Source organism: Cynocephalus volans, chromosome 2 (assembly GCF_027409185.1).
Source record: "Cynocephalus volans isolate mCynVol1 chromosome 2, mCynVol1.pri, whole genome shotgun sequence".
NCBI classification, from domain to species: Eukaryota; Metazoa; Chordata; class Mammalia; order Dermoptera; family Cynocephalidae; genus Cynocephalus; species Cynocephalus volans.
Genome location: NC_084461.1, coordinates 118,268,782 through 118,340,870, shown reverse-complemented (window position 1 = coordinate 118,340,870; position 72,089 = coordinate 118,268,782). Strand labels below are relative to the sequence as shown.

The following is a 72,089-nucleotide window of genomic DNA, read 5'->3' as shown; positions in this document are numbered from 1 at the left end:
CTTGAGAAGTGCAGAATGCCTCCAATAGGAGACTTTGGCTTGAGGATTCCCAATTAGCTTCCCGAACTCCTTAGAACCACAATGCAGTCCACTTAATCTTCCTTTCTTTCCTCCCTATTTCTCAAGGTTCAGAACTGCTTTGCAATCATATGACTCTTTTGGCTCTCTTCTCATTTTTCCTTACAACATTTGATTTAGTAAATCGCTTACCTGTCAAATCCCCTTTTCAGCATCTTCTTTTAGTAGTACTCAAATTAACAAGGCATTCATAGGGTGAAATTTACAACACCAGTCAAAGATTATCTTCCAGGGAGCTATAAGCTAAATAAATTTTAGAGATCCCTCAGGGCTAGAAGAAACTCAGGTTTCTGTCAGCCATTGTGGAGAGATCTTGTTGAATAGTCAGGGCATTCAGTAGAGATCCCCAAAGGATCATACCTTAGTAGTAGAGCTGCTAATACAGTAGTAGCCATTTTAGATCTGCTCTTACAAAGCTTAAAAACAAGCCTCTAATAGATCATGCCTATCTGCAGATAGCTCATGCCTCTCAAAACAAATTTCAACTTCTTTAAAGGAAGATTAAAAAAAAAAATTCTAAATCCTACTCAATCATGTAATGGTCATAATACCTGCCATCCAATAAAAAAAATTTCTAAACTTTAAAATAAACCAGAAAAATGTGATCCATAATGAAAATTAAAAATCATTCAATAGAAAGAGATGAAGACATTATGATGGAATTATCAGGCAAGAACTTTAGAACAGCTTTAGAACAAGGATTTAAAGGACAACATGAACACGATGAAGAAAGAAATGGAATATAAAAAAAGATCCAAATGAAATTTCTAGAGCTAAAAAATACAATATCTGAAATGAAATGAAAATTCACTGGATTGAGTTCATAGCAGATTAAACAGTGCAGAAGAAAATATCAATGTCCTTAACATGTAGCTATAGAAACTGGTATCCAAATTGAAGTTTAGAGAAAGATTGAAATAAAATGAAACAAACCTGAGACAAAAGCAAAGTGAATGTGGTACAATATTAGTCAGTCTAGCACACATGTAATTATATTCCCAGACATAGAGGAGAGAGAGGAAGGGGAAGTAAAAGTATTTGAAAAAATAATGGCTGAAATATTTAAATGTGGTGAAAACTATAAACCTACAGTCCCTGGAAGGTCGATGAACCCCAAGCAGGATAAACAAGGAAAATCACACTAAGTCACAAATTGCTAAAAACCAAAGTGTTAAAATGTAAACTTCATTATTAATTTAGGTATGGTGAAGTCTACACATCAGGAGATAACTGCCAAAAAAGATAGTTTATTATACTCATACAACCACAAGAGAAGTAGGCACTCCATGCCACAGGGGGCCATGCAGGGAAGCACCAGAATTAGGAGTAGAGGGAGGTAGAGGGAGTGGGGAAAAAAAACATGGGTAAGAGCCTTTGTTATGGTTTCCTTGGGAAGGAACAGGTGAAGCAGGGTAAGCAGTTGTAGGATTGACCAGTTTTAATAATTTCAGTGCTCTCTGGGGTAGAGGAGCTGTCCTTAGTTGTCTCATACCTGGCCCTAGAATGATTAGAGCAGGGGAATAGTGTGGCTTGTAGTGTGAGAGCCTGATAAAAGAGGTGGTTGGGGGTATGGGCTCTGGATTGGTTGGTCTGCATATGAGCCCTTTACTATCTCTAGGAATAAGTTAGCCCTGGGATGGGCAATCCCTCTAGGGTCAGCAGGCCCCCAAACATGTCAAAGCATCAAAAACACAGAAAATAAAAAGGTATAATTAATACACAAGGATAAGGAGAAAGTTTAAAAACATGGAAAGGCAACTGTCAGAATGGGAGCAAATATTTGCAAATCATGTATCTGATAAGGTACTAGTATCCAGAATATATAAAGAACTCTTACAACTCAATAATAAAAAGACAACCCAATTTTGAAAATGGGCAAAAGACCTGATATGAACTGAATTGTATTCCATCCCACCAAATTCATATTTTAAACCCCTTACCTCTGTTGTGGCTGTATTTGGAGATAGGGCTTTTCCAAAGTAATTATGGTTAAATGAAATCATAAGAGTAGGGTCCTAATCTCATAGGGTTAATGTCCTTATAAGAAGAGATACCTCAAAGGGAGGGGGCTTCCGGTCAAGATGGCGGAATAGACAGTCCCCAGCGTCACTCTTTCCCACAAATCAACCAATTTATAACTATTAAAAGCAACAACAGCCAAGCTGGGGCCACTAGAGCTCAGGAAAAGAGGAGGAGAGACCTATAGAGTGCATGAAGGTGGGAGAAGCCATGATGAAAGAAAGAACCACTCTGACCATCTGGAGTCCTGGCTGCTTTAAGTCTGGAGCTGGTGAGCACATGGAGCAGGAGCTGGCAAAAGCTGCTGCTGTGCCCTTTGGATGGAGTTGTTTGGTGGTTGCAGGGGAGAAGAGGGCCTAGTGGCCCCCAAGCCAGGAAGACTACTAATAGGGTTCCTGTGGACCCACATAGGAGTGGAGCCACAACAACTGAAAAAAAGGAGCCAGTGAGTAACCTCAAGGGACCAGCATGTGGCCCGTCCCATGGGAAGTGTTTGCAGCACAGGCCATAGGGGAGACAGGCCCACTGGGAGAACACTGGGGCACAGCAAAGACAGCTGATCTGCCCCCCAATCAGTGCAGGACCACTCAGTGGAGACTGGTCAGGAATATAGAACTGCAGGGAGGTGCAGTTTGCTGAAAAGACTCAGTCCCAGACCAGAGTTTCCATACAACCCAGGTGTACTGGATCTCATGAGTCCCAGAAGCACCTAGAAAGTCAGCCATTAAAACCTGAGCTGCACAAAAGCCTTCCCCAAGGGAATCAGCAGCAAAGCAGAAATTTAGCTCCACCATAAAACTCAAGTGCTGGTCCCCACAGGAAGTTCCCCCATTTTAGAAGTAAGCAAAAGACAACATATTAGTTCCAGTTCAGAGTTTAAGTGGTAGGAACAGCAAATAATCCAACACACCCCTAAGATGGCTAGAGTTAAAAAGTCAGATACTAAGTGTTGATGAGGATGTGGAGAAATTGGAGCCCTCATACACTGCTGGTGGGAATGTAAAATGGTACAGATGTTTTGGAAAACGTGCAGCAGTTCCTCAAATGATTAAACACATAGTTGTACTGTGTGGAGAGGAACTCAGTGACCCAGCAATTTCACTCCTACATATATATACCCAAGAGAAATGACAACATATATTCACAAAGAAACTTGAATACAAATGTTTATAGCAGCATTATTCATGATAACCAAAAAGTGGAAACAACCTAAATGCCCATCAGCTGATGAATGGATAAACAAAATGTGAAATATTCATAAAATATAATATTATTTGTCCTTAAAAAGGAATAAAGTACCGATACATGCTACAACATGGATGAACTTTAAAAACATTACACTAAGTGAAAAAAGCCAGTAACAAAGACCACATGTATGAATCCATTCATATGAAATGTCTAGGTCAGGGAAATCTATAAAGACAGAAAATAGACTGGCAATTGCTTAGGGCTGAGAATTGGTGGAGCGTGTGTGTGTGTGTGTGTGTGTGTGTGTGTGTGTGTGTGTGTGTGTGTGTGTGTGTGTGTGTGTGCTGGGGGGGCTGATAGTCAAATGTACAGGGTTTCTTTTATAAGTGCTGAAAATATTCTAAAACTGACTGTGGTGATAGTAGCATATATGTGTGAATATACCCTAAAACATTGAATTTTACACTTTAAATGAGTGAGTTGTATGGTGTGTGAATTATATCTCAATTAAGCTGTTTTAAAAATGACAAGAGTTTACAGGTTTATATTGAGGAAAAAGCAGGGGGAAAAGGCTCATTCCATAAAGAGGAACAAAGACAAATTTAGCAGCCTTTTTGTCAGAAACAATTCAAACCAGAAAACAATGAAACTACATCTTTAAAGTTTTGAAAGTCTAAAAGTAGAGCTACCATATGACCCAGCAATCCCACTGCTGGGTATTTAGCCAAAGGAAAGGAAACTAGCATAATAAAGAGAAATCTGCACCTCCATGTTTACAGCAACACTATTTACAATAGACGAGATATGGAATCAACCTATGTGCCCATTGATAGATGAATGGATAAAGAAAATATGGTATATGTACACACAATGGAATGCTACTCAGCCCTAAAAAAGAATAAAATCCTATCATTTGCAGCAACATGGATGAGCCTGGAAGACATTGTGTCACCTCTCCCCCAGGGTGACGGAGATGCAAAGGATTACTCAAAGCCCATTTCTTCTGAGCAGTGAGAGGCCCCAAAGGGGTTAGTTTTCCAAGAGCCCTCAAGAGAGAAGCATTCCTTGGAAAAATAACACCGAACTGGGGTCTTCTCTCGGTATTTATTCTCCAGACCAGAAAGTTACAGAAAAGGAACATAGGTGGTTACAAAAGAACAGTAAGATAATTGTCATGGCAACAATCATTAGATTTAGCTGCACCAAGGACATCTGCCCTTGGAGCCAGCAACTTTGCTGTGCTACAATTCTTTATCTACAACAGAGACTTTAGCTTGGGGAGAGTTTCCTGTCTTTTGCAAGCTTAACATTTCTTTTCTTTTTTTTTAAAAATATTTTATTTTGTCGATATACAATGTGGTTGATTATTGTGGCCAATTACCGAAACCTCCCTCCCTCCTCCCTCTCCCCCTCCCTCCAAACAATGTCCTTTCTGTTCACTTGTTGTATCAATTTCAAGGAATTGCAATTGTTATGTCCTCTCCCGCCCACTCACCCCCGGTTTTTTTTTTTTTTTTTTTTGGTGAGTGTGTTTGTGTGTGTGTGTGTTTATTTATTTATTTTTAGCTCCCACAAATAAGTGAGAACATGTGATATTTCTCTTTCTGTGCCTGACTTGTTTCACTTAATATAATTCTCTCTAGGTCCATCCATGTCATTGCAAATGGCAATATTTCATTGTTTTTTATAACTGAGTAGTATTCCATTGTGTAGATATACCACATTTTCCGTATCCACTCATCTGATGATGGACATTTGGGCTGGTTCCAACTCTTGGCTATTGTAAAGAGTGCTGTGATGAACATTGGGGAACAGGTATACCTTCGACTTGATGATTTCTATTCCTCTGGGTATATTCCCAGCAGTGGGATAGATGGGTCATATGGTAGATCTATCTGCAATTGTTTGAGGAACCTCCATACCATTTTCCATAGAGGCTGCACCATTTTGCAGTCCCACCAACAATGTATGAGAGTTCCCTTTCCTCTACAACCTCACCAGCATTTATCGTTCAGTCTTTTGGATTTTAGACATCCTAACTGAGGTGAGATGGTATCTCAGTGTGGTTTTGATTTGCATTTCCCGGATGCTGAATGATGTTGGGCATTTTTTCATATGTTTGTTGGCCATTCGTACATCTTCCTTAGAGAAATACCTATTTAGCTCTTTTGCCCATTTTTTAATTGGGTTGCTTGTTTTTTTCTTGTAAAGTTGTTTGAATTCCTTGTGTATTCTGGATATTAATCCTTTGTCAGATGTATATTTTGCAAATATTTTCTCCCACTCTGTTGGTTGTCTTTTAACTCTGTTAATTGTTTCTTTTGCTGTGCAGAAGCTTTTTAGTTTGATATAATACCATTTGTTTATTTTTCCTTTGGTTGCCCAGCTTTGGGGATCATATTCATGAAGTCTGTGTCCAGTCCTACTTCCTGAAGTGTTTCTCCTATGTTTTCTTTAAGAAGTTTTATTGTTTCAGGGTGTATATTTAATTCTTTAATACATGTTGAGTAGAGTTTAGTGTATGGTGAAAGGTATGGACCTAGTTTCATTCTCCTGCATATTGATATCCAGTTCTCCCAGCACCATTTGCTGAAGAGGCAGCAAATTGTCCCCTGGCATATAGGCTTGGTACCTTTGTCAAAGATCAGATGGCTGTAGGTGTGTGGGTTGATTTCTGGATTCTCTGTTCTATTCCATTGATCAGTGTGTCTGTTTTTATGCCAGTACCATACTGTTTTGGTTATTATAGCTTTGTGGTATAGTTTAAAGTCAGGTAGTGTTATGCCTCCAGCTTTATTTTTTTGCTCAGCATTGCTTTGGCTATGCATGGTCTTTTGTTATTCCATATAAATGTCTGGATAGTTCTTTCCATTTCTGAGAAAAATGTCATTGGAATTTTGATGGGGATTGCATTGAATTTGTATATCACTTTGGGTAGTATGGACATTTTCACTATGTTGATTCTTCCAATCCAAGAGCATGGGATATCTTCCCATCTTCTTGTATCCTCTCTAATTTCTCTCAGCAGTTTGTAGTTCTCATTATAGAGATTTTTGACATCCTTGGTTAACTCAGTTCCTAAGTATTTTATTTTTTTGGTGGCTATTGTAAATGGGCGGGCTTTTTTTTTTTTTTTTGTCTTTTTCGTGACCGGTACTCAGCCAGTGAGTGCACCGGCCATTCCTATATAGGATCCAAACCCGTGGTGGGAGTGTGGCCGCGCTCCCAGCGCCGCACTCTCCCGAGTGCGCCACGGGCTCTGCCCTGGGCAGGCTTTCTTGATTTCTCTTTCTGCATGTTCGCTATTGGAGAAAAGAAATGCTACTGATTTTTGTGTGTTGATTTTGTATCCTGCTACTGTACTGAAATCATTTATCACCTCCAAGAGTTTTTTTGTAGAGGCTTTAGGCTGTTCGATATATAGGATCATGTCATCTGCAAACAGGGACAGTTTGACTTCTTCTTTTCCAATCTGGATGCCCTTTATTTCCTTCTCTTCTCTGATTGCTCTGGCTAGTACTTCCAACACTATGTTGGATAGGAGTGGTGAGAGTGTGCATCCTTGTCTAGTTCCTGTTCTTAAAGGAATAGCTTTCAGCTTTTCCCCATTCATGATGATATTGGCAGTGGGTTTATCATATATATCTTTAATTATGTTGAGATAATTTCCATCTATACCTAACTTATAGAGGGTCTTTGTCATGAATGAATGTTGAATTTTATCAAATGCTTTTTCAGCATCTATAGAGATGACCATATGGTCCTCGTGTTTGATTTTATTAATATGATGTATCACATTTATTGATTTGCATATGTTGAACCAACCTTGCATCCCTGGGATGAATCCCACTTGATCATGGTGAATAATTTTATGTATGTGTTGCTGTATTCTGTTTGCTAGTATTTTAGTGAGGATTTTTGCATCTATATTCGTCAAGGATATTGGCCTGTAGTTTTCTTTTTTGGTTATACCTTTACCTGGTTTTGGTATCAGGATGATGTTTGCTTCATAGAATGAGTTTGGGAGATTTGCGTCCGTTTCAATCTTTTGGAATAGTTTGTAAAGAATCGGTGGCAAATCCTCTTTGAATGTTTGGTAAAATTCTGCTGTGAATCCATCTGGTCCTGGGCTTTTCTTTGTTGGGAGCCTTCTGATAACAGCTTCAATCTCCTTTATTGTTATTGGTCTGTTCAGATTTTCTACGTCTTCATGGTTCAGTTTTGGGATCTTGTGTGTGTCCTGAAATTTATCCATTTCCTCCAGATTTTCAAATTTGTTGGCGTATAGTTGTTTATAGAAGTCTCGAATGATTCCTTGTATTTCAGATGAATCAGTTGTAATATCACCTTTTTCATTTCTAATTTTCATTATTTGAATCTTCTCTCTTCTTTTTTTTGTTAGCCATGCTAATGGTTTGTCAATATTATTTATCTTTTCAAAAAACCAACTTTTTGATTCGTTGATCTTTTGTATTGTTTTTTGGGTTTCAATTTCATTAAGTTCTGCTCTGATATTAATGATTTCTTTCTGTCCACTAACTTTAGTTTTGGATTTTTCTTGTTTTTCTAGTTCTTTATGGTGAAGTGTTAGGTTGTTCACTTGCCATCTTTCCATTCTTTTGAAGTGAGCATTTAATGTGATAAATTTCCCCCTTAGTACTGCTTTTGCAGTATCCCACAGGTTTTGGTATGATGTATCATTGTTTTCATTAGTTTCAACAAATTTTTTGGTTTCCTGCTTGATTTCTTCTTGGACCCATATGTCATTAAGTAGAATGCTGTTTAATTTCCATGTGTTTGTATAGTTTCCAGAATTTCGTTTGTTATTGATTTCTAATTTTAATCCATTATGGTCTGAGAAAATACATGGGATAATTCCAATTTTTTTGAATTTGTTGAGACTTGATTTGTGACCTGATATGTGATCTATCCTGGAGAATGATCCATGTGTTGATGAGAAAAATGAATATTCTGAGGTTGTTGGATAGAATGTTCTGTAGATATCTCCCAAGTCCAATTGGTCTAGAGTATTGTTTAGATCTTGTGTTTCTCTGCTGATTCTTTGCCTAGATGATCTGTCCAATATTGACAGTGGGGTGTTCAGGTCCCCTGCTATTATGGTATTAGTGTCTATTTCCTTCTTTAGGTCTAATAAAGTTTGTTTTATAAATCTGGCTGCTCCAACATTAGGTGTGTATATATTTATGATTGTTATGTCTTCTTCATGGATCAATCCTTTTATCATTACATAGTGTCCCTCATTGTCTGTTTTTATGGTTTTTATTTATTTATTTATTTATTTATAATTTTTTAATTTTTTAAAAGATGACCGGTAAGGGGATCTTAACCCTTGACTTGGTGTTGTCAGCACCATGCTCACCCAGTGAGCTAAACAGCCATCCCTATATGGGATTGGAACCTGTGGCCTTGGTGTTATCAGCACCACACTCTCCCGAGTGAGCCACGGGCCGGCCCCTCTTTTTATGGTTTTTAGTTTAAAGTCTATTTTATCAGATATAAGAATAGCTACTCCAGCTCGTTTTTCTTTTCTGTTTGCATGGTAAATCTTTTCCATCCTTTCACTCTTAGTCTATGTGAGTCTTTATGGGTGAGGTGGGTCTCTTGAAGGCAGCATAGAGTTGGGTCCTCCTTTTTAATCCAGTCAGCCAGTCTGTGTCTTTTGATTGGGGAATTTAAGCCTTTTACATTAAGAGTTGTTATTGAAAAAGTGTTGATTTATTCCTAGCATTTTATTGATTATTGTTTGGTTGTCTTAGGTGTCTTTTGTTCCTTGCTTTCTGATTTACTGTTTGTTTTCAGTATTCATTGGTTCCTTCGGTTATAGATAGGCTTTTTGTTTGTTTTCTCTTCATGAATGCCATTTTTATTATACTAGTGGGTTTTGATTTTTCTTGGGTTTTTATGGCAGTGGTCGTTATTTTTCAGGAACCAAACCCAGTACTCCCTTGAGAATTTCTTGTAAGTGTGGTTGTGTGGTGGTGAACTCCCACAGTTTTTGTTTGTCTGAGAAATATACTATTTGCCCTTCAGTTCAGAAGGATAGCCTTGCAGGGTAGAGTATTCTTGGCTGGCAATCTCTGTCTTTTAGTATTTTGAATATATCATCCCATTCCTTTCTGGCTTTTAGAGTTTGTGATGAAAAGTCTGATGTTAGTCTGATTCAGGCTCCCTTATAGGTGATTTGATGCTTCTCTCTTGCAGCTTTTACGATTCTCTCTTTGTCTTTGAGTTTTACCAATTTGACTATAACATGTCTTGGAGAAGACCTTTTTGGGTTGAATACCTTTGGGGATCTTTGAGCTTCCTGAATCTGAAGATCTGTGACTTTTCCTATACCTGGGAAGTTTTCTGCCACTATTTTGTTGAATATGTTTTCAATGCAATCTCCTTTTTCCTCCCCTTCTGCAATACCCATGACTCGGATATTTGAGCACTTAAGGTTGTCTGATATCTCTCTCAGATTTTCTTCAATGCCTTTGATTATTTTTTTCTTGTCTGACTGTGTTATTTCAAACAGCCCATCTTCATGTTCAGAGGTTCTCTCTTCAACTTTGCAAGCCAGCTAGTTAAACTCTCCATTGTGTTTTTTATTTTGCTGAATGAATTCTTTAGTTCTGCAAGCTGTGCTACATTTTTTTTCAGGGCACTGATTTCATTGTACATTTCTTCTTTCAGGTCCTGTATACTTTTCCTTGTTTCATCATGTTGTCTAGCTGAGTTTTCTTGTATCTCATTTAGTTCCCTTAGAATTATCACTCGAAATTCCTCATCAGACATTTCAAGGGCTTCTTGTTCTATAGGATCTAGAGCTTGGTGGTGCACTATCTTGATTTTTCCTATTTCTGGTATCTTTACTTTGATGTTTATTCATTGTGGCAGGGGGTTTCACAGTCCAGAGGTTTGACACTATTGTCTGACTAAGATGTTGCTGGGGCTGCCAATTTGGTATGGCTACCTCAGTGTCTGCTCAGGTGGCCTCTAGTGCCTTGTGTGTGTGGTTGCCTTGGGTCTTGGGCCTCTCCAGGGAGCCACCTCTCTGGTCAGCGTGGACTCGGCTGGACAGCTGGGTCATGGGGTGGTACCACAGGGTGTATGATCTCTGCTGAGCTTCCACCTCCCCAGCTGGATGTCTTCCTGTTCTGTGCACACTGGGCCAGGCTGCTGGGATGCGCGGAGGCACCGCGGAGTGTGTGGTCTCTGTGGAGCTTCCGCCTCCCCTGCTGGACGTCTCCCTGCTCCATGCGCCCAGGGCCGGGATGGGAATGGAGCTGGGTGGTGGCAGTGAAGCCTACTTGCTGGATCATGTGGCACCTGCTCCACAGGGTGTGTGGTCTCTGTGGAGCTTCCACCTCCCCCGCTGGACGTCACCCCACTCTGTGTGCACTGGGCTGGGCTGCTGGATTGCGTGGCGGTGGTATGGTCCCTGCAGAGCTCCTGCCTCCCCTGCTGGACGTCTCCCTGTTCCGTGCACACTGGGCCGGGCTGGGAATGGAGCAGGGTGGTGGCGGTGAAGCCTACCTGCTGGATCGTGCAGTGGCAGCCCCTCAGGGTTTGTGGTTTCTACAGAGCCTCCGCTTCCCCTTCTGGACATCACCCCGCTCTGTGTGCACTGGGCTGGGCTGGGAATGGAGTTGGGTGGCAGCAGTGAAGTCTATCTGCTGGATCACACGGTGGTGAAGCCTATCTGCTGGATTGCGCAACGGCAGCCTTGCAGGGCATGTGGTCTCCGCGGAGCTTTCACCTCCCTCACTGGACGTCTCCCCGTTCTGTATGCACTTAATGTTATGTTTTTATAGTTGTAAATCAGTTGATTTGTGGGAGAGAGTGACGCTGGGGACCATGTATTCCGCCATAGTTTCTGAAGCTAGGAAGTCCAAAGTCCATCTGGTGGTGGCAAAAGCGACCCAGGGGTCATCAATTTATCATCAACCACTGTGGTTTCTCCAGAGTTGGAATCAAGGAAATAGCCTGTGTTATTTTTCCAATTTCTCAGGTAGAGATTTCTTAGATTTCTGAGGCTCTGCTTCTGAATGTGTGTTTGACTGGATACTTCAGGGGAAAGCCTGACAGCAAGCACTGTAAGTCAGCCTCTGCCACCTCCTTCCTCTTTCCCCTCCCTTGGGGAAAAGGAGTTCCATTCTTCAGCCCCCAAGGTGCGTGCCCAGGCTGGGCCAATGAGGGAGAAGGGAGGTCCTTCGAGCCTGTGGCATCCCAAGGAGCCCCAAAGTCATGAGGTTGCCTGTGTTTACTATGACCTAACCACTGGTTTAACTCAGGCTAGCCACACTGCTCAAGACAATACAGCTGTTGCAGAAACACTCTCCGGAGTTCTTTCTCAGGCAGTTGATTGGCTTATTCTCATGCCAATCAAGCTTTTCTGCCCAACCAGCCACTCAGTTCCCAGATGCCGTATGAACCGCTCTCGCCCTCCGTGGTGAGGTCCCAAGCTTAACATTTCTATGTGTGATTTTAGAAAGTTAGGCTATACCTGACACTACAGGGCCTTGGAAGCTAGGTCCTGTGAAATACATTTGCTTTATAAATGTTAGTATCCTCCACAATTATGTTAAGTTAAATGTCTGGCACAGAAAGATAAATACTGCATGTTCTCACTCATATGTGGGAGCTAAAAAAAAAAAAACTTCAGCTTACAGAAGTAGAGAATAGAGTTGTGGTTACCAGAAGCTGGGAAGGGGAGGGAAGGAGAAGAGGTTAGTTAACAAGTACAAAATCACAGACAGATAGGACAAATAAGTTCTAGTGGTTTACAGTAGTGCTAGGCATCTATAATTAACAATAATTTATTGTCTGCTCTTAATTGGCTAGAAGAGAGGAGCCCCTATGCTCTCAACACAGAGAGATCTCATCATATATGTACGCATAAATATGCACTATCAATATGTGTCAATAAATAAATTTAAAAGAAAAATAACTGTCAGCCCAGAATTCTGTATCTAGGGAAAATCTCTTTTAAAAATAAAAATGAAATGAATACATTTTCCAATAAAATAAAAAGTGGAAAAAATTTATTATCAGCATATCTGTACTACAAAAAATGGTGAAGGAAATTCTTCAGGCAGAAGGATACTAGGTGGAAACTTGGGTCTACACAAAGGAATGAAGAGCACCAGAATTTGTAAATATGTGGGTTAATATAAAATAAATTTTTCTCATTTTAAAAATGTTATTAAGAAGTAAAAGATAACAATGTATTATGGGTATATAACACATCTAGAAGTAAATGACATAACAACAATGACACAAAGAAACAGGGAAAATGGACATATATTATTGTGAGGTCTTTATATTATACATGAAGTTGTTAATACCATCTGAAGGTAGGCTGTGATAAATTTAAAGATGCATATTGGAAACCCCAGAACAACCACTTAAAAATCAAATAAAGCAAAGATGTATAGCTAATAAGCCAATAGTAGAGATAAAATGTTTAATACTCTATTCATATAGAAGCAGAACATGAAGAAAAAAAGGAAGAACTGATGATATATCCCAAACACATAATTACATTTAATGTAAATGGTTCAAATATCCCAATTACAAGGACAAAGATTGTCCAACTGGAAAAAAAGCGATACACAGCTATATGCTACAAGGAACACACTTTAAATATGAAGATACATGTTAAAAGTAATAGGATGGAAAAAATGATGCTAACTAATCATAAGAGATCTGGAGTGGCTGTATTATTAGATGAAGTAGATTTTTGGACAAGGAATACCATGGATAAAGAAAACTTCATAATGATAAAAGTGTCAATTCATCCAGAAAATATAACAATTTTAAATGCATATGCACTTAATTACCGAGTTTTAAAATACATAAAGCAGGCTGGCTGGCTATCTCAGTTGGTTAGAGCATGGTGCTGATAATTCAAAGTGCAGAGGTTCAATCTCTGTACTGGCCAGCCCGTACAAAAAATAAGTAAATAATAAATAAATAAATAAATAAAATTCACAAAGCAACTACTGATAGACAAGTTAAAAAATATTTGATTTTAACACTCTTCTCTCAATAAATGATAGAACAAATAAACAGAAAATCAATAAAGACATAGATAATCTGAAGAACACTATCAACTAATTTGAATTAACTGACATTTATAGAACAATGTACCCAACAATGGCAGAATACACATTTTTCAAGTGCAAATGTAATATTCACTAAGATAGATCGTATGCTAAGCCTTAAAACAAGTCTCGATAAATTTACAAGGATTGAATCATATAGAATATGTTCTCTGGCCACAATGGAATCAAATTAGAATTAAATAACAGTAAGGTATTTAGAAAGTCCCCAAATATTTAGAAATTAAAAAACCATTTAAAAATAATCTATGTATTAAAGAAAAAAAATCACAAGGGAAATCAGAAAATATTTTGAACTGAATGATAATGAAAGCATAACAAATCAAAATTTGTAGAATGCAGCCAAAGCAGTGATTACAGGGAAACTTATAGCTTTGAATGCTTATATTAGAAAAGAAGAAAGGTCTAAATTTAGTGATCTAAGCTTTACCTCTAAGGAGCTAGGAAAGAACAAATGAAACCCATAGTAAGTACAAAGAAAGAAATGATAAAGGGCAGAATTCAATGAAATAGAAAACACGAACTAGAGAAAAATCAATGAAACCAAAAGTGGGATCATTAAAAAGAATGAAAAAAATTGATAAACCTTCTAGACTGGGGAAGAAATAGAGAAATACAATTGACCAATATCAGGAATAAAAGGGAGACATAACTACATAACCTACAGACATTGAAGGGAGAATATGAACAACTTTATGAAAATATGACAACTTAGATGACATGGACAAATTCTTTGAAAGACACAAATTACCACAACTTATATCAGAAGAACTGGAAAGCCAGAATAACCCTATATCTATTAAAGGAATTGAATTCTTAATTTAAAACCTTGCCACAAAGAAAACTTCAGTCCAACTTGTCTTCACTAGTGAATTATATTGAAAAAACTCTCAGAAAATAGAGGAGTGAATACTTCCCAACTTATTTCACAAGGTTAACTTTAAGCTTCACCAAAACCGGACAAAGATATTCCTGGAAAACTACAGACCAATATACCTCATGATCATAGACACAAAAACCCTTAAGAAAATATTACCAAGTAGTACACAGCAATAAACAATTGAGACAATCAATAGAGCCAAAATCTGGTGTTTTTTTAAAGGATTAATAAAATAAGTTAAACTCGTTATAAGAGTGATTGAGTTCTATGGACATTAAAAACTGTATTTTATTATTATTATTATTATTTTTGTGGCTGCCTGGTATGGGGATCAGAACCTGTGACCTTGGTATTACAAGGAGATATTAAAAGTTAAAGGGATATCATAAATAACCTTATGCTAATATATTTGACTAAACAAAATGGACAAAACAAAATTCCTCAAAATACATAACAAAAACTGACCCAAGAAGATTTAGAAAATATGGTGGATGCTATGTCTATTATAGAAATTTATTATTAAATACTTTTTCATGCTTTTTACATATTGGCAAAGTGATTTGCTAGTATTTTGTTTAGAACTTTTACATTTATGTCATGAGTGAGACTATGATTTTCCTTTCTTGTAATGTCCCTGTCAGATTTCAGATCTAGGTTACACTGACCTACTAAAACTGGTTGTTGGGTAGTGTGCTATGTATTATGATTCACAAATATTCACTCCCCTTTCCTTTAAAAAGATTATATATCTTTTGCCTATTACCATGTGGTTTGCAATTATGCCTGTGAAAGAAGTATGTATACCTGCCCACTGAGTTGAGATTTGGCTATGTGACTTGCTTTGCCAATGGTAGGTAAATGAAAATGATACACTCCGTGTCTGAGCAGAAAGCATTAAGAGCCATATACCTTTCTGCCAGTTCTCTTGCTCTTTATCCTGACATTACAACATGAGAACAGCAAGTCCCAAATAAGGGTTGCTCCTTCAGCTTGGATCCTCAACAAAGAAGATACATGGATGAGAGCCATAGCATACTTGTAGCCTAGAGAAGAGCTGCAGCTAATTCACAGCTGACATGTAAGATGATGAAGAAATCTCTGTTGTTTTGAGTCACTGAAATTTGTGAGTCATTTGTTTCCACAGCATAATATAACAAAAACTGACTGATATAGAAAGTGTTCCCTTGTTATTTATTCTCTGAAAGATTTTGTGTGAATTGGTTTATTTCTCTGATAAAATCCACCAGTGAAACCATTTGGAGTTTTCTTTGTGGGAGTTCCTTCTCTTCTCTTCCTTTCCCTCTCCTCCCAGCTTTTCCCTCTCCTCCCTCTCTTTTCTTTTCTTTTTTTCTTTTTTTGTGGCTGGCGCGTACTGGGGATCCAAACCCTTAACATTTGTGTTACAACACTGTGATCTAACCAACTGAGAGCTAACTGGTCAGCCCTTCCTTCCTTTCTTTTCTTTCCTCCCTTTCTTTTCTTTTGTTTCTTTTAGTTTTTATGGTTTGGTTTTATAATGAAGCATTGATACATGTGAACAAATTAGTATCTGGACTGTGAGGTATCTGTTTCTTTTTCCTTCACTTCTTTGGTCATTGAACAAATATGTCTGTAGATTTGTTAAAAATATATTATGCAGTCTTTCTAAAGCTTGTGCTAATACCACACAAACTTCTGTCAGATTAAAAAAACTAGATTCCAAACATAATGTATGACACTTTGGTGGCAATAGTACAACAGCACCACTGTTACCACAGTCCTGCTTATTTGTGCATGATTTTTGGAGCACTGGGGGGATTGTGAGTTATATCAGGAAAAGGAAGGAACAGAAAATAGTGTGGTCACATGGATGGGAGAAGATCAGCTGAAATTCTAGAGGGCAAACTTGAGTGTGTGATTGTTGCAAAGCAAAGCTGAAAGATGAGATTTACATTAGCCTTGAGCTGAGGATGCAGCCATTTGGTATGGGCTAGTGGTCTTGTGCTATGATATCATGCTAGATTTTCTGAAATGAAAATCTAGAAAACTTCTCCATGAGGTCACAATTTCCCTGGAACTTCTGTTCTTTCAGATTGGCAAGATGCATCAAGGTATTTTGCATGTAGATGGCTTGTTTCTTATTCTGGACCATTGCCTGACTTCATTAGAATCCAAGGGTTGGTATGATGTTGACAGCAACAGCAGTGTTTGGGAAAGTTGATGGACTTATTTTATTTGAAAGTTAGAGCTAGTTAAGATTTTTTTGCTTCCTTGTGTCAATTTTGTTGTTATGTTTTTCTAGGAATTTTTCCATTTTACCTAAATGTTCAAACTTTTCAGCATGAAGTTGTTTATAATGTCCTTTTACTACTTTTTATAAGTCTGTAGGATTTCTAGTAAAGTTCCCTTTTTCATTCTTGATATTAGTAATTTGTGTTTTTTCTAATTTTTTTCTTAATACGTTTTGCCAACAATTTATCAATTTCAATTTTTTCAGTAAAACTGATTTTCTCCATGTATGTTTGTTTTCTATGGCTTTAATGTCTGTTCCTATCTTTATTATTTTTGCTTCTACTCTCTTTGGATTTAATTGTTTATTTTCTAGCTTAAATCATTGATTATAAGCCATTGATCTTTTCTGAGAAGCATTTTAAAGCTATAAATTTACCTCTAAGCACAGCTTAGGGGTATCACACATGTTTTTTATGTGTAGTATTTTTATTATTATTCAGTGAAAAATATTTTCTCATTTACAGTGAGATGTCTATTTTGATACATGAGTTATTTAGAAATGTAATTCTCAGTTTCCAAGCACAGAGGAATTTTTGAAATTGATATTTAGCTTAATTAGTGTGTGGTCAGAGAATACACTCTGCATTATTTCAGTCCTTTGAAATTTGTTGACTTGTTTTATGTACCACCATATAGTAAATTTTTTAACTTGAAAATAACATGTAGCCTGTAGTTGTTGGGTGCAGGGTTCTATAGATGTCAATTAAATAGAGTGTTAATTGTGTTTAAATCTTTATACCATTTCTGATTCTTTGGCATGTGCCTATTCTAACAGCTATTGAGGGACGTAAAAATCTCCAAGTACAATTGTGGATTTGTCTATTTCTCCTTTTAATTCTATCAATTTTTTCTTTTTCTTTTTCTTTTTCTTTTTCTTTTCTTTTCTTTTCTTTCTTTTTTTTTTTTTTTTTTGGGTGGCTGGCAGTATGGGAATCTGAACATTTGATCTTTGTTTTACAAAGCTGCACTCTAACCAACTGAGCTAACTGGCCAGCCTCTTGATTTTAGTTTAGTTTTGTTAATTTTTTTCTTTATAGAAATTGAAGGCTATATTATTAGGTGCATAAAATTTAGATTTGTTACATTTTCCTGGTGAATTGTACGTTTTTCCGTTATGAAATATCTCTCATCTTTAGTAATGCTTCTTGCCACAAAGTCTACTTCATGTGTTATTAATACAGCTACACTAGTTTTCTCTTGTTTAGAGTTTTATGGTACATATTTTTATTTTCTTTTTTTATATTTCTATACATTTATATTTCATATAAATGGTTCTTTATAAGCAGTATATGGTTGGGTTTAAAATTTTCAATCCAGTCTGACCATCTGTGTCTTTTCCTTGGACATATTTGGAGCCATTTATATTTAATATAGTTGCTGATACATTTGTTTTAAAATTCACCATCTTACTATTTATATTTGCTCCATGTATTCTGTTTTCCTTTCTTTCTCCTTTATTGCTTTCTTTTGGATTTACTGAGCATTTTTATTATTCAGTATTCTCTTTTTATTACTTGGTTAATCATATATTCTTTTACTATTCTCTGCAGATTTTTATTACATGCATCTTTGACTTGCCAGAGTTTAATAAAATTAGTACTTTTACTTCTTTATAGACAATGAAAATACCTTAGAATACTTTAACTCCATTTACTTCTCCTCCTACTTATGTGCTAATGATGTCATGTTTTTTAATTTTATGTATGTGTTAACCCTACTATACATTATTATTGTTTTATTTTTATTTTATTTATTTTAAAGAAAATGTAATTTTATTAATATTATTTTCTACATTCTAGGATATTGTTGTGGAGCAGTTGGGAGAGAGGGGTAGAGGGGAAAGGGGAAGGAAATGGAACGGAAGAAGGAGGAAGGAGGAGGGGCAGGATTGAGGCCTGTGGGACTCCTCTCATTCCCACAGGGGAGACTGGGGAGCTTCCAGGAGTGGCTTGGTCATTGCGGGGCTGGGTGCAGATGTCATGGGGGTGTGGCGAAAGCCCTCAGCCCCCACCATCCCAGCAAGGGAACCTGGGGCCCTTCTTGCTGTGGTTTGGTGGTCGTCACTGGGCTGGTTGCACGTGTCAGGGGGGTATGGACGAGGCCTGAGGCCCCCCAGAGCCCCAGCTCAGGAGAGCCCAGGTCACTTCCTGCAGCAGCTCGGTGGTCGCCATTGGGCTGGAATTATTGTTTTATTTTTTTTATTTTTATTTTTTATTTATTTATTTTTTTTAAAGATGACCGGTAAGGGGATCTTAACCCTTGACTTGGTGTTGTGAGCACCACGCTCAGCCAGTGAGCAAACCGGCCATCCGTATATGGGATCCGAACCCGGGGCCTTGGTGTTCTCAGCACCACACTCTCCCGAGTGAGCCACGGGCCGGCCCATTTTAGACAGTTAATATTTACCTTTTGTTGTTATTTCCTCCTCCCAGAATCTCCAAGATTACATCTGGGATAATTTTTCTCCACCTGAATAATACTTTTTAGTATTTCCTTTAGTACAGACTGTATGATGACAAATCTATTCATTTATGGTTTTATGAGAATGTCTTTATTTCATCTTCATTTTAAGGGATTTTAAAATTGGTCTTAAGTGTTCATTTCAATGAATCTTGACAATTGTATTCACCCATGTAACACCACCTAAAATAGGATATAGAACTTTTTCATTACCCTAGTACCAGTTTCCAGTCAATTTTCTATTTTCCCCCAATGTAACCACTTTCTGATTTCTAACACCTTAGATTAGTTTTGCCTGTTCTTGGACTTCATGTACTTTGAAGCATACAATAGAATATAATATGCATATCTTTGTGTAATGTTTTTGAGATTCATCCATAGTTTGTAGTTATCAGTTATCTGTTACTCCTAATGGCTATGCCATGTTCCATTGTATGAATATAAAACAATTTCTTTATTCATTCTGCAATTGATGCACATTTGAGTTTAGTTATTGTGATTAAGGCTGCTATAAGTATTCTTGTACTCATCTTTTTGTGGACATATGCCTTCATTATTTTGGGGAAAATACTTAGAAATGAAATTGCTACATCTAGGGAAAACGTGCATTTAAATTTTTAAGAAATTATCAGTTTTCTAAAATGAGAGAATTTTTTATATGCCTACCAGCAATAATTGAGAGTTCCAGTTGCTCCACAGCCTTATAAACATTTGATGTTATCAGTCTTTTTCATTTTATCCATTCTACTGGGTATATAATGGTATCTCATTGAACCTTTAATTTGCATTTTCCTGATGAATAATGATGTTGAGCACCTTTTCACAAGCTTATTGGCCATTATTATGTCTTTTTCATTAAGTGTTTGTTCAAATACTTTGCCTTTTTATTTTTTAATTTTTTTGGTAGCTGGCCAGTATAGGGATCCAAACCCTTGACCTTGGTGTTATAACACTGCACTCTAACCAACTGAGCTAACTGGCCAGCCCACTTTGCACATTTTAAATTGGATGTTTGGTTTTTTATTGCTGATATTTAGAGGATCTTGATGTATTCAAGACACAAGTCTTTTATCACACATAATGCATTGTAAATGTATCAGCCAATCTGTGGTATGTCTGTCTATTCATTTTCTTAACAATATCTTCTTTTTAAGGTATGGTTTACATAAAATGAAATAGAAATAAAATGTTTAGCTTCATGAGTTGTGACAATTAAATATACCCATATAACCACCACCCAAAGCAAGATATAGAACAATTATATCACCCCTTATCCTTCTTTCAGTCAATGCTCCTATCAGAAGCAATCACTAGTGATTTCTATCACCATAGTTTAGTTTTATTCACATTTGAACTTTATGTAAATGGAAATATATAGTATATATGTAAATGGACTCTTATAGCATATATTCTTTTGTACCTGGCTTCTTTCACTCAACAACATTTTTGAGATTCATTAATGTTGTCCATATATTTTCAATTCATTACTTTTTTTAAGAGCCTTATTGAGCATTACCTAACATACTATAAAATCTATCTATTTAAAGTAGTTCAGCCTGAAACTGATAAAACAAATCAAAACAAGAAAAACAGGGAAGGAACAAATAAATAAGGTAACAAATGAACAGAAGGCCGTAAGTACAGATGCAATGGAGATTTTAAAAGCAGTAAGAGAACATTGCCAGCAACTTTAAGCCAGTAAATTTGAAAATTTAGACTAAATGAGAAAATTCTTATAAAATATTAAAACTGACTCAAAAATAGATAGAAAACCTGAATAATACTATAACAAATAAAGAAATAGAATCAATTGTTAAAACAAGGCCCAGAGAGTTTAACAGACATGTTTTTTCAAACACTTAAGGAAGAGATAATTCCCAAGTCATTCATCTCCTTCAAGGAATAGATAAAGGGGAACACAGCCCAACTCATTTTATGAGGCTAGAAAGCAATCTTCATCAGGTTAGGGATATTTTTCTGTTTTGTTCATATGTTCAAGTGCTTAGAATAGTATCTTGTGCATAGTGGCCACTCAAAAAAAAATTTTTGTTGAATGAATGAATGCATGGAATAGTCTCGAAAACAAAACCAAGCAAGGTCAGTAGAAAGAAGAAAATAACAGTCCAATCTCATTTAAAAACAGATGCAGAAATCTTAAAGAAAATATTGGTAAGCAAAAACTAGAATATATAAAAATAATAATAAGAACAACTAAATTGGACATATCCCAAATACAAAGTTGATTAGGAAATCTATTATAGTAGTCTACCACTCTAACAGATTAGAGGGGGAAAAACCATACGTTTATTTTAGTCACTTTTTTCCTGCAGTGACTAAAATAAACATGTATGTTTTTTTCTGCAGCAACTAAAATAAACATGTGTTTTTCACCTTCTAATCTATTTTTCTTGTTTTTCCCCTCTAATCTGTTATTCTTGATTTTTAAAAAAATACTTTTTAACTAGGAATGGAGGGGAACTTCGTAAATCTGAAAAAGTGAATCTGCAAAAAAATCAGCAGTAAGTATTGTTTATTAATGAATGCCTTTTAAAATCAGCAAGAAGATAAGGATTCCTGCAACAACTGCCTCTCTTTAACAGTCATTAAATATCAAAAAGATGTCAGCTCTTCATAAGGAATTTCCACAAAATCTCTACAGAGTTTGTGTGTCCCAAAGACTTTAAAAAGAAAAACAAAGTAGAAGAACTTGTCTAACCAGACATCAAGACTCATTTTTAAAGTTGTAATTAAGACACAGTTGAATTGGTATAAGGATAGAAAATAGACCAATAAACCGAATAAAGAGCCTAAAAATAAACCCACACATGTATAGAAACAATATATGATAGAAGTGGCATTGACTATCAGTGGGGAATGCCTTGACTATTAAATAAATGGGACTGGGGCAATTGGTAATGTATACAGAAAAAGAAGAATTGGATTCTTGCCACATGCCAAACACAGAAAACAAAGTTCCTGATGTATTAAGGACTTAAATGTGAATGGAAAAACTTAAAAACTTTAAAAAGAAAATCTAGAAGAATATTTTTAAGACCTTAGGGTAGATACATATTTCTTAAGGCACAGAAAGCAAAAGGGCAAAAAATGATGAAGAAATGTAAGTATGTTAAAATTTATGGCTACTCTTAATCAGAGAAGAGCGAAAAAGTGACAAAGCAAGTCACAACTGAGAACTTACATAACTTACATAATTGTATCTAGAATATATAGTGAATTCCTAAAAAATCTATCAGGAAAAGACAGCATACCCAAAAGAAAAATGAGCGAAAGATAGAACCGTATATTTCACAAAGCAAGTAGATGAATGGCCAATAACATGAAAGCCTCAGTTTCATTAATAAGCAGGGAGATGGAAATTAAAATCACAGATTCCAGTTTTCATTCTTGCCCGGTGGCAAAAACTAATTTTCAACACCAAGTGTTGGTGAAGATATGGAGCAATGGGAATTCTCATACACTGCTGGTGGGAGTATAAGTTGGGACAACCACTGTGGAAAACAATCTTACTTTCATCTAGTAAAGTTGTAGATGGGCATACCCCACGACCAACTGTTCCTTTCCTTGGTGCGTACCCTAGAGAAAGTCTTGCTCATGGATTTCAGGAGATAAGTATAAAGATGTTCCCAGCAGTGTTGTTTATTATAGTAAGATCTGGAAGCAGTCCAAAAGTCCATCAATAATAAATAAACTGTCATATATTATTTACACGCACACACAGATAAACTACAATGACATGAATCATGAATAAATCTCACAAACATTTTTCATCAAAAAAGAAAGTCACATATTCCACATATATATATTAAACTCATGCAAAACCAAATATATTTTAAAATATACAATCTATGATTAGATTATAAAGAAAGGCAAGGAATGATAAACAGAAAATTCAGGATAGCAGCTCTGTCTGCTGGGAATGTGATCAGAGAGAGCATACCTGGAGCTTAAATGGTACTAGTAATGTCACATTTCTTGAGGGTTCAAGGGAGTTTCTTTTATTATTATTTAAATATGTTAATTATATTTTTGTCAATATAATATTTTTCATACTAAAGATATATATATTTAAAAAAAAAATTTTTTTTTGGCCGGTAAGGGGATCGTAACCCCTGGCTCAGTGTGGTCTGCACCATGCTCAGCCAGTGAGCGCACCAGCCATCCCTATATAGGATCTGAACACACGGCTTCGGCTTCAGCACTACGAGCGCTGCACTCACCCGAGTGAGCCACAGGGCCAGCCCTCATACTAAAGATATTTTAACAAAAAGATCAAGTCTTACAAGCTGGTGGGGAGAGTGGGGAGAGTTGAAAGAGGTGGGCATAGTACTTAGAAGTCAATGTAAGAAACACAAGACTCTTTCAGCACATCCCTACGAGTGCTTGTCTACCTTCTGCTTAATTTTTTAATTTTAATTTTTAGTTTTTATGTGTATTTTTATTATGAAATATTTTAGAAATACAAAAAGGTATAAAGAATAATATAATAATCACCTATGTGTCCATGATCCAATTTAAGGTATAAGACTTTACAAAAATAGTTGAAGCCTCTTGGTAACGCTCCCCAATTGCATTACCCTTCCTGCATCCCCAGTAACCATGGCCCTGCAATTTGTATCTGTCATTCCTGTGCTTGGCTTCCTAATTTTACCTACATATGCATGTATCCCTAAAAGTTTGTATTGTAGTATATGTATTGTTTGGCAAGTTTGGCATTTCATTTGTGTACATGCTATCATTTGGTATATATCCTTCTGCAATTCTCTTTCCCAACATTTTTTAATGTTTCTCCACGTTGATGTGGCAGAACTCTTCATATCTAGTTTTAATCTATGTTTTCAATCCTCCAAGATTTAAAAAAATTTTGTTATAGGAAATTTCAAATATATACAAGAGTAAACAGAATCGTAATGATCCCCTATGTACTCATCACCCAACTTTAACAATTATCAACACATGGTCAATTTTGTTTCATGTATTCCACCATCCTATCTCCTGCCCTCTTGTATTATTTTGAAGCAAATCCCAGATATCATATAATTCTTCCCTAAATATTTCAGTATGTATCTCTAAAAGCTAAGGCTCTTTTTATAAACTTACAATCACTCATCGCACCTACAAATTATTAACAGTTTCTTAGTATCATCAAATATCCTGTCAGTACTGAAATTTTCAAATTTCTCATTAGTGTTATTTTTTACATTTTATTTGCATCAAGTCTCTGTTTTAATTTCTTTAAATTGCTGATGGACTACCCTGTGCAAGGCATTGAGTGAAGTTCTGTTGATCATATCTGAGGCTGAAGATCTCACTCTGAGTGAGGGACAGCTTGCTTATTCAATTGGTGGACTGAAAATCTAGACTTCTTCAGGTGGCTCGTGGAAGCCAAAAGCCATTTCCACAGATGCCTGGTTTGTACATCACTAATACTCATGACCTCTGTGATGTTGTTTTTTGTGCTTTCTACAGTCCTTGTGTAAAGAGCTCCTATAACATGTTTTTCTTCTTAACATCTCATTAGATGGTTATGCAGTTACTCAGTATTTACCATACTGAATAACATAAATAATATCTGTTGACTAATAATTCACGCTAAGCAAATACTGATTTCCATCATCTTACCATCCTTGTTCTTCTTTGAAACTGAGGGAGGGTGTGGGATGAGATGAGAGAGTGAGGTAATGACCAAATGAGATAATGTACATGTAAGTAGATTGTAACCCGTAAGGTGCTATATAAAAGGCAGTTTTAATAGAGCAAGCAGCCCTCATCCATCACCCATTTTAATTTTGTACTAGCTGTACTGACAACTTCTCCTTAGTCCACTTGTCTTATACTCAGCCTCTCATCCATCATCTGGGCTGTTGTAATGAGGTGTAGTCTTGCCAGTGTTGCTTTCATTGTTGCCACAATAGTGTTTTTGTGACAATTTGAATATTTATCTCTTTTTTGTGAAAACAAAAATGAGTAGAAGTGGAAAAATGAGGCTGTTAATGTTAGTGATTAGTAGCATCTCTTAAATGTGATATCATTAAGACCAAAATGAGCTCCTTAGAGGTACTGAGAGCAATAAATCTTTAGCCTCATCTGAATTCTTAGTCACGTGCCACTTGACATATATTCAGTTGTTAAGCATAAAAAGGGAAAGAATATCTACAAATACTAAAAATACATTGTTCGATACTGTGATTAAAATCTGAGATGTAATTAGACATTTTATAATGTTTTTAGGTTTCTTTGAGTAACTGTCCGTAACACATTTAAGCCTATTGTTTGACTTTCATACATTTGACTTTTGAATATGTTTTAGAAACACATTATGTTTTGAAACATGGAACCGCCAATAATAGAATAAAGCTTCCTCTCCCATAGTTACCCACAGAGCTAGAACTCTGGAGATGGAGTAAGTGAGATTAGCCCTGCCGTAGGTTGTAGTGCTCAGCCAGCCTGGAGTGGAGGGCGGCAGAAGAAAGTGGGTGGATAGCTCTGTCCGGGAGAGCAAGCCACTTCTCTTTCTCTGACAGCCCATGGCAATCATTTCATAAGATGCCATCTTGATGACATGAGCCCCGTTCACATGATCAAAATATGCTGTCCAGCTGCACTGTTTCCTCTTGTGCTAAATGTTGTAGGTGTCATCCTCTGGTATTTGGGTGAGGCAGGAAACTGAGCAGCCTCACCTGAAGTCTTGATGACATTGAGAAACTGGCAGTGACCTAAAGCATCATTTGGTACAAGACAGAGGATTCCTTCAGCAGTTAGGATTGCTGGCTTTCTGTAGCTGAAGCCCAGTGGTAGTCTGTTACCCTCATGACCTTGACTATCTGTAGACAGGATTAGAGGATGCAGCATGGACATGCAACCTTCAACATCTGTTCTGCCTTGAATTACAAATACACCAAGAATGCACATCATGACAGCATCATCAGGAAAAGGAGGCTTGAAGTGATTTACAACTCCATGCCATATTTTAGGTTTAACACTACTTTGTGTATCTATTTTGGCAAAAGCTTTGGGAGCAGAGGAAGTCATAGTTTGATGGTATCACTTGTATCTGACATCACCCATATTACTTTTCCCTTGATAGTCCATTAAACTCGGATATGTTCAACTGTATTTGCTCTTAAGAAGTAAATTCTGCTTAGTATTAGAAGAAATGGCCCCAAGTTAAAATCTAGCTGCTACTTTGAGATTCTTCTGTAAAAGAGAACCTCAGGGAAAGAGAATATCTTATTGATTGGTAATGAGCTGCAGCTTTATTCAACAAACATTGGTGAATTGTATTTGAGTTGCCAATGTCTGTTTACTAACTAGATTGTGAGCACTTGTATGGCAAAGAACCAAGTTTTCTTCATCTTTTATTCCCCAAAGCACTTAGCACATGGCAGGGATTCAGTAAAGTAGAACAGAGAAGATGTGTATATAAATAATTATAATACAAGGCAGGAAGTAGATAGGGCTGAGAAAGAGGTATGAATGAGTTGTGGGATACTAGAGGAGAGAAGAGATGACTTTCAGCTGTGAGAACTGGAAAGGCTACATGGGATGGTGTCAGCTGAGCTAGGACTTGACAGATAAATGGACCTTAACAGACTGAAATGCAGGGGATAAGAGTTAACATATACTGGATGTTTTTTATATGCCAGCCACTGTGCTAAGCGTTTTACCTGCCTAATCCAACTGAATCCTCCCAGCAACTCTATGAGAAATGTACTGTCATTAGCCCTGTTTTAGAGCTGAAGAAACTTGTGGCTCAGGTAGATTAAGTGATTTTCTGAAAGTCACACAGGTGGTAAATGAAAGAGTCAGGATTTGTTTTTTTTTATTTTTTATTTTTTTTTAAAAGATGACCGGTAAGGGGATCTTAACCCTTGACTTGGTGTTGTCAGCACCACACTCAGCCAGTGAGCGAACCGGCCATCCGTATATGGGAACCGAACCCGGGGCCTTGGTGTTATCAGCACCGCACTCTACCGAGTGAGCCACGGGCCGGCCCGAAAGAGTCAGGATTTGATCCAGTCTGAAATGAAGGGTAGCTCTTAAACACTGGACTATACTGTCTCCTGTTCTAGAAATGAATTCAGTGGCTCAGTGTTTGCAAAAATATGGACTATCTTCTAAAAATATTTACTAGTGACATGGCTGGAGAATAGAGTATGTGGAGGTTGCAGAGCAGTGGGAAATAAGATTGTTCCAGGAGTCAGGGACAGATCACAAAGAACTTTGAGTGCCATGTGAAGGAACTGGGGGATTTGGGGAAGGTGAAGGAAGCATTAAATGCCTGCTAGTGAAGTGGCAGGAACAGATACATGCTTTAGGCAGACAACTCAGTGGGAAGGGTGGAATGAGAGGCATAAAAACCAGTTAGGTGGCTATTGCAATAAGGGCGCAGGAGTGAAAAGGCATGCATAGCTCCAAGAATATGTGATTTCCTCCTGCAGGCCTAGTTGGGACTGTTTCACTTTAAGAAAGAAAAAAAAAAAAATGCATGTTCAAAAATCTAGACTCCAAAGAACATAAATTAGGAAATAATTATTAGCTTTTCAAAATGTGCTCTATTTTAAAGCTTTTAAAATAAGATTTGGTTTAAGAAATTTTTTTCCACATGAATCTTTAGGAACTGCATAAACTGACCTATGTTTATACAACATTCTTTAAAGGAACATTTGCCAACCAATCATTACAAAGGAATACGGAGAACATGAGTGAATTTTTTCTTTTTTTCTTTTTGGTGGCTGGCCACTATGGGGATCCGAACCCTTAACCTTGGTGCTGGGAATATGGAGAATGTGCATATATCCCTTATAACAAAAATCCTTTTTTACATGACTCAATTTTTTCTTCTAAGCCTTATGAATGACACTACATATGTTATTACATGTCAAATAAATTCCTAAAATATTGCCAAAAAAACCCAACAGAATTAGGGATTGGAAAAGTCTCATAGACTGTTGCTTCTGGACTGTGCTCTAGATCTACAAGTAATTCCCTTGTCTGTGGTGCTTGCTCACATTCCTGAGCTGTGTGTGTAGTTCTGAGGCAACATGTAATGCCATAACATTGGCTCATTACATGGTTTCCATTTGTCCAAAGGGAATTGCTCATGAGGAGGCAGGCTCTCTAATTTTCCTTTCATGGAGAATTCATCCCATAATTTCCCACACTGAAGTGCAAAGTAAATAAATAATAAAAATTAAAAATGCTGTGAGATCTCACACCCACTTTCTGGGGTCTTATCAGCAAAGCTAGAAATATGTCCCTTTTAACTACAGAGGCTGTGGGAATGGCAGTATTTCATATCTTTCTACTGACCAACATTTTTCGTTTGCTGCCTAAAACATGTTCACCTGGATATTATGGAATTATTAATTGTATGTGTTTGAGTGATGATGTTAAAAAATGAATTTTTATCTTTTAGAGATACATAATAAAAATTTACAGTTGAAATTATGATACCTGGGATTTTCTTCAAAATAGCACAGGATGGAGGAGAAGTCAGTGGGGGTCCAGATAAAATAATAATGGCCATGAGCTGATGATTGTTGAACCTGGATAATGGGTAGATGAGTGATCATTATATTATTCACTATATAAATTAGTGAATTAGTTTTACAAAAGGTCTACTTTTGTGTATGTTTGAAATTATACATAATTTTAAAATAATTACTCTTTAGGTAGAGGAAAGAATTAGTAATGTTTAGATTTTTGGGTTGAGTATTGCTGTGAAAAGGAGAAATACTGATGAATTGTTTCTAGAAAAATTTGCATGTCCAGTAATTTCTCTTGTTAACGCATAGTACATTACTCAGGTTCTCAGCTCTCTCCAAGCCTACACTAACTGTATAGAGCTGCGGGTAGTTGTATATGCACTTACCTGTGCCTTTTGTCTGTGTTCTTAGAGCTTTTTCATCACTGGTTTGTCTCTTCTGAGAGATTAGTAATACCATCATGGCAGGATTTTTCATTTAACCAGCTCCTCACCCTGTGGTCCTGAGTACTATGATGTTTTGAGAATAAAATAAAATGTTAAGAACAAGCTATGAGATCAAACAGTATAAGTCAATATTTTTCAAAGGCTGGCAAAGGGATGATGATCATCTAAATGTTGGTTTACATGTTGAAACATCTGAGTTCCATTCAGTCACTGACAGTGATTTCCTCTGAAGCTGGGGGAAATGCATCATACTTTTTCTTTCTGCAAAATAGAAATAGTCTGGTCTCACAGTTGGAGAAGGGAAAGGAGGCAAACAGGGGTGAGGATGGCAGCTATGTTCTCCAGTGACCCAGTCACTCCTGAGTGGTGGGAACTGTCCCCAGGTGGCTGTGCACCCCACCCTGGGTCTGCGTTTTATTGGTGTGGCTCCAACACAGCTCTAATTCTTCTGAGTAGGTTAATTTGCTGACAGAAGTCTTCTGCAGTAGCTGCAGCCTCTTTTCTCCTTTTAGCATAGAGCTGTAGAAAATGTTATTGCTGAGAAAGGTCATGGCACTATTTCAGAAGTGATCCAAAGGCCTTGAACTTGCAGAGACTTGCTCAAGGTCATACAGTTATGAAGCAAGGCTCATACTAGAAGCCAGGTCTCCTCAACAGTTCAGTACTGTCAGCCAACTCCTCACCTCCACCCAAGTCCTAGAGATATACCTTGGGAGCTTGTTTTGAGGATTTTAGGCTGATCAAGAGATAGGTTAATAGAGTGTCCCATTTAAGAACTATAATCTCTAGTTTTGGTTTTCTTTTTTTCTTTTTTTTTTTTTTTTTTGTCTTTTTCGTGACCGGCACTCAGCCAGTGAGTGTACCAGCTATTCCTATATAGGATCCGAACCCGCGGCGGGAGCGTCGCTGCCCGCTCCCAGCGCGGCACTCTCCCGAGTGCGCCACGGGCTCGGCCCTAGTTTTGGTTTTCAAAAGGAAGTTAGGGAGGGTGGCTTATCTTCTAAGCAAACCTGCTAAGGTGACTGAGTGAATCACTGCGGGGAAGGTGTAATGTTGTCAGCCCTTTCTGGCCTCCACACTGAAACTGGAATGACACTCTTGGTAAGGAAATAAAGGAGGAAGTGAAGCCAATTCATCATTGCTTAAGGAGCCTGGTATGCTGAGCTAGGATTCCTTAGCTGCGAAGGGTCAGGGAGCTGCTAGTTGGGATTGTTCAGTCCACTTGTGCATTCTGAGGAGCTCATGGGCACTGTAGTAATGTCTGGTCTTCTCTGTCTGGCATTGTTCAATATCTCTAGAAGTTTTCTTTCGTAGAGAGCTTTTATAGCAGTCCTGAATGGATAATTGGCAAATATTGTTTGGCTACAGCAGATAAGCTTTGTTTGATTATTTGAAAGTTTCTTTTACTAAATGGACTTTAACTATTAAGATTCCTCTTCTCTTAACTTCCTAAAAGTAGTTAAGAAAATGAATAGTGAACAGCCTGTGCTCCAAGGGCTCAGAAAGCCAGACACATTTGGTAATTTGAGCTCTTGGAATCCTAGGCAGCCCTCCTTATTCCTCTAGGAATAGGTACTTTTTCAGTTGTTAAGAATGAAAAATCATAGCTTGCAGGTATAACATCTAGTCACTCTTCTGAAGTGTAATCAGATCTAAAAGGAGCCCTAATTTTTCCTTGCTTGCAGGCAGGCAGGCCTCGAGTCTGGACTGTGAGGTTCCCTGCCCTGTCTGCTCCTTGAAGAGCTTCAGGAATGAGGTGAAGTTTCTATCCTCATGCTCATGGCCTTGTCAAATACTTCCTCAGGAGCTGATTCAAATCTTTCTTGCCTTAATTTGGGCCCATTTCTTCTTGATTAGTCATTTGGTGGCACAAATGACTAATCTTGATCATTATTAAGTAACTGCTCTGAATTTTTTTTTAATGAGCTTTGAGCCCCTTAGAAGATATTTTTAAGTCCAATAAGTAAATACATAAATAAACAAACATGGCATGCCCAGACTTGGAATCAATTAGAAGGGAGGGGAGGAAGGGTGGCTGGGGAATCCAAACCCAATCTAAGACCTTGCAATGAGCTACAGGAGCCAATTCTGGTTTATGAAAAAGAGCAGGGGCCTGGGCTGACATAGCAGGAAAGATGCTGACTCTGGATTCACATGAAGTAGAAGCCAACACAAACCTCTATAAAGGGAACATCAACAAGTCAATGATGTGAGTTAGTGACTCTTAGGATAAAGAGATGGAGATCTAACCAAGAGACACTGCAGGAACAGGCAGACTCCAGAACATTACAGTACTCTGCTTTTGTTAAAACTTTTTATTCTGGTGTTCCTAGCTTTGTCTTATTGTTACTGGATTCAGGTCCAGCTGCCCACCCCCTTGAGAAGGAAAGAAAAAAAACCTCAGAGGTCAAATGGTTGGTGTTAGAAAAGCAGATGTATTCAGCTGTAGGAGATGGTAGCCTATCCCATCCCAAAGATTTACATTTACTGAGGGGTTTTTAAAGGAAGGGTTGAGGGAATGGAATGTGGGAGGTGAAAAGCAGGAGAGCAGGAGATATAAGTTACAAGGGGTCCGTTTCTATGGGTCAGGTACAAGGTCTTGCCAAGGCCTCATCTGGTTTCTGTTCTCATCTCTACAGTTATCTCAGGACTCTGCAAGATTTTGGTTTGTGCCAGTGTACTTGGCTGGTGCCCAAGGTCAGCTTCAGTCATTTGGCCTTGATCATTTCTCAAAACTCTACAAGTCTCAAAGAAAGAACTGTTAGCTTTGCAAAGTACTAATTAGTTTCTCGGCCTTGTTTTCCTACTTAGCGAGTGAGATAGAAAGTCAGGGGATGGGAAGAAAGAGTGGAGAGAAAAAAACTATCCTTTTTAAAATCCTCTCCCGCTCCACAGCCCAGGGAGCTTTAGGTCCCAACATGGCTTCAGTCCTGCTCACTCCAACATTATTATCATCAAAGCCATTTATTATGGCTTTACAGTTGGTGGGGGTCCATTTCTGGATATCAAAGAAATCAAATTCTATTGCGGAAATGCAAATCAAAACCACAATGAGATGCATTTCTTGGGCAAGGGATGGAAGGAAATGAAGCCTTGCTGGAGCCCTTTGAGAAGTCAGGCTCCACTGGATGGTGGATGTCCTTGTCTTGAGTGAGCCAACCAGGCCGTTTGTGAATCTCCATATCTTTTTCATCATGAGACTATCTCCAGATTTTCACGTGTGCTCCTCTTTGTGAACGCCGAGCTTATGTTAAGGTTTTCATGTCACAGGCCCACTCAGTGGTAAATATTTTCTGGACCCTAATTGTTTACTTATGTACACGTTGATTTGAACAGTTCCTTTGCATTATTTTTCAAAGCCCATCTCTTTGCTTACTAACAATTGTATATGATAACAGTAATGACTATGATATTCAGTGTGGTTTACATACTTGTGTAAAGGGCTATTACCCAGGCTTATTATAAGTACTGAAGTATAATGCTGAATTCACATGCACAAAAATAAATAAATAAATAGATAAATTCCAAAGCACAATCCAGAAATATAGTAATAGTTTGATTTCTGGCATCACCTTTCTTTTAGAAATCCCTTGAAATTTTCATTGATTCTTTCCTGAAAAATCCTAAGTCGAGTCTTCTGTCTCCTTATAGAAGTTGTCATTGTGATTATCCTCATTTGACAGTTGGGAAAAAAACAGCATAAAAATGAATAACAGCTTTCTCTATAATTTAGGTGTTTCATTTACCTCCACACATAGTTATTTTAATAGGGCTTAAATGTATCTGGATAGTCATTACGAATTTCTGATAGATTTTAAACCTGACTAGCTTTAAAAGCTATCCTGGCAGGCTGAATCCAAGCCTCTTCTGGTGTCCTTGAGTGGAAACTGTCACCTTATTTTTGTCTGTCACAGGATGCTCACCAAGGGTCAAAGTCAGGATGGCTCAGGGCCAGGTCTCTACTTGTGGCAAAGCCACTCAGAGCTGCTGCCTTATGAATATGAGGCCAGCCACTTCACCTATGTCCTGCCAATGAGAGGACAGCAGCATGAAGGGAAAAGATGTTTCTCTGACATCTCCAAGACAACGTGAGCGAATGCTCAAGGCCCCTTGCCTTGGCCTCAAGCAGGCAAATCTGCTCTACCACCAGTGTGTTGTAGCTGGACCTGATTCCCCAGTTCCTGTGCAGCTCACAACTAAGCCATGGTGCTCATGCAAACTGCAGTGGTCCATGTATACAGTACTCTAGCAATGTGGTCCATGTATACAGTACTCTAGCAACTTGATCAAATTAAGTATATGCATATCCTATAATGAGATTTCTGAAGTCAATTGACACCCTCCCCTTTCCTACACCAACCAGGAGAGATATTGTAAACAACAGAAACCTGGTGGAAGTGAGAATAGGGGAATGTTTGTTTGCAGGACCACCTCCTATAGTTGTGCAGATTGTTCCCCGAACAAGACTTCACCTGAGGGAGTGAGTGGGGGCTGAAATCTGCCTGCCAAGGTTTGCACTTTACTGTGGGGTTGCATCCTCCAAGATGAAGAGGTGCCTTTTCTGAAGCACTTAAAGACACCATATGGGTGAGAGGTTGCCTAAAGAGATTCCCATGAGGGTCTAAAATGAGTCACACATGAGGCTGCTCATGGCAGCATTATTTTGGTGGTGGGAAGTTGGAGGCACTTGGGATGCGCATTACAGGGGAAGCAGTGAAGCCAAATGTGGTGGGTATACACTGTGGAGTACTCCACAGCAGTTGGAATGATGGCCTGCATGTGCAAATAGCAACATGGATAGGTCTTCAAGTGAGGTGTGAAAAAAGGAAGATATAGAATGAGATATATAACGCAATATTATTGATGTAAATTAAAATATATGCAGACCAAACAATACACACTTGACATGAACATACACAAGCCAAAAAATGTAATTAAATAGAATGGTTGCCTGTTGAGTAAGGACAGGAGTGAGGAATGGGACTAGGAGGAAATATGTATATGCATACATACATACATAGAACAAAAGAGGGGCCTTGTATATACCAATTATAGTATAATATGCCATGAACTGAAAAGTGTGATTAATAATACTCTATACCTGAGGCCTAATAAGTTAAAAAAATTTAAAAATTAAAAAAAATTCAGTAAGCATCTTGGGTCTTGCCATTTCAGGCTTTCGTCAGTCCAGCTGTTGACTACCAGCATGGCTTTAACAGTATGAGCACAGCTTTTTAATAATGTCATTGACAGAAATTTATATCTGGATTCTCTGAGCTGCCTTATAACATGCCTGCCCGTATCAAGCTCAGGGATGTGTGATACTATTCTGCTATTTAAAATCCTTGGAAATTATGTTGCTTTATCTATATTATTTTATTTTCCTGATACCCATAAACAGAATGAAAGCATTTACCCTCCTGGGGATTTAACCAAAATATAAAAGTTGTGTTAACAAAGACTGGGACTACAAAGAAGAAAAGAAAACCTTTGATTCTATTTGGCCGGGTTTCCTAGAAATCCTATGCCCACTTTTTGCATCCAGCCAAGGCTGGCAGCTGATGAGTCAGGCTGGGCCCTTGGTCATTGGAACACAGTGTTTCAGCTTCTTCAAAAATAGATCTAGAACATTCTAGACCAATGCAATCAAAAAGTACCTGGTGCTAAAAACTTGTACCATTTAAGACTAATATTTAAGTAAACCCAGCAAAATTTTTGAGATACTCTATTTCTTGGCCAACTTGTGTGTGCAGATTAAACCAAAACAAGTCCTAATATTCTCCAAATTAGTATGTGTTCAATAGATCCCAATAAATTAGATTGAACGACCTTTACCATCCATTTAGGGACACCTCTTACCCATATGCTATTTCATGTATATTAGAAAATGTGCTTCTTCCTCCTGGAGATACAGCCCCACAGTGAGACACAGGTGTGGCAAGTGGAGCTGGGTTTCAGCTCAATTCACCCCCTCAGTTATTCAGGGCACAATGTACACAACTGAAGGATGGGGCTCTACAAAGGAACTCCCCCCTTTCTCTCTTTTGCCAGGATTTCATTGCTTGGTATAGGAAAGGCAGGCTAGATTGACCACCCTAATCTCCAAGCAGGGCAACAATTTTGCTCATCCCACGTGCTGTTCTGGAAGTTTACTACTCTAAAGGTAGTCTGATTCCATTTCTCTTGAGTCTGGGTGAGCTTGTGACTTCTTGTACCCAATAGAACATAGCAAAATGACACTGTGATTTCTGAAGTTTAGGTCATAAAAAATGATACAGTATCCACCTTGTTGGCTAGAACACTTGCATTTGTAGCCCTAAACTGTTATGCAAGAAGTCCCACTATTCTGAGACTACAATGCTGTGAGACAGGTAAGCTACAGAGAGAGTAAGTAGGTGCTCTGGTCAGCAGTCCTAGTTTTTGAGTGTTTCAGACCCAGGCACCAGACACGCGTGTAAGCATGTTGTGAAGTCATCAGATTTTGAATCTTCTCAGCTGAGGCCTCAGACAGCTTGGAGCAGAGAAGAGCCATCCCCAGTGTGCCCTTTATGAATTCCTGACCCATAGACTCCATGAGCACAATAAATTGTTGTTTTATGTCACTAAGTTTGGGGTGTTTTGTTACAAAGCAATAGTAACTAAAAGACCTGTTATCTTCATCTACACCAAAAAGCAGGGCAATAAAAGATGGGGGTAGGGAACTATTATGAATTTAAAATTTTAAAATTACAAACTAAAAGAAACATAAGAGGTATATCAACAAATGCAAATCGCATTGTTTTGCTCTTGATTAGAATAAACTATTGCAGAAATACATTCAGGAAAGTCAGGGCAATTTGACTTCTGACTGGGTACTAGATGATATTAAGAAATTATTGTTAATTTTTTTAGATGTGATGTAGTGGTTATAGAAAAAAGAGTCCTTATTTCCTACAGATACATACAGAGTATTTAAATATGAAAATACCTATGATTTGCTTTAAAATTTGCTTTAAAATGGGGATGGTGGGGTGGGGTATAGATAAAACAAGATTGCCATATGTTGATAATTGTTGAAGCCTGGGGATAGGTAACTATTACCTATCTCTATTATGTTATTATTTCTACTTTTGTGCATAGTCAAAACTTTCCATGAGAAAAAGTTTAACAAAAGAGAGGCTGGGAGGACTTATTTCTGCTTTCAGGCTGTGGTTGAGTGCTAGCAGGTGCCAATGGTTTAGATAGATCTCCCCTCTTACAAACATGCCCTCTATGCATGGCTGGAGGCTTCTTGAGATCCAGGACCCTACCCCAACAAGGGAGATTACATACACAGAAACATACTAACAAAGGAAATGATATTCTTAGGCAAATGTTTTGGACACTCCTCAGATCAGTACTGCATAATTTTTGGTGGCTAGAAATCCCCTTGAAGACAGAATTATTGTCCCTGGAAGTATTTAGTCCAGTGCTAGGTACACAGGGGTGCATCTGTAAATTTTTGGCAAATTGATTTGAATTAAGAAAACTTGGGCTGGTCGGTTAGCTCAGTTGCTTAGAGCATGGCCTCATAACACCAAGGTCAACGGTTTGGTTCCCTGTGCTGGCCCAGCTGCCAAAAATAAATAAATAAATAAATAAATAAAATGGCAATAAGGTATTAAAAAAAGAAAAACAAAGAAAGCTGATAGTTTGGGATGAATTCATTAACTTACTCTAAAGGTTATGTAGTGTTCAATTTTCAGCCTTGAAATATATGTCAGCAGAAGGGCGAATGGGCTGCATGTTGCTATGCAGACGATGCATTTTGGAAGGTCCTTCTGTTTGCTTGTGGAGTCTCTCTCTCCCTTGAAGAAAAACTACTAACTCATGCTGCAGCCTGCTGCTCTCTGCTTGGTTTTGGCTGTGTTACCAAGCCTAAAATAGAAAGTTCTTTTACTGCAGAGCAGGGAAGGAGGTTTAAATTTATCAATTCAGATAACAAAGGGTAGCATTATACTGGCTTTTCTCGGGTGGGGAGTAGGGGCAGATAATGCCTGTTTCATTAGAAGGAGTGATCTGACGCTGGCAGGGGCTGGGACCAGGAGACAAACTTTCACTGTGGTAAGATGGACTTGCTTCCCGTCCTGAACCCCCTCACTCCCTCTTTCCAACAGTGTCACCTCTTTTAGGACATGGGAAAGAAGCCGAGCCATTGGGGACTTAGTTCTAGAAATGTCACTGAAGTTATCAGACTGGGAACAATTCTTTGAGACAAACCACTTCTTTCTCAGCTTTTGGAAGAGTCAGGATCTTGCCACAAAGTTAAATAGCAGAGAATTGTTATCTTTCTCCTATCAAAGTCAAACAATTTTTAAATGATACCCAGCATTGGAAAGAGTTTGGGGAGATGGGCATTTTCATACATTGCTGGAGGAGAGGTAAACTGATCTTACCGTATGGAGAGCAACCTGACAACATAGATCCCAAACCATAGATATATGAATACCAGAAGATGTGTATCCAGGGGCTCTCTCATCTATGACTGGTGGAAGTGTAGCTTGATTCCCTAGAGAAATATTCGCACATGTGCAAGAGGACACATTTACAATTATGTTGATAGTAGCAGCATGCACAAGAATGAATCCTAGAAAGAGTACAACTGCCCATCCACAGAAGAGTTGATGATAAACCGTGGTATATTTATGCATTAGTCAAACTGAACGAACTACACGGAAATGCAATGACATGGATGTATTTTAGCAAAGTAGTATTAAATGAAAAAATAAAAGGCCTGAAAGATTACATGCAAAACATGATATCATTTTTATAAAGCTAAGGACAATTTTTAAAATTACTCTTTAGGAATATATACAGATACAATAAAACTATATAAAAAGGAAAGCAAGGAAATAAGCATAGGATTCAGGATAGTTCCTCTGCGTGGGGAGGAAAAGAAGGGTGGGGTGGGGTGGGGGCGGATAAACAGCTATGGTTAAATATTGGTTATTGTCAAGGTTGTACCTTTTGTTTTGGATTGTGGATTCATAGGTACTGATTACATTATTATATTAACGAATTTACCACCTAAATTGACAAAATTGAGCTGTCCACTTGCCAATTATGAGAGTGTGTGATGAACAGTATTGTGGTGAATCCAGTTTTGTGTACCTGACATTAAAAAACCAAAAACAGTAGAGGTGATTTCTGTCTTTTAAGGAAAAAAAAAAAAAAAAGAAAAAGAAAACAGGGAATAGCCTTTGGTGCAGTCATTCTACTTCTAAGCATTTACCTTAAAGAAATAAATAGAGATACACATAAAAATTTATGAACAAGAATATTTATCACAGTATTTATAAATATAAAAATAGGAAACAATCTAAGTATCAAACTAACATTAGGTACATAAATTGGGTTATATCAATATGCTAGAAAACTAGTCTTTAAAAATATTATTTTCTGATAGTATTTAAGTATTTGGGAAAATTCTCATAATATATCAGTTGAATTAAACAGGTTACACATTGTGAACTCAGTTTTTTATTTCTCAAGTATATATATGCACACACACACACACACAAAGCTGGGAAGACTACACATCACAATGATAATAGCCCTTATGAGGATACTTCAAGAAGTTTATGGAAAATAGAATTAAAAGGTCATACAAGAGCTGACCCATTAGCTCAGTTGGTTAAAGCACAGTGTTATAACATCAAGGTCAAGGTTTGGACCCCTGTACTGGCCAGCTGCTAGAATAAATAAATAAGTAAAAAAAAGATGAAATGAATTTTCCACGAACTTTTTGAAGTACCCTTATATCTCTGGATGTTATGATTGTTTCTTCCTTAAACTTGCAGCTGTTCACAAATTTCCTATGGTGAAACTTAACTCCTTTATAATCAGAAATAATTGTATTATAAAAACAGATATTAATAATAATAGCTAAAGTAGATGGAGTACTTGTTATATGCTAAGAGCTTTGTATGAGTTAATTTATTTAAAGCTTAAAATAACCCAATGAGTATGGTACTATTATTTTATGACCCTCATGTTTCAGATGAAGATATGAGGTTTAGGGGGTTAACTAACTTACATGAGGACACAGAGATCATATGAAATTGTGCCTTGAATTGCGCTTCTAGGAGGTTCTTCAAAGGGTGGGCCTAGTGGTAGTCCTGGTTTCCTAGACCCAGGGATGGCTATTCCAGAGAGAGTGATCTTCCTGAGAACAGTTTTGGGAACTGAACAACCTATGTGGAACCTGTGAGCTGCAGGGAGAAGAAGCCCCCTGGCGATGTCTGAGCCAGAGCCTACACAAAGCAGCCAACCAGAGAATACATGGAGGCAGACGTGGAGGAGCCAGGGTGCCCAAGCCCCTAAGGGTTTCTGATGAGCCCTTGCAAAAAAGGAGATCCCAGTGATTGGGGGATAAATTGGTGAGCAGAGATATTCTACTCATGGCTCTGGCCAGCTATGACTTCCACCAGCCATTGTAGGATTGGCTTCCAGAGCCTTTGGTGGAGAGAAGGAGGGCGGTCTAGGGATGGGACAGAGCCAGGGACTTAGCTGCGCTGCTCTCTTCTCATCACTCATGCTTTAAATATAAGCTCTGATGTGATCAAGGCGCCACAGATAAAATGCCTTTCTCAAGCCAGGCAGGCAGAATCTGGTATCCAATTTGGACAAGATAGTGGAAAATAGACTCAGGGGGAAAAAATCCCTTGGCTTCAGCACCAGCACATGGGAATTGAAGAATCTGACACCTTAACGTTGTAGAATGAACAGATGTAGGCATGATTTCCTATGTTTTCCTCAAAGCATCTAGAATAGATATGATTTAAGAGGGAATGATTTTTTTATTTCTGGGGTACAAAGCTGACCGTCATCATTTGTGCCCAAGATATGATGGCCATGGGCCGAGCCTGTGGCGCACTCGGGAGGGTGTGGCGCTGGGAGCGCGGCGACGCTCCCAGCGGCCGCGGGTTCGGATCCTACATAGGAATGGCTGGTGCACTCACTGGCTGAGTGCCGGTCACGAAAAAGAAAAAAAAAAAAAAAGATATGATGGCCAGATCGATACTAGCAGCATGCCCGTTAACACAAATTGTGATTATTCCATGTCCTCAACCCAATTAATCCCCAACCTCCCTCCCCCTCCCCTTTCCCCCACCTCACACTGCAGCCCTAAGTATGCTCTAAGAGGGAATGATTTTAACCGTTAGTTCTTCTCTTTTAGCTGAAGAATTTTGGATTATCCTTCAAGATGTAACTCCAGCATCAGCTTCTATGGAAATACTTCTCCAGCTTCCCCAAGCAACAAGGCCATCCCTCTTCTGTACACATTTAATAAATGACTTGTTTACCTGCTGGACTATCTGTCCATCCTGTTGGAACATAAGCTCTGTGGACTGTGTATTATGGACTTTTGGGTTTTCACTCGTTACCCTGCATTTCTCCTTGTTGCCTCTCCCCAACATGCTGTCATGTGGTAAGTGCTAATTAAATGGTGATTGTTAGAACAGAGATAGAGGTTCTGCTATGGTCTTCTAGAATTCCCAGAGCTGGGAATCAAACCCCTTTTTGGATCTCTGACACTTGAGAGAATCTGATGAAAGCTAAGAACCTTTCCCCAGAAAAAAAGCACATGCAAAAGAAAATTCCCAATTTTATTACACTAAATACACATGCTAACATGCACACAAATGTGTGCATGTAAAACTGGGGAAATCTGAATAAGACAGGGGATTGGATCAATAGTAATATTCAAGTTGTGATATTGTACTGTTGTATTGCAAAATGTTAACTGCTGGGAAGCTGGGATCTCTCTGTATTATTTCTTACAACTTCATGTGAATCTAAAATTATCTCAATAATAATTTTAATTAAAAGAAAATTCCCATATATTATCCTTTGGGAGTTGATGGACTCTCCCCACAACATACCCATGAATCCTAAATTGAGAATTCCCCAGTATAGTCCAATCTGCACATTGTTGGATGGAGAAACTGATGGGAAAGGAAGTATCCAAAGTCATTCAGACTGATGGTGGCAGAGATGGGATGAACCCAGCTCTCTCTTCCTTATACCACAACTGGTTCCTGGGAGAAAGAGAATGCTGTCCACGTCATGTTGTTTACTTGATCTAAAGGCAGGACAGACCAATACATCAGAGCAAGTGATATTCCCTGACGTGGGGAGAGAGCACTGAATCTAGGTAGAGCAATTCATTTTCAGAGTTTTTTGGTCTTTTTTCTCCTCATTGCTTTCTAGGCTGCTTGTGCTCAGCCTATGGGGCTGGCAATGATCTCATTCATAAACAAGGTGGCTTGGAAAGATGTAGCTCAGGGACCAGCAGCCATTTTTATTCTAATTGCCAAAAGAGGAGCCAAATATGGTTTATCCAAGCAGGCTGGATATTAGGAGGAATAAGGTAAAAGAAGGAGAAGAAAAAGAAAGGGGGAACATCAGAAGAAAAGACAGCAAAAGAGTACGGTATGGGGAGAAGACAATGGAGGAGGGGATGGATGTATTTAGGGAGTAGTAGATTGATGTGGTGGGTTGGACCACCAGCTGCTCACCAAGCGAGCCTTTAAGGAAATGGGTTACATGCTCTATCCTTGGAGACTGCTGGGCACTGGGACTGTCAGATAGTCAAATGGTCAAGATCTTCCTTTCATGAAGATCAGTTGTAATCTGATGCTAAAGGCTCTCCAGTAGTTAATAGTTTGGGCGCTGAAGCCAGATGGTCTAAGTTTGAATCCCAGCTCCTCTACTTAGTATCTTTTTTACTGTACACAAGTTACTTAATCCCTTTGTGCTTCAGTTCCATCATCTGTAAAATGAAGATAATAATAGCACCTATCTCGTAAATTGTGAGGAATAAATGAATTAATACATGTAAAGCACTTAGAAGAGTACCTGACATATAGTAAGTGCTTAATAAATGCAGGCCCTCGTTATTGTTACTACTTGATGGAGTCTCATTTCTTCTTGCCTGTTCCTCCAAAGATGGAGACAACTGATTAGCAGCCTTCCTGTGAGCATCAACCATCAACTTGTAGGTACTAAATTAACCATCAGTTTTATCTTTCCTGTACACACTATGTTACTTCTTTTGCTTGGGGACCCAGCTCCATTACCATTTTCCAGAATCAGAATTTAAAGATGAACACATAAGTACCTGGTAATTGAGGAGTCTTCCTGTCCAGTGTTCCCTCTGTCAACTCAGAGAACAAATACTTCTGAGGGGTCAGTTTCTTTCTTTCCATCAGAAAGGAGAGCAGTATGGACCTATATTTCTGTCTTTGCAAATGAATTTCACAGCACTGTTTAGATGCCTCTGTGCTTGCAAATTCACCTGTTTTGGTGAATTGAATTTCCAAGTTTTGCCCAGCGTCAAGCTAAAGCATTGGTGAACTGCTTAATCTGCAAAATAAAGAAGAAAATGTAAACAGATTTCCCCCTCAGCTCCCTCCAGCTTCCTGCAATTTCTCCACAGTGTTTCTGGGAGTCTTTAGGGAACATCTCACATGTGCTCATCATCAAGTCCTACTTCATTCAAACCCCTCTGCTCTTACAGGTACCAGGTCTCTGTGCTGTTCCACCAGTCTCTGGGGGTCTCCTGCTAATCTAGTAGGCATCCCCAATCAAGAGAGACCTAGAGTCACCAGAGAAGACTTTTCAGAGGGTATAGGGCTTGAACTGATCTCGAATGACAGGTAGAGTTCATATTGATACAGGGGGCAATCCAGGGAGCAGGGAGAGGGAGAGCAAAGGGTAAAAGTAGGAATGGAATGGATGAGTGCAGCATTAGTCTGGGGAGTAAGGGAGCTGGCTGAGCTGAGGGGAAGAGCTGTAGTGAGAGGAAAGGCAGGAGAGAAAAGGCCATATTGAAATACTTTGGGGCCGACCCCGTGGCTCACTCGGGAGAGTGCCGTGCTGGGAGCGCAGCAGCGCTCCTGCCGCAGGTTCGGATCCTATATAGGGATGGCCAGTTCGCTCACTGGCTGAGCGCAGTCACAAAAAAGGACAAAAAAAATAAAAAATAAAAAATAAAACCAAAGCTGTTAGTGCATTCATTATTAAACAAAAAAAGAAAGAAAGAAATACTTTGTGAGGAGGCCATAGGAGAGCTGAGACTTCTTTCCATAAGAAAGTAGGAGCTCTTGAGTAATATTCCAGGGCATAGCAGAATATTTAGCAGAACTATTGGCTACATGTTCTTTGGGCCTGTGATTCTCCCAAGAGATGCCTTGTCATTTTTACTCAGATATTCTGGACATTTTCTTTTATAAAGGTGATATGTATTCCTCACAGAAGAACCAAATAAGCAAAAAGAAGAAAATGAAAAGCAATCCCACTCACAGAAATAGCCACTATTCATACTTGACTGTGTAGCTTTGTAAAGTTCTTATATACATATATTTCTAGTATATGTTTAATTAAATTGGGGTTATATCATACATACTGTTCTATAAGTTACTATTTGCACTTAATATATTATGAATAATATTCTATGTCAATAAACATACTTCATGATAGGATTTTTAATAGCTGCAGAGTTGGTGACAGTATTCAGCCTTCTGGAATGACGAACTTTACCTTCTGTTTCTGAGATTTTTTTCCTGTAACAGAAAGATATTTTCTTCTGTAATTGAGAATGCTATCTGGACATCGTGGGCATTACCAGGGGACATAGTCATTTCTCTCTCTTATTTCTTTAGCCAAACTGCAATAGCTGGGGGAAAGGGCTGTGTGATATCTGTGGCAAAGTTCCTGGTCATAAAATTTTGGCCACATGTATAAAATTCTAATTCTGGGTGAAAGGGCAATATAGCTTAATTTTTCTGAATACTACGAGAGAGGAATATAGATAGTTACCAATGAATTGCAGGCATCATTATGTATGCTGAGTATAGAAATCTTCTGGAAGTTGGGCAGGCCCAGTTGGCCAGAGCATGGCAGGCTTTTCATGGGCACAACCATTAAGATGGCGACTGCTCAGGACTTTATTCTGGGGCATGGAAGGCCTAGGTGCAAAGAGCATGTTATCCTTTTCAGGTATGGCACCCTTTTCAGATATAAGATTCTGAGATTCTGAGCAGACAGAAGCATGAGTCTGACCAACTGTATTAATTCTTGATTTCTTTCTTTCTTTCTTTTTTTTTTTTTAAAAAAAGATGATCGGTAAGGGATCTTAACCCTAGACTTGGTGTTGTCAACACCACACTCTTCCCAACTGAGCTAACCGGCCTTCCTGATATAGGGATCCGAACCTATGGCCTTGGTGTTATCAGCACCACACTCTCCCAAGTGAGCCACAGGCCGACCCTAATTCTTGGATTTATTTCTAAGTGACTTGCTCTCTACACAGCAAGTCTTCCAAATGTCTGCTTGATGGCAAGGGAGAGGGAGTGTCCTTTTTGTTCCATCTTTACCTCTCCTTCCTTGAATTTCCTCTTCCATCTCCACTTTGTCCAATGGCTTTGTCTCTACACAATGTTTTTGATACCCCTATGTTCTGTTTCCAAATACCACTGTGCATTTCATGGCAGGCATTGGGGGACTGGCATTACAGAGTATTTAAAGTCAGACTCCAGGGCTGGCCCGTGGCTCACTTGGGAGAGTGCGGTGCTGATAGTGCCAAGGCCGCGGGTTCTGATCCTATATAGGGATGGCCGGTGCGCTCACTGGCTGAGCGTGGTGCAGAAAACACTGAGCCAGGGGTTACGATCTCCTTACCGGTCAAAAAAAAAAAAAAAAAGTCAAGGGTTAAGATCCCCTTACCAGTCATCTTTAAAAATAAATAAATAAATAAACAAAAATAAAGTCAGACTCCATTTAATAATAATATCTAACATTTATTGGATATTACATACATTACATACTGTTTTGGTGTTTTACATTTATAATCTCATTTCTTAGAAGAACCTTATTATTTGGCTATTACGATTATTCCTATTTTATAGATGAGAATATCAAGACTCAGAAAAGCTAGGTAACTTGCCAAACTTCACACAGCTGGGCAGTTGCAGAGCCAGGATTCAAACCCAGGTCCATCTGACTCCAGAAACATTTCTTAATTTACACTGCTCTACTTTCTGTCTCAGTAAATTTAGAGTCAGGGAAGTGAAAGGAGCAACGACAACAAAATAAACTTAACATAAGGCCAAGAGAATTGCTGACAAATAAGATACATCTCGTTCCTTCTCCATGGTTAATGTCAATTTTTATATCTTGGCTAAGAGTGCCTATTATAAAGCTATTTACTCAACGTTATCCTCCTCCTACCCCACCCCCATTATCAGATGATTTTTATTTATAGCTATGTTTAAACATCATGGGCAACACTCAGACTTGCTGTACACCAAATTTGCTATCTGAGTAAAGATTCATTCTCAAAGCTTATTTACATTCTTCACTCTCTGGTTTTGCCAAAAAATTAAAAGGACAATTCTTTTTGGTTTTCTTTTAAATTTTTGTTCCAAGTATTCCTCAGCTCTAGAATTGAGTCAGGTCAAATTAGTAAAGACCAGATTAATTAACCTAAATTTTCATATCCATTGGCTATTTTGGGTTCTACAGAATAAGAAAACATTCTGGATTTCTTATAAAGGAAAAGATATTCTGATTAATTTAGTTCTGTATTATTTATAATCATGTATGCTTTCCTTCACTGCCTGAATGCTAATAAGAGCGTCCTAGAATTCATTCCTTAAGAAGTTAAGTCATGGCATCTAATTATTTGGCATGATGTTTTAAGTACAAATAATTATATCATCCCTCCTTTTGTGGTGGTGGTGAGCCTAGTAATCTGCATCAAGAGAAAATAAATAACACCTTCATTAATGCTACTGACAAGGAGCTCAGAGTACTTTGGAAAACTCTACTTATTATAATCTTAGCACAAAAAACTAAAAGAAAAAAATAAAAAAAGAAAAGAAAAAAACAAAAAAACAAAAATATAATATTAGCACCTACTGGGTGTTCAACACTTTTTAATTTAATTTAATTTAATTTAATTTTTTATTTTTTTATTTTTATTTATTTTTTTTTTAAAGATGACCGGTAAGGGGATCTTAACCCTTGACTTGGTGTTGTCAGCACCACACTCAGCCAGTGAGCGGACTGGCCATCCCTATATGGGATCCGAACCCGGGGCCTTGGTGTTATCAGCACCACACTCTCCCGAGTGAGCCACGGGCAGGACCCCTTTTTTTTTTTTTTTTTTTGTGACCGGTAAGGGGATCATAACCCTTGGCTTGGTGTCGCTCGCACCACAGTGAGTGAACCGGCCTTCCCTAAATAGGATCCGAACACGTGGCCTCGGTGCTCCCAGTGCCGCACTCTCCCGAGTGAGCCACAGGGTCGGCCCTGGTGTTCAACACTTTTTAATCTACCAAACTAACCACCACTTTCCAGGTAAGAGAACTCAGGCAAAGGGAAATTAAACGTATTGACCGTGTTCCATATTTCAGTTATTGGAAGATTAGCTGTGTGACTATGGCTGAGACCTTGCCCTTAGGAGTACTAAGTTTTAAATCCTGACTACTACTGTTTTCTTTCCGGGTGCCTGCCTGCTTCTTGCCCCACCAGACAGGACCAGTTGTCACACCCGTAGAGGGAAATGGTGAAGAATAAGATAAGATACACTCCGGGCATGGCTTTATAATCAGGGACACCAAGTGATAGTCTTTTCCGTCATCCACATGGTCTCAACTCCTACTCTTCTATTATTTCAGGATGTTAACTGCAAAACAGGGTCAGAATTTGGGATAAAAAGACTTTTTCCCAGTCTGGTAAATTAAGTATGTGATAAGCCTTCTGGAGAAGTAGATCTGAGGTACTTTCTTCTGGGTACACTCGTGGGTGGTACGAAAGGAAAGCAGAAGTGCAATTTCCAGCTTGCGGAGGCCAAGCCAGTCTGCCTCACCAAGCAGGTTGTCTTGGATGAAGGAGGATTTTCAGTCCCTCCATGGGCTGATGGGGCCTCCAAGACTTTCTTCAGTCTGTTGGTCGGGATGATGCTCTCAGGGCCGCGGAGTGAGCGCTCTCCTCTAGTGCTGAGCCTTTGGGTGTGGCAGGCAGGGTTGACTGCGACTGAGGGTAGGGATCCTAGAAGACAGGCGACCAGGTTCAGCTCTTGCCTTGCCCTTTATGGTTAAATGACCTTTGGGAAACTTCTATGTCTCTCAGATCCTGGGGGCATCATAATCTCGCTTCTGCCTATCCCAAACCATTTTCAGCCACTACTGTTGGAAGAATACAAGCTCCACCAGGGCAGGTCCCTTGTCTATTTGGGTGACTCCTCTATCCCCCAGGCATAGGATCTGGCACATGATTGGCGCTCTACAGAGCTAAATATTTCTGTAAATGCAGGGACGATGGAATGTGAAAACGTTTCGCAAACTCGAAAGAGATTCAGAACCAGTCTGAGGTCCGACCCCAGGGAATCCAAGCTTTCTTTAAGGCGAGGATGGTAGCCGCTTCTACCACCACCCAGACGCTGTCTGTATTGGTGCGTCTATCTCACTCGGGCGTCCCCTCTAGAAAGTGCGCCAGGGCTCATCGCCACCGTCATCGAGCCGGACGAGACACCTAGGACGGGGACAGGTGTACGCCCGCAGAGTCAGGTGCACTGCGCGGCACTTCCCCGGCAGGTACTCCCACTTCCGCCTACGAACGACCTAATTACAAGGTGCAGGCCGCGCCCAGAGGCGGGGCTGGTGACTTGAACAAGGCTGCTAGTCGGCGTCCGTTTCTGCTCCAAAAGATGCGGGATTCCCACGCAATTTCAGCGCCGTTGCACTGTGGAGGAGCCAAGCGGTCGGAATTCTTGTTCCCGTGATGGGGCTGCCAGTCCCCAGGTGAAGGGCAGGGGCGTACCACCCAGGCTGCCTTCCCAAGGGAACCAACTTCAGAAGTCCAGCAGACCCGTCCTACCTAGACTGCGCCTGCTCCGCGTCCGCGCAGGCGCCTCGCAGGTCTAGTTCTCGGGGGTTAGCCCCAATCGTCGCTGCGAACACTGCGCTTGCTCGGACTCCGTTCTGCCCCTCTGCCCCGCCGCCCCTCCCTTCTGGGAGACCACGCCCTAAAAGCTAAGGCCCCTTAGTTATCAGCAGGCTACACTGCGCCTGCGCTTCGGCCTCTGGTTTGCGCCCCGACGCCGGTCGTGCGGCTGAACGGGGTGTGCTCTGCACTTGCGCAACTCATGTCTCAGCCCTTTTCCCCCTCCGCTCCCCGCCGCCTCCTGACGCGAGCGTGACGTCACCACGCCGGGCGGCCGCCATTACAGAGTCGAGCTCCGGAGCTAGAGCCAGCGGGATAGGCTCAGCGGCCGGCGCCGAGCGCTGCGGAGAGAGCCGGTTAGCGCTAGCGCCGGGCAGCCGCCAGTGACCACAGAAGTACCCCGGGAACCGGCGGCTTCGTGTGCGTGAGGCCCGTGTGCGGGCGGCGGCGCGGGAGCAGCGCAGAGCGGCAGCCGGTTCGGGCGGGTGGCATCATGGACGAGAAGGTGTTCACCAAGGAACTGGATCAGTGGATCGAGCAGCTGAACGAGTGCAAGCAGCTGTCCGAGTCCCAGGTCAAGAGCCTCTGCGAGAAGGTGAGCTGCACTCTACTGCGGGAGCCTCCGCGGGGCCGAGCCCGCCGAGAAGGAGGCGGCCGTCGGGAGGGTGCAACATGGCGGAGGCCGCCGGCCCGGGCCCCCCGAACCTCCAGTCCAGCGCCCGGCCGGTCCGGCGGCAGCTCCCGAACGACCCGACGCCCCCTGCCTCCCGTACAGGGATTGGTTGTCGCCGCTACCGCCGCCTAAAATGGCGCCGTTCACCAGACTCCGGCGCTTCAGAGCCTCCCGGCCTCGGCGCCAGGCGGGGTGGCAGGGGGAGCCGAGGTCCTGTGGGTGGGAGTCGGGGACGGTGGTGAGATCGGGTAAGAGGGCTTTGGTTCTGCGGCCGGGGAATGGGGTCTGGGTCTCTACGGTCAGATGGGTAGGAGGCTTTTCACTTCTGAGGCCTAATAGGTCTAAGGCTGCCCAGAGAATTTCCCAAAGGCAAGCTTGTCGGCCAGATCTCAGAACCGATCTAAAGGTCATACAGCTTTAAAACCATCCTGCGTGGATTGTGTTGAACTCATCAAGAGGTCTTCTCCAGAGACCTTTTTAAAAGGTGTTCTTTGAGAATTTTCGAATAAATTTCTAGCGTAATATCTATGAAGGTCATGGTGGCAGTTATAAGGAAGTTTAACATATTTTTCGTAGTTGGAAGAAAAGGAGAATTTGGTGAGTCATAGTACATAAGGAACTTTTGGATTGAAAATTGAGTGTCAGTTTAATCTGATTTGTATGTTGACTCAAAGTGGGTAGTGTGAAACCCTTCTCTAAGCTTAACACACTTGGCATTTTGCCATTTATATTTAAAATGAGTAGCAAACTGGAAGAGCGGCAAATTTTGTATCCTCGCTCTTTGCTGGAGGTTACTTGTTTTTGTGGCTGCAACTAGTAGTGGTGATATTAACTGTCGATTGAGCTTTTACTGTATTCCAGACATTGTGTTTAGTGTTTGATTAATCTCACAGGTGTTGAAAATGAAATGTCGAAGTCTACTTAATTTTTTTATTTTATTTTATTTTTTTTAATTTTATTTTGTCGATATACATTGTAGCTGATTATTGCTCCCCATCACCAAAACCTCCCTCCCTTCTCCCTCCCCCCCTCCCCCCCAACAATGTCCTTTCTGTTTGCTTGTTGTATCAACTTCAAATAATTGTGGTTGTTATATCTTCTTCCCCCCCCCCCCCGGTTTGTGTGTGTGTGTGTGTGTGTGTGTGTGTGTATGTGTGTGTGTGAATTTATATATTAATTTTTAGCTCCCTCCAATAAGTGAGAACATGTGGTATTTCTCTTTCTGTGCCTGACTTGTTTCACTTAATATAATTCTCTCAAGGTCCATCCATGTTGTTGCAAATGGCAGTAGAAGTCTACTTAATGAACTAATCTTTGCATTTTATATTACTTAATTCCGTTTAGTTTTTCCCTAGGGATTGGGGAAACAAGTAGTTTGCTATTAGCTGTGTTATACGAGAGTACCAACGAAAGTTCGTGGAAAAATAGACTTAAAAGATAATATGAATCTTTCCATGAACTTTTTGAGTATTGTAATTGTTTTCTAAAGTACACAAAATGCCAGTCTCCACTATGAACATTCTAACTTCCCTTTTCAAAATTAATTTTGCAAATATCATTTGAGTATAGAATTGTGGAATATCATATTAGCATTTTGTATTAGTGAAAAGAATTATTGGAAAGCTATTTACTGACTCGTTTGTGGTTTGATGTGAAAATTAGGTTCATGAGTTTGATGTATACGTTCCCAAGACAGGCTTTTTCAGAAACTGCTGTGAACAGTTGGAATTTAAGTAAGTCAAATTTAGATTGATTTATTCCAAACCTGAACAGAACTCAACTACTAGTTGGAGCTGAATTGTCATGATATCAGTGTATTGATTCTTCTGTTTCTTGACTCTTAATTCTCTCATATCAAGTGAGGTTGGTATTTATTTTTAAGGTTTAGAAATGGGCCTTTAAAATTATTTAGTGTATATTGCCAGGTCTTTATTTCTAAGTGCTATAAATGATGATTTTATTGACTTTCAGGGTTCAGTTGTTTATAAAAGACTTTGAATCAATAGTTGTCTACATGACTAGCCTTTTGATGTAATTGGAAGACCACTGTATTGCCAGTTAGACCTGGACACTAGTCCTCTTTCTATGCCTTAAGTAAGTAATTGTGACTGATTTTGGCACTACCACTTTGCTTGGTTCTCATTTTCCTGTCTATAAAATAGAGCTAAAATATGTTTGAACGTTTCTTATCTTCCAAGGTTATACAGGTACATTAAAATTAGTATTTTGTGTTTACATATTGAACACCCATGGAAATGAGTAGGAGATGGACCATGGAAGTAAATAAAGGGTTTGTGTTGGAAACTATAGAAGACTGTTGGATGCTAAGGTGGGTGGCCGAAGCTTAATGGATCCAGTATTCATTGTTTTCCACATCTTTGTAAAACTAAGGTGTAGTGAGGTTAATCAGCTTATTCTTAGATTTCCATTGCTCACTCAGTGTATCCAGATTATATAGTTCTGAGAGCCAGAAAGATGGAAATGATATTTGAAGCTAGGTATTATATAAAAGTTTCCATGGAATGGATCCTTTTTGGATATCATCACACAGCTTTCATACTGTTTTTAACTTGTATTTCAACTTTTGAAATTATATTAACCTTCCCAACTGAATTAATTTGAAGACAGTTTGTTAGGTATGTGGGATGCATGACTTGATATCTTTCGTACAACTCTTCCTAGTAAAACAAAAATTTTCTTTTCATTAATATTTGTGTGGCCAGTGGCACTTGGTGTGCCTAGTGTGTTCTTTAGTGTGATTGCTTTCCAAATAGTAATTTTGAAAATATTGAGGGTAAAATTTTTTTCATTAGTATAATAGTAATACTTAAAAAAAAAAAGAAAGAAAGAAAGAAAAAAGGGAGGCTGGCTGGTTAGCATGGTGCTTATAATGCCAAGGTTCAGGGTTTGATCCCTGTACTGGCCATCAGAAAAAAGAAAAAGAAAAGATACTTGGTAGAGATAACTATTTGGTAGTACAGGTTGAGCATCCTTAATCTGAAAATCCAAAATCCGAAATGCACGCAAATCTGAAACTTTTAGTGCTGACATGATGCTCAAAGGAGCATTTCAGATTTTTGGATTAGGTATGTGCAATCAGCTTCTGCAAATATTCCCAAATCTGAAATCTGAAACACTTATGTCCACAAGTATTTTGGATAAGGGATACTCAGCCTGTAGTTGGTAATTTCTTTAATTAAGAAAGAATGATAATATAAAAGCCTTCCTTCTACCCACCTGAAGATGCCTTATTTGAATGAAATTTTTAAAGTTAAATAGAAAAGATAGAAGTATACCATAAAAGGACATTGTAATTAAAAAATCCTTAGGCCATTGTTGTGGTATCCCACCAACAATTAATAGTGGTAGGTGTTCAAAATTGAGAGAATCCAAGTGTGTATTTATAAACATGGGTGAACATGGTTTTTATGTTATTGACTTGCTAAAAAATGGTTTTAGGATGTGATTAAGGTTTATGTCAAAATCAGGGTTGTGTGTGCCTTGTCATTTTGGTGATCATAATTTGTTGATTATTTAAAAATTTGGTGAGTGAATGCAGTTTTGTCTTAGGCACACATCTATAGTCAGTTGCAGTAGTACATCTGTATAAACTGGTCTGGTATGTTTCCATCTACAGATTGAAAGAAGTAAATAGTATCAACTTGCTTTTGCATTAATTACGGTAAAGTCTTTTATTATATGACTTCAGCAGTGGTTTAACTTGGGTATGGTTTTTGGCTTTGTACTTTCAGGTCTTACCAAACGTGGAAAACGTTTGATAGCCAGAGTATTTTTTTTCAAGGGAGTTCTTTACTTAGGTATGCTGTTTTCCATTGCTGTACAAGCACTATAAATAAAATGCAGCCATTAAGCCTTCACTTAGTTTTAACGTTTGTTACGTGAACCGCTCTTGCTTCTTAGAGAATATTAAAAAAAAGAAAGGCAGATCTCTTCCTTCTAATTAGATGAGCTGAAAAATATTTGATCAAGATTAAATTCTTTCATGAAGTGAGTAATATATTTGTGTGAATATATGTTTGTTTAATTTAAAAGGCTGTCTGGCTTATTTGCATAGAAGTAATTTGAATATTGAGAGCAAACAGATGGGGGAAACATGTTATACAATACTATTTTCATCATACTTTCATATACATAATTCTCTCAAGATGTTTATTACAGCCGCCCCCCTCCCCAAAGTTTATGAGACAGTTATTATTCTCACTTATAGATGTAAACCAAAGGCTCAGAAAGGTAAAGTGGCTTGACAACAGGGACTAAAATTGAGATTGCCTAGGCCTATGGATTCTAAGCCGAATGTTCTAGTGTTACCTTGCAGATCCCCTTCTCTTTTCTGAAATAGTGTTAATAATAAAAGATGCAGGGGAGTTGGGGCCAAACTGAACTGTGGAATCAACAATTCTGTAAAATGAAGCATTATTCTTATTCTCATTGCTTGAAAGCTTCCTATTCATGTCATATACTATTGTCTCACTTTGTCCTGGAAATAATTCAGTTTTGGATGTGGCTAACTGCATTTGCCCCTCAAATAAGATTGGTGAGATGAAAACCTCAGATCATTTTCTGTGTATTCTCAGATAGTACAAATCATGATCCAGAGACTAAACACTAATATATTCCAGTAAAGTATAATTGACTTATATTGTTCATTGCAGCTTATAAAATGCCTTTCTTTTTATCCTCATAATTTCCACAGACTGTCTGTTTCATGATCTTAGTCATGAGGTAGTAATGCAGTTGGTTTTGGATTGACTTAATGAAGAAACACAGAAAAGGTGAACAGTGCTACTATTCAGATACATAGGTCCCCCAACCCTCTCTGTTTTCTCCATCCAGGGTCAAGAGTTCTGTTCTTGGGCTGGCCAGTTAGCTCAGTTGGTTAGAGCACAGTGTTTTTATAACACCAAGGTCAAGAGTTTGGATCCCCATACTGGCCAGCCACCAAAAAATACATAAAAAGTTCTGTGTCTTCAAAAATTGGCAGTAGGGCTAAGGTGAAACTTGTGCTATAGAAAGAATGATGGACCCTGGAGGAGTATATGGAGTAACATTTGTGTCACCAATCTGGTGTTTTACCCATAAATACTGTTACCATAAGTATTTATGACAGCAAATATTTTCCCTATCTCATTGTAAGTCAAGTTTGTTCGAGTTACCTGTGAGGTATCCGTTGTTTAGTTTGGAGGAGATAAGCTGGTGTTGGAGTCTTTTTGGAGGGTGTGAGGAGAGACAGGCAAAGTTAAGTGTGACAAGGAAATACTTCATTTACTCTTTGTTTTCTACATGGACCCATTTCTCTTATTTCCGCTTTTTTTCTTTTACTCATTTTTCATTACTATGCTTGTCTGAAAAAGCCCTCAGCTGGCACTCTTCATACAAAGGCAAGATCTGAATGGGACTAGAATAGGAAGGGAGAAGATTTTTGTTTGTTTTAAATAGCTTTTCTTCCAGTAGTAGAATAAGCTGAAGAAGGGAGAGGTCCCTTGGGCCGGCACCTGGCTCACTCAGGAGAGTGTGGTGCTGAGAACACCAAGGCCATGGGTTTGGATCCCATATAGGGATGGCCGGTTAGCTCATTGGGTGAGCGTGGTGCTGACAACACCAAGTCGGGTTAAGATCCCCTTACCGGTCATCTTTAAAAAAAAAAAAAAAAGAAGGAAGAGGTCTCTAGCTGCCAATAAATGGCTGCAAGATGGGGTCTGAAAGAACAGCAGAGAACAATCTAGGATTAACGGCATAATTTCTTCACAGTGCAAACTTATTGCCTAATTATGTATTGATATCGTGGATTATGGTTTGGAATGGGTGAACAAGGCAGTGACGGATGTATGTATATCTCAGTCTGGGTGTTTTCTAAACTATACATGACCAGCTGGCCAGTTGCTCTTGCATTCCCTGTCCCCACCTTTGCCTTAGTCATTTAGGTACTACTACAGATGGGAATTTTTACCCTTCTTGTGTTGGGGCTGAAAGAAGATTGCAGACCTTTGTTCTATACTGCCCCTGGGAGACAGTAGATAGAATTCCTATTCCTGGCTAAAGACATGCAAAGTGTATGTAGTTCACAAAGATTATGGAGTGTCGGTGAGGCTATTTACTGTGTGATGGTACACATTTGGTTTTGGAATTCTTTCAACCATTATTTATTAAGGCCCCATTATATCCACTATTTTAACTATTTTGCTTTGTCTAAATAGCATTATTTTAGTGCATAGGGATTTATTAGTTTGCTTTTTGCTCTAATTAATAGTAGGGTTTCAGATTAGTCAGGAGATTGACATTGTAATTAACTCTAGATATGGGATATATTTTAGAATGTTTATGCTAGTGGTGATCAAGTAACTTTTATTTCTCTGCCACCCATCATCTGTAAACAAGCAGTTAATGCCAACTGTCTATTTCTGTTGGGTGGCTTTGAGTTAATAAAAGAGGTTTAAGTGTGGATAAAATTTTATGATGGAAAGAACCTTAAAGACCATACCATCTAGGTTAAATCACTTTTTACAAATGAGGGAGGAAACTGAGACCCAAGTGATTGAATCTTATTCATGGTGGATTGTTGTGGTGAGAATTTTTAAACAACTATGTATACAGCAACATGTCTCAGTTGTTTGGTAGATTGATTATTGTTTTTCCTATGCAAGAATTATTGGGAATGCTTAATTCATGCACATATGTAGATTGGTTGGTAAAGATTGAGGTCAGTCTGTTGAACTTGAGACCTGTGGTTTTAAAGAAAATGGTTGTTCCTTTTGGTCAGAGGCAGAAAGGTATTATACAACACAAACAGATGGAAAAACAACAAATTCTGCATTTTCTTTTAATACAATTTTAGAATTAATCCTCATTCCCAACATTTTTCATTCAGTTAGACCCTAGGCCTTAAAGCCAATTAGACAATACTAGTTCCTGGAATATTACATGGAGAATTACAAAATATAATCATACAGATTTTAACCAAAGAATACTGAATAGTTTCATAAAATACTAGACGCATCTGTTCAGTGTAATTAATAAAAGGTAAGTAGTATGAAGAAAAGTTTGATAGTTGAAGGTAATAACTCAAGGCTCATTTGTTTCCAGGGGTGGTGATATGTCCCACCTATGTAACAGCCCCTGACCCCCAAATCTAACCTTATGTACTAATTTATCACAAACTTTAATATTTTTTTGTGTAGTTATGAAAATGACATCTCAAAGAAACCTAACTTTTATCTTACATAAAAAGAGTATGAAGCCAAATGAAATTCTCTTATGATATTGAAAAATTGTTTTTTTGGTGGCTGGCCAGTGCGGGAATTGGAATCCTTGACCTTGTTTTTACAACACCACTCTAGCCAACTGAGCTAGCCAGCCAGCCCTAAAAAAAAAAGTTATTCTTACCTACAAATTTTATTTCACTTTTTAAAAAAGTTTTCAAATTACTTCAGTTATACTTAAACTAATAAGTAGACTTCAAAAGTTAGTTATATTTTTTCACCTTTGCTTCTCCGTGTCTTTTTGGCTATATTGGTAGAGGTATTCAGCTGTGTGGTAAGGATACGAAATTTTAAATTACTTGAACTACAGATCTGGTGAAAATTAGAATTAATAATCTGCAGATTTTTAATAGTAAAATGGCTTTCAAAAATGGAGATTCCTTTGTCAAGTAATACTATTAGTAATACTAATATTTTAAAGAGGTAATATGTGTCTGGTTTTGAGTTTCCATCCCACAGAGAAGACACAGTAAGACCAGCATTAGCTTCTTCCTTAAAAGGATTGCTATTTAGTTATTTCTTATAATGATTTTTTCTTAGCAAGGGTAAAATTTATGATATTAAAAAATATATTTCTTTAGGTAAGCACAGATTATTGATCATCTGATGAACTTGAACATATTTTCCTCAATATAGACCTTGGGTTCTTCTGTGTTTTATTTGTGCAGTAATTGCTTTTGTAGGAATACTTTCTTCTTTTGTGGGAAATCCCTTTTAATACCTTTAAGAAAATGCTTCTAGTTACATACATCATGATCCCTTTCAAGTAGCTAACACCAAAAATGAATATTAACCTCGATGATTGAGCCAGTGTTTGAAACAAATTATTTCTTGGTATACCTTAATGCCAGAATTGGTACTGCGATGTGATTAAATGTTTTTGAGACTAAGAAAAATATTGCTGGAGATCCTGGTTAAGTTAGTTTAAAAATTGCACTTGGACATTTTCCCTAGAATGTAGTGGCAAGAGTGCTCTGCTATTTTCTGCTTTCAGATGGCCTTGTTGTTGAATGGCATGGTCTGATTTGGTTGGGGTACCCAAGTCCTGAAGGCTTGAAGGATGAGTTATTACCTCAATCTCATCTTTTCTGTGAGAAAGCACTTGTTCAGGACATGTTATTCTGTACTCATTGGTGAAGGGATGGATAAGACAGTCCAGTTAGGAGTTACTATATATTAAATATCAATTTTTAAAGAATCAGAAAAAATACTTCTAAAACTCTAGATCCCAATTCAGTGACTCTTTGGTGATACAGTATTCCAAAATACTTCAAGGTCATTATTAAGCATTTTAAAAAGTTACTTAATGTCACATTTTTAAATTGTATTCAGTTTTAAGGCACTGATATAAAAAGAAGCTTGAGTAGTTGTCATGTAATTTTAGGATTAAAGTATACATTTAAAATAGAAGAACTATTAGAAAATGTCAAGGTGATAGCTTTTTTCTTTTTCACAATTGTAGGAGAAAAATTACAAAACAAAAATGGACATAGGAAATTTTTGACTATTTAAAAATAAGAGAAATAAAATATCAAAAAGTTCATTAAAACAGATTAGACCATAATTTATACAAATACATAAGAACATTTAACTCTGATTAGAGGCTCAGAGAACATGCGCAAACAATTTGTATTGAAGGAGCAATAACTGTGAAAGTAAGTAAACATGGAATAAAAAGTTTGAATTGAACTCAGAAGTGAAAAATGCCAGTTAGTGAGATAACATTTTGTATCTGAAATAACTGAGAATGGGTACATTCTTTCATTTATTATTGCGTTACAAGTTGGCATAATCCAGTTTTGTAGTACATAGGAAGCTTTCAAAAATATTCATACTATATTGCTCTGTAATCCCATAATTAAAAACAATAATACATGTATAGATCTGTTCATGAGGACGTTATACACTAGTTTTAAACTGTCACTATAATGTTATGGGGACTTCAGTTAGTCAATATGAAACTTGAGGATGCAAAATGAGACGTTGACCGATAATAAATAATGTATCCATGTGGATAAAAACTGAAAGGTAATACAAAAAAATGAGAGTACTTTTGTTGGTAGGAATAAGGAAGCCATATCTTAGAGTTTCACCACTGAACTAAACAAAATCTCTTAATATTTTATATTTTTTCAGTCTTCTTTTATACAAAGAATTTTGACATGGTTGTAATCATTTTGTGCTTTTAAAGCTTTCCTTGGTTAAATATAGAAATGCAAAAATGTATTGTGTAGATTTTTTCTACAATATAAGTTAGACAGTGTAGTTATTGTATGCTCTTAAGGAAATTATAAATATGTGGTTGGTGGGTCTGTTCATAGTTTTTTTTCTTTTAATTTTCTGCTTTGAATAATCTTGGCATAGATGATTTATGAAGTCTAGTTTAAGCCTGCTTTATTTGTAATTTCATTTTACTATGGTGATTAGGATGACCTATGTTCAAGAATGTCAAACAGATCTACTGGTCATTTACCTTATAGCTGATTACAGTCATGTATCACTTAATTAAGGGGATACGTTCTGAAGAAATGCATCATTAAGCAATTTTGTCATTGTGCAAACATCATAGAGCGTACTTGAGTGTACTCACACAGACCTAGATGATATAGCCTTCTATAGATCCAGGCTGCATGGTATATAGCCTATTGCTCCTAGGCTACAAACCTGTATAACATATTGTATGGAATACTGAAGGCAGTTGTAACACAGTGGTAAGATTTTGTTTATCTAAACATAGAAAAGTTACGTTAAAAATATGGTATTATAATCTTACGGGATCACCGTTGTATATTCAGTCTGTTGTTGACTGAAATGTTATGCAGCGTATGACTGTATTTCATAGTAGGTTGAAAATAAAGTTCTGAGATTTCTGACTCAACCCAGAATGCTGAGAATACATTGATAATAAGGTAATATCCCCACAGATTGTTTTCCTATTGGTGAATCTCCAAATTGGATTCTAGGGCGGTATAAAATTTTTACTTGCCATGGTTATTCGTCGTAACTTTTGATAATAGAATGGACCTTGTTCTAGGAAGTTCATATTGAATTTTTTTTTTTTTTTTCTGCTTGAATTTATTCCAGTCTGTACTGGAATTTCAGGTTTGTAAAAAATCAGAATCAATCACAGTAACTTTAAAACTTTATCTCAGTTTTTTTTTCAAATGGAAATTATATTAGCTGAGAAATTTCAAGACCTGGAAAAAATGTTTTGGGGGAAGCAAAAAAAAAGTTTGGTGTGTGTGTTGGTTTTGTTTATACTTCGGTGCATAGTTAGGTGACATGAGGCTTTAACTTATAGGAGTCAAAATGCCAGAGAACGAAAAGGTGCTTATTAAATTTTTTTAAAATCTCTGTTAATTAAATTACTTTGGAAGTCTGGACCTGCCACTTATTTTGAGTATTGAACAAAAGAGTTGAGATTGTACAGTAGTACTCCCTTATCTGAGGGGAATATGTTACAAGACCCCCAGTGGATTTCTGAAACTGTGGATGGTACTGAACCACATATATACACAATACATACACTGTTTTTTTTTTCCCCCTATATATATGTATATATGTAACTATGATTTTTTTTTTTTTTTTTTTTTGTGACCGGTAAGGGGATCGCAACCCTTGGCTCGGTGTCGTCCGTACCACACTCAGCCAGTGAGCACACCGGCCATCCCAATATAGGATCCGAACCCGCGGCCTCAGCGCTTTCAGCGCTGCACTCTCCCGAGGGAGCCATGGGGCCAGCCCTATGATAAAATTTAATTTATAAGTTAGACATAGTAAGAGATTATGCAATAAGAGATTAAGAATAATGATAAAATAGAAAAATTATTACTACACTTAAAAGTTATGTGAATGTGGTCTCTGAAAATATCGTACTGTGAGTACTCACCTATTTTGGGGTCAAGTTCATTGTGGATGGCTGGAACTGTGTATAGGGGAGTGGGGACTATTGTATAGCCACCTTTGACACTGATGATTGATGAGACAAAAACCCAAAAAAGCATATTTAAAATTGATTCTTAGTAAGCTTGCAGTTTTGTTAAAATACTCACCAACTGTCTTGATGATTGCATCTTGTATATACCACTACTTTCTCCAGGATTTAGTTATAATTTTTCTCCTGGTCTGTGAACTTTGGTAGGAAGAGAAGAAAGAGCTTTGGGTGGTTTTCCCAGATTCAAAATTAAAATTTTTTGACTTGTCATTGTGTCCTTTCCATTTTGAAGGACAATTTGGTAGTGTCAACATTTAAAAATGCAAATTACCAGATACTAGTAAGTCCACTTCATAGTGTCTTCTCTTAGGAAATGTGCCTGCATATGTATACAGGGGAGCAAATGTGCCTGCATACGTATACAGGGGAGCAAATGTACTAGGATATATATTGCTGTATTTTTACACACACACACACACACACACACACTCACTCACTCTTACACTCACACTCACTCTCACACGCACACGCACACACTCACTCACACACTCACACACTCACACACTCACCCTCAATTGTAACCTGTCAGGGAATACGCTGCATCCGCTAGGGGAAATTAACCAGGTCTGTATGTATGCATTATGAATTCTTCAAGATATATTGTTAGAGAAGCAGGCTGCTGAACAATATTGCTTGTTTAAAAATGCAGAGGAAAAACTATTATGTTTCCATACGCATAAAATATATATGTAAAATTTGTGAAAACAGTTTTGAAGAGATATACATCAAAATGCTATCGGTTACTTCACCCAAGGGGAGTGGGATTGTGAAGAGTAGTCAAAGGCAACTTTTTATCTGTGCCAAAAATTTTTAAAAGAATGCATCACTGTGTATAACTTGTATAGTTTTAAAAACAGATAAGTGCTTATTGTGATTTTCCTAAATTGAAATAAAAGAAACAAATAGCATATAGGCTTACTTTTCCTTTCACGATTTGAACAGAAATTTTGACTAGATTTATCATTCATGTAGAAAACAGCCTTTCAGGTAAGCATGTATCCAGAGATGTACTTTGAAGTTTAACTTCTTGTGTAATTAAATGTGAAAATTACATCATAGCAAGATTTACACGGTATGTGACCATATGTTTTCTTACGTCAGTCATCATCCTTTTAAAACTTCTGAATAAAACAGGAAAAAGAGGGAAAAAAACACTTCTGAATAACTTTTGCAAATTTCTTTGAAGGTAGGACCTGTCATTTCATTCACAGCTATTTTCATTAGTGTGTAGTAGGTGCCGAAAACACTAGACACAGTGCTAAGGCCAGACAGACTTAGTAGTGGAATATGCCTAGTGAACTTCTGGTTTTTAGTAATAATAAATCAGGGGAGGTTGGAATTACCCTAGAGAGAAAAGTTTCAAAATAAAGTAGAACTTAACAGTTTCTTAATATCTCTTTTTGAGACACAGTGGAAATTTTTTCTAAATTCAGTAAAATATTAGATCAAATCAGTAGTTATTTTTGGGATGTCATTGGTTGGTGAGTGTTCTGAAATAGGCTCCCCAAAATGTTTGTAGACGTGAAAATAGTGTTTCTTAAACTTGGTTGCACCTAGGAACCAAGAAATAGTGGGGGAGGTTAAAAATTATTGGTACTTGGGAGGGGAACCTTGGCATTGGGATTTTTAATGGGTAGTTAAGGTTGTTTACCACTACTTTTAAACTCAGTCCTTGTCATCTTTGGTTATCACTCAAAATGTAATGAGTAACTGGCTTATTAGCAATAATTCTTTATGATAATTTGTTGCGATGTGTTATTTAAAGTGTTCTCCCCCAATTACCTTCTCTCTCCCTTTACTTCATAGCATTTAACCAGTCTGTACTTTTTTTTCTTGTTTATTTGTTTGTGGTCTTTCTCCCCTCCACTGCAATGTGAATGACCTGTCTGGTTCACCACTATCTCTCTAGTGGCTAGCACAGGGCCTGCATATAGTAGTCACTCAGATGGTTGAGCAAATGAGTATCTCCCATTGTATTTTATAGTTTCTAGCATATTGTAAACGATCAATAAATGTTTATAGAATGAATGAATGATAAGATTTCTACTGAGTGAAATGTTACTACACCCTTAAAAGTAATGTTTGAGTTTGTGATTATACAGGGGAATCCATTTGCTGCCAAATAATTTTCTAAAAGCAGCATAAAAAGCATGTGTATTGTCCAATTGTAAAACAAAAAGTTTATCTTTTGGTATAAATAGTATAAAGAAATACACCAAAATACAGAGAAAATTTTAATGTCTTCCAAAAAAAGAAAAAAATTTAAAAAGCCAATCAGGACTAGGAAACCTCTATGGCCTGGAATCTTGGAGTTGACAGCATTTTAATTAGAACTCTAAAGCTAAGGAAGTAGGTGCCTGACCATCTTGCTCCATTTTCATTGACCTTGTATGGCTGCTAATAACGATCTCTTTAGCATTTAGTTAGATGGCAATTTGAAAGGCTTAAAAACTCCTGATTGATGATAGGAACTGGGCTGTGCATCTTGTCTTAATACATATTTTTCTAGGTATCAGGAGTGGGAGAGCCAATGATAGAATCTAGCCGTATCTTTTCTTATTTTAATGGGATCATAAATACCTGCATTTTCTTCTTATGCTGAGTCTACTCCTTAAGCTGTTGAGTGTAAGTAAACATATCTTTGTTAATGTTGTTTTAATGCCAAATGAATTGCTTTATTTTTTCTGCATCTTTAGGCTAAAGAAATCCTGACAAAAGAATCCAACGTGCAAGAGGTTCGATGTCCAGTCACTGTCTGTGGAGATGTGCACGGGCAATTTCATGATCTCATGGAACTGTTTAGAATTGGTGGCAAATCACCAGATACAAATTACTTGTTTATGGGCGATTATGTTGACAGAGGATATTATTCAGTTGAAACAGTTACACTGCTTGTAGCTCTTAAGGTAATTTCAGTTTTGTGTTTGGGCATTTTGAACTGGGTAAGACAGCCCTCTTGAATGTTCTTTTTTCCCCAGTGATTTGTGATTTTTTCTACCAAATTAGGAATACAAATAAGTAGGTTTTGGACTTATAAATCATAGGAGCTGTTTGCATTCTGAGTAAAAGGATGGTATAGATAAAAACAAAGGGAAGAGACTGCCTCAGTAAGATTTTTGACAAATATTAGAAAGCTGGTCAGGTAGAAATTTTAGTTCAGTAAACTGGGGTATGGAGAGGTAATATAATTACATTTCTAGGTACTTTTGAAGTATAAAGGTGTATAAAAATGTCAAATATTGGAATGTTTATATTTTCTGACATAGTAATCTTAGAATTTTACTAAGGAAAAAATTCAAGAGGAAAATGTTATTTATGTGAAAACGTAAATTACAGCATTGTCTATAATGTCAGAAAAAGAAAAAAAATTGAGCTAAATATTCAACAGTGAGTAAATATCTAAATTACAGTTTATCTCAGTGGACTAGTTTGCAGCCATTAAACATGACATAATCTAGAACAGTAGAAATTATAATTGAAGAAAGCAAGTTGCAAAATTATATGTAAACCAGTTTATAGCTTTGTGAAATGTACAGATGAAGATTTAGAGGTGAAGTACAAAATAACTTGTAGGGTGGTAGGCTTCTGCCTTTTGCTTGAAAGAAATTGTTTGACTTTACCTATTGGGGAGAAGTTTTTTTGTTTTTTTTTTCTTTTGCTTTTCCTAGGCCGATCATTTTTATTAAAGAATATTCAGAACAATAAACTGACTGCAACAGACTTTTCTAATAGTAGAGAAGTAGTGAGATGTGGTTTCAGCAAGAGCTGAATTTTAGGCAATTAATAATCTGAGTTGTATAAAGTACTGTGATGCATTTTTGGATGTCATTGTGTTCTGCATCTGTAAAATGAAATTGGATTAGATGGTGGAAGGTTTCTGCTGAGACTAGGTACTATGAAGGCAGCTTGCAAGCTAACTTGTGCTTAAAGCCCAGGATGAATTCCAGTGCTCAGCAGAGGAATAAATGCCCTGCCTGTAAGAATTCATGCAGGGGGTGTAGCAGACTGAATTTTGTCCCCCAAATTCATATGTTGAAGCTCTAATCCCTAGTACCTCAGAGTTTGACTGTATTTGGATCTAGGGCCTTTATTTAAAGTCATATGGGTGGGCCCTAATTCAATGAGTGGTGTCCTAAGAAGAGGAGATTAGGACACAAATAGAGAAGAAGATAAGACACATGGAGAAGATGGCCATCTATAAATAAAGGAGAGAAGCCATCAGAAGAAACCAACTCTCCTGACACTTTGATCTTGGACTTGTGACTCCAGGACTGAGGAAATAAATTTCTGTTGTTTAAAGCTGCCCACTCTGTGGTACTTCGTTATGGCAGCCATAGCAAACAAATACTGGGGGAAAGGATGGTCCTTTCTGCAAATGGTGCTGGAACAAATGGATCAAAATGGATCATAGCCCTAAGTATAAGAGCTAAAACTGTAAAACTTATAGAAAATAACATAGGAGAAAATCTTTGTGATCTTGGGTTAGGAAAAGATTTCTTCAATATGATAACAAAAGCATGATCCATTAAAAAATTGAAAAATTGGACTTCATCAAAATTGATTTTTTGTTCTTCAAAAGCCATCACTAAGAAAAAAGTATTTGTATTCAATTTTTAAAATAAAAAACCTTTGCAACACTGCAACAAGACATAATTTTAAAATGGGCAAAATATTTGAATAGATATTTCACACAAGAAGATGAATCAATGGTCAATAAGCACATGAAAAGATGGTCAACATCATTAGTCATCAGCGAAATGCAAATTAAAGTCCAGTGAGATACCACTTCACACCCATTTGAATCACTGAAATCAATAAGGTAATGATGCCAAGTGTTGGTGAGTAAGCGGAGAGATTAGAATCGTAAAGATAAGAATCCTCATGCATTGCTGGTGGGGACGTAAGATGGCCCAGCCACTTTGAAAACAGTTTGACAGTTTCTCAAAAAAGTGAAACACGTATAGTATGTAGAAGTCTGCCCAAGAGAAATGAAAGCAGGTTCACATAGAAACGTCCACGCAGATGATCATAGCAACAATATTAAGAGCCAAATAAACTGGAAACAGTCACCAGTTCATCCTACAGGTGATTAGAGAAATAAAATGTGGTTTAACAATACAATGAAATACAGTGCCGTTATAAAAAGGAACAAACCACTGATCCTTGCTACAACATGGATGAGTCTGAAAAATATTCTAAGTGATATTTAACACAAAAAGACACAAAAGACTACATTTTGTATTATTCTGTTTATATGAAATTTTTAGAAAAGGCAATCTCAAGAGAGAGTAGATCAGTGGTTGCTGGGAGTGGAAGTGGAGAGTGACTGCATACGGGCATGAGGGATCTTTTTGGGGTAATGGAAAATTTCTAAGAACCAAATTGATTTATGGAGTTCTGTATATCACGATTATTCTTGGTATAAAGTTGGTAGAGGGAGTTTGATTTTAGTTGAAATGGGGTTGGCAGACACCCCATGGGCATTTAAAAGTAAAGCTGTGGTTTCAATTTTGTGTGATGTGGGAGTGTGTGATGTTTTTTCAAGAAAATTGGAACTCTGGATTTCCCTACAGAAAATTTCCTGAACTATTATTTGATTTTTGAAAGAGCTAGCTCTTTATGTTTTCTCTTTTGTTGTTTTAGGTTCGTTACCGTGAACGCATCACCATTCTTCGAGGGAATCATGAGAGCAGACAGATCACACAAGTTTATGGTTTCTATGATGAGTGTTTAAGAAAATATGGAAATGCAAATGTTTGGAAATATTTTACAGATCTTTTTGACTATCTTCCTCTCACTGCCTTGGTGGATGGGCAGGTATGTGGGTCTTAGAAATCATACTGCTGATTATTTTCGAGAATCTGCTTTCTTGCTTTTTTTTTTTTTGGCAGTTTGTTGGATACGGGGATCTGAAACCTTGACCTTGGTGAAGACTCTGCTTAATGTTTAAGATGCCAGTGATTTTTTTCACCTCACATCCCTTTTGGGATGTTTTTTGGTAGATGCTGATAGCATTCATTCAGACTTTTTTAAAATAGTGCCTTCTTTGTATCAGGCACTGAACAGTCTCACTGTATGGTGGGATTGTAGTGATGGAAGATGTAGCCCATCCATACTTTCAGGCTTGTTTCTGGACAAGTCTGGGAGATGTGTAATGAGCTATTTACGAGTCTGGGTAGAGGTGTACACAGAAGAACTAGCAAGGAAATTCTGTGAGTATGAAGATACTAGTCTCTGGCAGGAGTTAGGGGTAAGATCAGGGAAACATTTTCTTGAAGGAGCTGATTGAGGCGGAGTACCGATGGTTTATGAGGAAGAGAGTGAGTGTAAATAGTTTAGAGTGGGCTGGAGCAAAGATGGCCCCTGTATAGTCAAGCCCCATTCAGGCAGAGCACAGAAACAGCAATGGGACCAAGTGCTGGGGGCTACTGCCTGCAGCTTAGTTCAGAATAAAGTTTCTTTTAGGTGAGGTTAACAATTTTAAACCACTCTTTTCAGATCTTCTGTCTACATGGTGGTCTCTCACCATCCATAGATACACTGGATCACATCAGAGCACTTGATCGCCTACAAGAAGTTCCCCATGAGGTATGCCTTTTATTTGATAATAAAAATTTTTTCTTTTTAGAACACTTTTTATGGAAAGGAGAAATTTAATTGTACCTTAGTTCCTTAGATGTATTTTCTCATTTAATTTTTAAAACAACCCCATGAGGTATGAGCTCTTTTGTCAACCTCATTGTTCAGAAGAAGTTGACATTAAGAAACCTGCTGAGATCACAACAGCTGTGGAACTGGGCTTATTAGGACTGCCTTAACCACTAGCCTATACTACTTAAAAGTGAAATTTGCCTACCATAGGCAGATTAGTTAGTTAGGGCATGTTTCTATTGAGACCCATTGATGTATGCTTCATAAAGACTATCTTATTTGATGTAGATAGTTGACTTTAACTGTAAAATATATTAACCATTTTCAGCAAACATCATTCAAAAAGTGTGACTTAAAGTGCTGCTTCTGTTGAACTACTCAAATCATCTGTTACCCATTTTTGTAAAAGGCAGTTTGTAACTTGGACCTGCCTTTTAGGGTCCAATGTGTGACTTGCTGTGGTCGGATCCAGATGACCGTGGTGGTTGGGGTATATCTCCTCGAGGAGCTGGCTACACCTTTGGGCAAGATATTTCTGAGACATTTAATCACGCCAATGGCCTCACGTTGGTGTCTAGAGCTCACCAGCTTGTGATGGAGGTATGTGCTGTGCTTTGAAACTTGATTTGCTTTTCAGTAAACTTCAGGAAAGAAGATATTAGGGAGTTTTAAATTAATGATATTAGTGAGAAATCCCATCTAATGAGTTTGCTATTGTAGCCTGAGTCCTTTCAGTATATGCACACTAGAATTAAAATCTCAAGCTCTTGATCACAATGAAATACATAATTATCGTGTTTTCCAAGAATTCTTAATTGGAAAGTGCCTGGGATTTAAGGGTAGGCAAGTAGGATGCAGAGAGTTGGGGGGGAGGTGTAACATTTTATGACCCCAATTTTGTTTATTTCATATATTTAATGTGTATGTATGTAGGAGAGACTGGGAAGAAATATACCAAAATGTTTTAAGTGGTCTTTCAGATGGTAGGATTACTGGTGATTTGAAAAAAGAAACTAAAGGCTAAGGTTCTTAGCATAGGGTATTGATAAGCATACTTTTAAAATTAGGGTTCTGTTTAGATTAATACTAATTCAGCTATGTGATTGTTATCACTAAAATCTGACTTTGCTGAAGATAGGGACAGAAATTTATGAACAATACTAGACAACAAAAAGTGACAAAGGTAGCTCATGCATTCAAATGGCTTTTGAGGGGGAGAGGCTGGAATTCCTAGGAGGTGTATCTCATTTGTACCTGGGGAGTGACCAGTTTAGGAGCCTTCACCTGTGACTGAGGAGAAAATTATTAAGGTTCTGGTCTCCAGGAGTATGTATCCACTGCCTCTTCAAGGAATGGCCATATAAATAGTCTTAAAATTATGTTTAAGGCCATTGCAGTAAGAAGCTGATGAGATACTGGCACTTACAGAAGACCAGATATATTTACAGTTTATTCTGTGGTGATTGGTTCTATTTATTAAGGGTTTTTTTTTTTTTTTTTTTTTAATAATAACAACTAGTTTTGTAATTCCGAGAAAAAGAAATATATATGTATTTTATAGGTTGTACAAAGTACAGAAAATCATTAAATAACTAGGAAAAAAGCGTTCACATTTCTTATCCCTGGGGGGAGCCATGGGGATGGGGGCTGTTAGAGAGCTTTGTTCACTCTTAAGTGGAGTCATATTTAGTTGTGTAAATAAGGGAGTAATGTAGATTTATATCTCCTTGCTTTTCCTTGAAGGGATATAACTGGTGCCATGACCGGAATGTAGTAACGATTTTCAGTGCTCCAAACTATTGTTATCGTTGTGGTAACCAAGCTGCAATCATGGAACTTGATGATACTCTAAAATACTCTTTGTAAGTATTTACACCTGAGCATTCAATTGCCATTACTGAGTGTATAATTTGTAAGGGAGATTTGAGTTCAGAAGCTCATGCTGAATCAAATTCTAACTTGATTTTTAAGTTCTCTTTGAAATGGACCTATGTTATATTGAAACACATCAACAGAAACTACTAATATATATAAGTCCTAATATGTTTTTTTGGCGGCTGGCTGGTATATGAGGATCCGAACCCTTAACCTTGGTATTGTCAGCACCACCCTCTAGCTGAGTGAGCTAGTCAATCAGCCCAGTTTTTCACTTTTTTTTTTTTTTAAAAGAAAGATTACCGGTACGGGGATCTTAACCCTTGACTTGGTGTTGTCAGTACCAAACTCTCCCAAGTGAGCTAACCGGCCATCCCTATATAGGAATCCGAACCCGTGGCCTTGGTGTTGTCAGCACCACACTCTCCCAAATGAGCCATGGGCTGGCCCTCAGTTTTTCACTTTTAAATCCATGTTTTTATAATAGAGTTATTAAAATATATCCTGAGGATGAAATTACAGATACAGTACATTAGGCTCTTTAAAATTTACTTATTTAGTAGAACCGTCTTTTCAAATGACCTTAGAAGGAACCCTGGTATATGAAAACGTAGCCTGTCTGGCTGAAGTTGCCTTGGCTCTTTTTTTTTTTTTTAAAGATGACCGGTAAGGGGATCTTAACCCTTGACTTGGTGTTGTCAGCACCACGCTCACCCAATGAGCTAACCAGCCATCCCTATATGGGATCCGAACCTGTGGCCTTGGTGTTATCAGCACTACACTCTCCCGAGTGAGCCACGGGCTGGCCCTGCCTTGGCTCTTGAGGGGAGTGCAATTAGAAGATCCTTATTAAATGCATGATTCAGCTATGATTAGGGTTCTGTTACATTAAAGCAAGCTGAAATTGGATAGAAAAAAATTATAAAGTTTGAAAGACTAATGTTAATGATTTGATTGTTAATACAGGCATGTCTTGGAACATAAACAACAAATGTCTTGTTTTTCAGCTTGCAGTTTGACCCAGCACCTCGTAGAGGCGAACCACACGTTACTCGTCGTACCCCAGACTACTTCCTGTAATGAAATTTTAAACTTGTACAGTATTGCCATGAACCATATATTGACCTAATGGAAATGGGAAGAGCAACAGTAACTCCAAAGTGTCAGAAAATAGTTAACATTCAAAAAACTTGTTTTCACGTGGACCAAAAGATGTGCCATATAAAAATACAAAGCCTCTTGTCATCAACAGCCGTGACCACTTTAGAATGAACCAGTTCATTGCATGCTGAAGCGACATTGTTGGTCAAGAAACCAGTTTCTGGCATAGCGCTATTTGTAGTTACTTTTGCTTTCTCTGAGAGACTGCAGATAATAAGATGTAAACATTAACACCTCGTGAATACAATTTAACTTCCATTTAGATATAGCTTTACTCAGCATGACTAGATAAGGATAGCAGCAAACAATCATTGGAGCTTAATGAACATTTTTAAAATAAGTACCAAGGCCTCCCCTCTACTTGTGAGTTTTGAAATTGTTTTGTTTATTTTCAGGGATACCGTTTAATTTAATTGTATGAGTTGTCTGCACTCAGTTTATTCCCTTCTCAAATATAAGCCCCATGTTGTTTGTTATTGTCAGACCTGGTGAATTGTTTTGAACAGAACTGTTTCCCTCCCCTTCTGTAAGACGATGTTACTGCACAAGAGCACTGCAGTGTTTTTCATAATAAACTTGTGAACTAAGAACTGAGAAAGTCAAATTTTAATTGTATCAATGGGCAAGACTGGTGCTGTTTATTAAAAAAAGACAAATGAATTGATAAATTTTAGAATTTGTAGAAATCTAGGAAAAGAAAAATAAAAATCAAGGCCACTACATTATCTCTCTGGTAACTCTTTGACATTCTTCAGATTAACTTCAGGATTTATTTGTATTCTATATTGTATGATTTGTCAGATTGCTGGTATGCTTTTTGTGGGTTCTTCTTCCTGCATATTGTCTGTAAGAAAGGAAATGTGCTGTTTCGGTAAGAACTAATTTGTAAAACCATATAATTTGAGATTTAAATTTTTGGGGTTTTGTTTTAATAAAACAGCATGTTTTCAGGTAGAACTTAAAGTGATGTGTCTACTTATATCAGGGCAGTTTCTGATTATAAATATTGCTATGTATATTACATGGACTCTTTCAAATGATTAACATATTAGTAAGTTCTTAAATATTTGTACATTACTTGTCAAGTTATATGATCTTTTAGTTAAAGTTAAATTTGTGTCAGATAAGAAACCTGTTAAAGCATTAGCCTGGGTTAAGTTTTGAAGTGATGCTAGTGAAACCAAATAGAAAACTATTATTGAATCATGGTTTAATATTATGTACGTTCACCCAAAGACAGAAGTGGCAATTGAAGCGGCAGTGCTCAATATTTAATGAGTTTTACCCCCTTCTATTCTTTGAATAGGATTAGAAGTTAAAAACAGTTCTGTGGGAACTAGTATGTGATATCTTAAGCTACCAGGGTAAACTTGAGGATATTTAATCATTATTTGCGTGAGTATAGTAAATAAATGTTTCTTTGTTTTGTCCTTTGTTGAATTTGGAACCAAAAGGGAAATTAATAGCATTTCCCTTTTCTAAGATGCTTGAGGAAAATACACAAAAAATCTTAATATGCATATATAATTTGAGTAAATTTTCTTGAATGGTCCACTTTTTATCTCTTCTCTGATCTAATTTATAGCTTTTTTGGTGGCTTGCGGAGTTAATTGTCCAAAGCAAAAAGCCCTTAGTTTTTCTACGTCTCCATTTCATTTTAATCTTTTCTGCTTTCACATGAAATACATTTTTTTCCTTTGTTACTTTATGCCATTTCTCACTAAATAAGTAACTTACCTATGTGCAGTAGTTTTAATCCAACGCCCAAGTGATCTAGACACCAAGCAACTGTGTTTAGGTTCTGTGACATCAGAATGGACTCTAAAGGAATGCATATCCTGTAATTAACACGTCGTGCTGTCATCCAGATATAAATTCTCTAAATTTTGTGGTTAGCAGAATGGTACTTATGGTAAGAATAGCTTCATTTTAGAATGATTACTAGGGTTTAAAGTAATTGTCTAATTAAAGTGAATGACTAGGCTTTGGCCATATAAACTGGAAAGTGTTAGGTAATGAAACGGGTAAAGAAAATGTGTTGGTAAGTACGGTAATTTCTTGTAAAAATATACAATTATAGTTGGATGGGAATCACTAAGTTCGGTGATATTGTTGATTTCTCAATTAGTAACAGAATAGGACTTTCATAATAAACTTTAAAAGCTTCTTTTTCTAAGAACAAAGGCTTGTCAAATAAGAATGAGTATTCTCATTACTCTATACTGAGGGATTACAGAAGTTTGCTTTGGAACTTTATTTTGTAAGGATTAAAATGAATTTGTATGGGCCGGCCCGTGGCTCACTCAGGAGAGTGTGGTGCTGATAACACCAAGGCCACGGGTTTGGATCCCATATAGGGATGGCCGGTTAGCTCACTGGGTGAGCGTGGTGCTAACAACACCAAATCAAGGGTTAAGATCCCCTTACCGGTCAACTTTTAGAAAAAAATAAAAATAAAAATAAATAAATGAATTTGTAAAATTATGCTTGTTTCTTGGGTTGAATATCCTAAGC

General features: G+C 38.0%; 1 protein-coding gene and 1 long non-coding RNA gene across 2 annotated transcripts; both read left to right on the top strand.

The window, feature by feature from the left end:
- Nucleotides 1-36,916: 36,916 nt before the first annotated feature.
- LOC134366994 (uncharacterized) lies at nucleotides 36,917-40,459 on the top strand. The gene is made up of 2 exons (XR_010022379.1): nucleotides 36,917-37,057; nucleotides 40,173-40,459. It is a non-coding gene; the product is annotated as an uncharacterized LOC134366994 (long non-coding RNA).
- Nucleotides 40,460-48,198: 7,739 nt separating this feature from the next.
- PPP2CA (protein phosphatase 2 catalytic subunit alpha) lies at nucleotides 48,199-70,165 on the top strand. The gene is made up of 7 exons (XM_063085561.1): nucleotides 48,199-48,539; nucleotides 62,585-62,794; nucleotides 65,532-65,705; nucleotides 66,387-66,476; nucleotides 66,978-67,139; nucleotides 68,283-68,401; nucleotides 69,422-70,165. The coding sequence occupies exons 1-7, from the start codon at nucleotides 48,438-48,440 to the stop codon at nucleotides 69,492-69,494; spliced, it is 930 nt and encodes a 309-aa protein (XP_062941631.1). The 5' UTR covers nucleotides 48,199-48,437; the 3' UTR covers nucleotides 69,495-70,165.
- Nucleotides 70,166-72,089: the final 1,924 nt, after the last annotated feature.

Excerpts from the sequence above, each read along its gene's own strand:
- PPP2CA (XM_063085561.1), top strand. The coding sequence starts at position 48,438 with ATGGACGAGAAGGTGTTCACCAAGGAACTGGATCAGTGGATCGAGCAG. Across the intron at positions 66,477-66,977 it reads TACAAGAAGTTCCCCATGAG|GGTCCAATGTGTGACTTGCT; the intron begins GTATGCCTTTTA and ends CCTGCCTTTTAG. Across the intron at positions 68,402-69,421 it reads GATACTCTAAAATACTCTTT|CTTGCAGTTTGACCCAGCAC; the intron begins GTAAGTATTTAC and ends CTTGTTTTTCAG.